The sequence below is a fragment of the Budorcas taxicolor genome, chromosome 8, assembly GCF_023091745.1.
Source record: "Budorcas taxicolor isolate Tak-1 chromosome 8, Takin1.1, whole genome shotgun sequence".
Lineage (NCBI taxonomy): Eukaryota > Metazoa > Chordata > Mammalia > Artiodactyla > Bovidae > Budorcas > Budorcas taxicolor.
Genome location: NC_068917.1, coordinates 25,768,636 through 25,840,724, shown reverse-complemented (window position 1 = coordinate 25,840,724; position 72,089 = coordinate 25,768,636). Strand labels below are relative to the sequence as shown.

Genomic DNA, 72,089 nt, shown 5'->3' with positions numbered 1-72,089 from the left:
TGAAGAGTCTGAGCTAGGACACGAGTCACTGAGGATCAGGTTCCTTCTAACTTCCTGAGTTTTCTTAGGAACTTGTTGACGCAGAAAGCGCCTCGTGATTTCCACTCTGACAGTTTCCCAGGCGCAGTCGCTGTATTCCTTCTCTTGCAGGTAGACATGGATGCCCTGGAAGTACCTGTTCACGGCCATGGTGGGGCCCGTCCTTCCCAGGCCAGAGTCTTCCAATCCCGTCACCTGCCCCAGGCAGGCGTCCAGGTCGTCCAGCTGCTGATGGAGTCCAGTGCGGAGCTGCTCCAGGAGGGTGGTGTCCCAGGCAGCAGAGGAGCACTCTGTGTGGAAGAGGTTGAAGCTCTGCTGGAGCATCTCGTGGAGCACAGAGATGGCCTGGGCCTCCTGCAGCTGGCCGCCACTCACCTGCTCCTGAGGGAATCTGATGTATTTCCTGTATCCCAGATAGGAAAGAGAGAGACTGTGTTTATTTGATCCAAATGTGAAGGTCTCCTGGTTTTCCAAGTCAAGGCTCTGAGGCAGTTCATGGACACAGAGGAAGAGATGAGGGTAGAGACGAGCATCATGAGTGTCATCACTGAGGAGATGAAGAGCCACTGGTCAATTCCACAAGGAAGCATTCCGGTTGAGATGAGCGATTGTGAGCTTTGTTTCATCTCCATTTCATCTAAGGATCTTCTGTTGTGTGCCTCTTAAATATGAAGTCCAAAATGTTCGCATTCCGAGTCTACCCAGATTCATGCACTACCTCATTCTGGGCTTGCCTTTCACTTCAAGAGCCTGGAGATCTGTCGTGAGGGTCCGCTCTTCTGTATCCTTACCTTGAAGTCAAATGTATTCATTAAAAAAGTAGACGTTCTAAGCCAATGGAATGCTTATCATCTCAGTAACTTTGAACTAGGGATATATTAAGAGCTATTGGATCTTTCTTCCTGATGCTAAGATCAACTTTTAGGGAAGCTTTGTTAGACTCTTTTTCAAATCTTTTTTTGCTGCCTCTGCATATTCCTCTTGGAACACTTGATCAGATGTGAAAAATATCTGACTTTATATGCACGGAGCTCACCTTCTTCTCTGCAGCAGAACTTTTAATTTGCCAATTTTGGTTTTATTTACTCTCCATAACTGACAAAATTACTAAACACTTATTAGGTGCCAATCACTATGCTGAGCTTATTGCAGAGTCCAAGTGGCTCTGCTTGCAGCAGGGTAAATCAGTGAATCCAAGACGAGGTGTTGGGATCAGGAAAGGACTTCATTCGGGAAGTGGCTGACTGAGAAGATGAAAGGCCAGTGCCTCAAAATAACCATCTTGTGGGGCTCCTGGATGTCAGATTCTCTTTTCAATCAGAGATGGGGGAGGTGAGGAAACAAAGCAAAAGACTTTTATTTCCTGAAAATATCTCCCAGAATAGCAAGCAAGCCCCAGGTAGGAGGATGTGTTGATTGCACTTCCTTATAGTCATTTCATGGGTGGTGTGAAATGGAATATCTCGTCATGTCAACAAAGATGTCATATCTATCTGTGATTCTGGCCTTCCCAAATGTGAATTTCTGGGACAAAAAGAGTTTAAGTCACAGAAGCAAATCCAGTGTAAATTCAAAATTAACCCTTCCTGGTTACAAACTAAGCTTATACCAAGATGATGAATTCCTCCAAAGTCACTCTCATAAAAATAAAGTGTAACCACCACTCCTGTCCAAGTGTTCAAGTGGTTAGAATGTGCCTTCTTAGCCCAGGCCATTGTCCTTGCCACGTCCAGGCAACCCACCTTTTTCTTAGGTACTTTTATGCAGTTTTCATATTGCTGCCTCTTCTTTGTCATTTGTATTTCAGTTTGTAAAAGCTGTGCTAATGCTCCTACAATCTTTTCTATTTCCACTTTCAGGTTTATTGCAAAAACAGGAACAGAAAACGGAAATGAATGGAACAGTTAATGTATTTCCTCCGTGATTTCTCAAGAGATCCAACTTTCCACTCATTCAACATTCCTAGAAAGTAAAAGTAAGCCGTGAATGAAGAATTAATGCACAAAGGTAAAGAGAAAGTAAATGATGTAGTTGAAAAACCTACAGTGACATCTCTGCCAAATGACAAAGTCACTTAACTACACAAACAGGGATGCAGAGCTCTACAGATGACAGATGTCAGAGCAGCTTATGTGACACTGTTTAGCTGCAGACAGAGCCGAGGAGGGTGGCAGGCTCTTAGGCACAGTGTTACCTAAAAGGATAGTGGACCGCTCTGCTAACTCCCAGTATCTATTTATTTATCTTTATTTGTCTGTTCACATTTCTCCCTCTTCGTGGAGGTTATGGGATTCTGAGGATATAGACCTATTAACTCACCCTGAAAAGAGACTGGGGTACAGACTGGACGGTCACCCTATTCATGTGTGAGAGGTCAGCTGTTCCCTGGAAGCGACTAGATGTAGTGTTTGGACAGCACATCATGTTCACGCAGAGATGAGATTAGATGTGATAATGTTGACCAGTGAGCTGAGCATTAAGGGAAGGGAAGGAAGCAGGTCATCTCAGGGAAATTCTATCCAGTTTCCATAGATGGATGTGTGAATTTTCTGCCTCGTGGGAACAGTTAACAGATACTGAAAGCTTATATTGTCAGAAGTACGTTACGTCCTACAACCTTCAGAAAAACCCAGTGAAACTTCTATGATGATCAGTTCCATTTAAGAGGAGAAACCGTAGTCACACAGGCAGTGCAGGCTGGAGCTGTGACATCAACCCAGGGATCTTGCCCCATGTCCACTGTCTCATGCACTGGACCGAGCTGTCTGCTCTGACAATGTGCTTCCTATTTTAGAGGAACACTTTGTAAGGTCTTCCCTTCCAACTCCTATTCTTCATTGTCACAAAAATGCCATTCTCTCGTCCCAGGGGTGATACAATCATCAGACGACAGCTGAGTACACAGTTCCCTTTGCACCTGATAAGTTCCAATCCTGTATTTCAAGTGGTGTTTTGTTGAGCTCTACAAAGGAGCCTGGCAGATTATGGCAACTAAACAATAACTCTGAGAGTCTCGGTCTCCACCTGAGATAATATTTTGAGAAATTATCCAGAAAGTTAAAAAATCCATTTAAATTTCTCTTACTACTTTTGTTTTCAGAAGATTACCATTTTCTGAAACTGTCTTCAGATACTAGGTCTACTCAAACTTTGGTGTAGATAGTTCTCTTAGAACTACTTCTGGGACAGAGCTGAAGCTCCAATACTTTGGCCGCCTGATGGGAAGAGCCCAGACCATGATAGTGGGAAAGAGTGAGGGCAGGACGAGAGGGGGACAACAGAGGATGAGACGAGCAGATTGCATTGGATCGACTCAATGAACATGAATTTTAACAAACTCTGAGAGATAGAGAAGGACAGGGAAGCCTGGCGTGCTGTAGTCCATGGGATCAAAGACAGTGGACATGACTTAGTGACGAACAACAATGGGACAGAGACCCCTCTGTGCACTTCCTCTGGGACAGACACCTTCCTGGATTCTCCACATGTGCCATTACTGCCTTTAGGGAGTTTACAATCTCTCAGGGAAGTCAAATGTTACATAATTAGAGGGATTACTTAATTACAACTGTATGTTATGTAGCTTATGGAGAATGCTTAAGGTTAATGAGGAATAATGTGGAGGCTGAAGAGTACAGTGGTCAAGTACCACTTATACAGTTAATCCTGACTGTTAGCAAGTTATATAATCTCTCTGAGTTATCAGTTTCCTTATTTGCAAACTGGAGAAGACAATGGCAACCCACTCCAGTACTCTTGCCTGGAAAATCCCAGGGATGGGGGAGCCTGGTGGGCTGCTGTCTATGGGGCTACACAGAGTCGGACACGACTGAAGCGACTTAGCAGCAGTAGCAGCAGTATTTGCAGACATGTCAATAATTATAGTAATTATCTCATAGGAAAGCTGTGAAGATTAATTCATGTTTATTAAAAACACTTTGCTGAGAGGCTACATGCAAAAATTTCCGTCATTAATATTATTAAAACTTATCTGTACCTTACAGAATTGGTAAAGACATGCATTACAAGGAGAAATGTCATTGCAACCTCAGTATCCCTGAGTGTATGGTAGATTATCACTTCCCCGTGAAATATCTAAGGAGATGAGATTATCTGCAGTGCAGATAATCACACAAAGACTGAAGCAAAGTATCCTCTGAAATATTGCAGTGGTAGAGGAGAAAGAGAAATAAACACAGGCAAACATGAAGTGTTTAGGGCAACCAGCACCTTAAAAAGTGCCTTGTGGATTATACTTGCAAAATAACTCATTTTTAACAAATGATATCAGTGATATTGTTCCCTATAATGTCTCCAGGGAGCTTAAGGCCTACTCAGGCGACATCATGAAGGTACATAGAGAACCAAAATTTTTTAAAGAAGGGAGAAAGTGTAAATGGGGGAAAAATGAGAAAAATCAAAAGCTTCTCTCATAAGCTCTTTTCAGACTGAACATTTCTTGGTGACCTGGAAAAGCCACAATTGTATGAATATTTGTCCCTTCTCTGACTTTGATCAGACTCCTCTCCGAGGAGCAACAAAGGAGGTGTGAAAAGCATAATATATGGCTGTGTAGCTATCAACCACAGTGGCACGCATGATTTGATGTCCCCAACCTAGGCACTCATGGCAAAAATTAGCACTTTTATTGATTTCATTACAAAGAGTAGAAAAAGAAAGGAAAGGGCAAATGTGGAAAAACCCAGAAAATGAAAGTTTCTCGACTCACTCTTTAAGAGCCACCCATCACCCCAAGCCCTCAGAACTGGCCTAGACCTCCCCTGCAGGCGGTCCTGCAAGCCCCCAGCATCCCAGTGGCCCTCCCCGTCTCTGTGCTGCGGGCCCTGGTGATGCTCTGCTTCAGCCCCACGTGCTCCCTGGGCTGTGAGCTGCCTGCCAGCCACGGCAATCTGGAAAGCTTCACACGCTGGAGTCAGATGGAGAGAGTGCCGATTGTGTCCTGTCTGAGGGACAGGACTGACTTCAGATTCCTCAGACCCTGGTGCCCGGGACCAGGCGTGAGAAGACAGAAGCCACAGCTGTTGTGCGCGAGTTGCTCCAGCAGACCTTCCAGCTCTTCAGCACCACGGGCTCTTCTGCAGGTCGGGACGAGAGCCTCCTGGACAGATTCCTCGTGGGACTTGATCAGCAGCTGGAGGACCTGGACACGTGTCTGAGGGAGGGAAGGACACTGGAACAGTCACCTCTAGGGACTGAGAACTCCAGATTGGCTGTGAAGGGTTACTTCCAGCAAATCAGTGTGTATCTCAAAGAGAAAGAATATAGCCGCTCTGCCTGGGAGGTTGTCAGCGTGGAAATCAGAAGGCGCTTGGTCTTTGCCAACAAGCTCATCGGAAAACTCAGGAAATAAAGAAGGCGTTGAATCTGAAAACAGTTCATCTGGTCAACTAAATGGCTATTTTCTAAGACTCAAAGTGCAACCTTTAACTCTATTTTTCTGTCAGATGAAATATAAGTAATAGCTAATATATGGGATTATTTAAATGTATGTTAAAGGTTTTGTTACTATAACTGTTCAAAACAGATTTAAGAATCCATTTTCCATATCATAAAAAGTTGTAATATTTATTTATTTATGGAAATTATCAGAAATATTTAGGCTGTTCATAGAGTTTAAATCTTTATCATTCATAAGATACTTGCTTTGTACTATATTTTGTACAAGACTACTCTTGTTTTTCATTAGAGAAAATAAAAGTAATTTGAAAAAAACAAACGGGCTTGCACACATCTTTGAATAAAACCTAACCCAAAGCCTGATCCTACAAGATAAACCTGTACTGAAGTCACCTTAAAAGAGGGAACGGGGTCACCCACCCTGGGTCATAGAAGGAACACTGGAAAATTTGAGGGGGGATTGAATGTGATTCTTGAGACATAGACTAGAGGTGGGGGGGAGATGGGTGGAGAAAAGCCCAGGTCATGGACTCAGGTGCCTGCTTGGGGCCTGGAAGAACCGGAGCACCTTCAAGGGTTAGTGGAGAACCACATACATCATGCGGGGAAGGCAATGGCACCCCACTCCAACACTCTTGCCAGGAGAATCCCAGCGACACGGGAGCCTGGTAGGCTGTAGTCCATGGGTCGCTAAGAGTCGGACACGACTGAGTGGCTTCACTTTCACTTTTCATTTTCATGCATTGGAGAAGGCAATGGCAACCCACTCCAGTGTGCATGCCTGGAGAATCCCAGTGACGGTGGAGCTAGTGGGCTGCCGTCTATGGAGTAGCACAGAGTCGGACACGACTGAAGCGACTTAGCAGCAGCAGCAGCACATCCATCATGGGAGGTCAATCTGCATATGTGGAGTCTAGGATCCTGCAGTAGGATGAGGAAGGGAGAGGAAGTTTTCTACACTTGGCCATTCCTGAGAAAAGAATCTTCCTGAACTCTTCAAATGGAGGCAAGAAGAACAAGGCAGGCTGGGGACTGCAGAGACAGCTGAGAGAGAGCATGCAGAACCAGTAGCTGCCATGAGAAATGTGACTCTAAGGAAGTAAGACGGTTTCTCAAGCTTATTCATATATATTAAACACATATATCATTGCTAAACTTTGCATACTTCATTCAAAGGAATGCCTACCCTTGACTTCTAGGAGGATGCACCGTAATCCTCAGCACTTCCTCCCAGTGTAGAAATCCCCAGCGTGCTCTCCTCATTCACTCTGCATGAAGGCGTCCTCTCCACTCATACAGCTGTGTCCTTCTCCATTACGGTTTCTGGTTGTCAATTTCCCCTTACGACTGCAAACCACCAACTCAAAGCAGAACCAGAGAGAAAGTTCTGGCTCTGTCAGACACTCTCCTGTGACTTCGCCTGCTCTGCCTGCCAAGCACTGCGGGTCCAGACTGTCCAGCCTCCCAGAGAAATACAGTAATAGAGGGAACCCCGCCCCACAGTGAGCAATGGTGGAGACACCAGGGGTTCCTCTGACCGTGCACCTAGGTTATCCCATGTGCAGGGCTTTTAATACATTTAATACATTTACCAACAGGGGGACAGAGCTTTCCTCGTAGGACATATGTTAGTAAAGTGAACACTGGAAGAATACAATTTCTCAAAGTAACAAAGATCTTTGTGGGAATTCATGTATTTAATGTAGGCAATCTTCAGGACATTGATGGATCAATCATCTTTCTCTTCTTTCCAGTTGGGACATACCGCACTCAGTAGCTATATGTAAAGTCAGAGGGACTTTTGAAATAATTTTATTCATTTATTCATTTCTCACTGTGCTGTGTCTTCACTGCCGCACGGACTTCTCTCTAGTTGTGGCAAAGGTGGGTTCTCTCTAGTTATGGGGCACAGGCTTCTCACTGTGGGAGCCTCTCTTGTTGGGGAGCACAGGCTCCGGTGCACTTGGCTTCGGTGGTGAGGGCCCGGGGTCTAGAGCACAGGGCGGTAGCTGTGCCCCCGGGCTCACTGTCCTGCAGCACGCACATGCTCTAGGACCACATGGGGTCCTGTTGGGAGGTGGACTCCTCATCACGGAGCCTCCAGGGAAGCCCCTAAGGGAACGTTTAAGTACATTGAGAGGTTTGGAAACCTTCTTGAGGATTAGGGTCCTAAACAAGTAAAAAACATTCCGATATTACTGTTAAAAATACCATTTCATTAACAGATTATTTTTTAATAAACTTTCATTCAATACTATAGTATCATCTGAACGAGTAGCCTGGTTCTCACCATCCTTCGTTCTCACAGGAAGAGAGACAGAGGAACAGAGACGCCCAGTGGAAGCAACTGCCTGAATGACTGAAACTCACTAGATTCTGTGACATAAGTTTCCAGTGAGAGACACCATCACTGAATGTCCTTCCTCCAGCTCTGAAACTCTGAGCAGAAAAGTGCTGAACAGTGTAAATAAAAGTGATGAATAATAAAAACATTCTCATTTAATTGACATACACAGTCGGATGGGTACATTTGAAATTATTGGGAAATAGGTAAAATTAATACTTTAAACTGATGACATGTTCTTTGATCATATTGTGAATACATAAATGAAAATCAAAAAAGGAAGTGAAAGTGTATTAAAACAATTAGAAAATGAAAATTACCATGTTCACTATTTAATGGCCTCACTTAGAAAGCATGGCATCAGAGAACCTACCTCAAGGTTCCGCCAGACGCCGTCTCAGCCAGCCCAGCAGCAGCCTCATCTTCCCCATGGCCTTCGTGCTCTCTCTACTCATGGCCCTGGTGCTGGTCAGCTACGGCCCGGGAGGATCCCTGGGCTGTGACCTGTCTCAGAACCACGTGCTGTTTGGCAGGAAGAACCTCAGACTTATGGGCCAAATGAGGAGAATCTCCCCTCGCTTCTGTCTGCAGGACAGAAAAGACTTCGCTTTCCCCCAGAAGATGGTGGAGGGCGGCCAGCTCCAGGAGGCCCAGGCCATCTCTGTGCTCCACGAGATGCTCCAGCAGAGCTTCAACCTCTTCCACACAGAGTGCTCCTCTGCTGCCTGGGACACCACCCTCCTGGAGCAGCTCCGCACTGGACTCCATCAACAGCTGGATGACCTGGACGTCTGCCTGGGGCAGGTGATGGGAGAGGAAGACTCTGCCCTGGGAAGGACGGGCCCCACACTGGCCGTGAAGAGGTACTTCCAGGACATCCATGTCTACCTGCAAGAAAAGGGATATAGCGACTGTGCCTGGGAAACCGTCAGAGTGGAAATCATGAGATCCTTGTCTTCATCAGCCAGCTTGTAAGAAAGGTTAAGAATGATGGATGGAGGCCTAAACTCATCTTGATATGACTCTCAGTGACTAAGATGCCACATCACCCTTGTACGCTCCCCTGAAGTCATTTTAGAAGACTCTGATTTCTGCTTTAGCCACCATGTTTCCTGAATTCAATCAATAGTACTTTCTCAGTAGCAATAAGCAAGTAGATATAAAAAGTATTCAACTGCACAGGGATCAGTCCGTAAGGGATGACTGCCATGATGTTATTTATATTTATTTATGCATTTATTTTATCTCATCATATTTATATTTTCATGTAAAAATGTTTGTCTGCATTGTAATAAAATTTAGAAAATATGTTCATTTCCTTAATCTTCTAATTTGTTTTATTTATTAATTTCTTATGAAAGTAATTACTGTTTTCATTATGAAGATCTAAATACATATTTGGTCTACATAAACCTATCATAGCATTTGTCCATTTATACTACAGAATAGTTGTATCAGTTTTCAGGAAATGATTGTCAAAAGGTAGAATTTCTGGATCCCTGGCAGTCCAGTAGAATGGACTCCATGCTTCCAGTGTGAGACGCTCAGGTGCCATGGATACCTGGTCAGGGAACTAAGATCCTGCAAGCTGTGGAGTGCAGCCCCCTCCACCCAAAAGAAACAGGTAGAAAGGAGTCTCTGAAACGGTGGTAGATGAGTAGTCCTGAAGTCACAAGTATAAGTAGTTTATACCCAATCAACAGAGAATGGTTGGTGTTAGTATGTGGGGGGAGGACTCCCCTCCTCCAGGGAAGCTGCGAACATGTGGTGCTGAGTGGCTGAGCCTGACTCCTGTTACTCTTCCTCCCGCCTTCTCCTCGGTCCTGCTTTACTGAACAATCCACTCCCTTACACTATATCTTCACTGCCTCCAACACAGGAGCTCTGTTCTGTGATGGTTTCTGGCTTCAAAGTTTCTCTGAGTGGAAATCACTGGAAGAGAGCACAAGTGAAAGGAGAGCTCTAGAAGTTTCAAAACCTTTGAATGCAGCTCTGCTATTTAACGGCAGTGTGACCCTGAAAAGTATCACAAACACTAAGGAGATGGATATGGCAACCTCCTCCAGTATTCTTTCTTGAAAATCCCATGGACAGAGGAGCCTGGTGGGCTACTGTCCATGTGTCACAAGAGTTGGACACCTCTGAACCAACCTAGCATGCACACAGGCACGCATGCTGTCCTGATCCTCTTCTTTAACATGTGGAAAATAACAGTAGTTTTTCACAGGGTTACTGTTAGGATCAATGGGCCCATATTACAAGAAGCATAACAGTGTGCCTGGCAGAAATGATCAGGACAGTGAGTCCCAGAGTAGCTGCCCACAGGGAACAGATAGGACAGCTGGCTTGAGGCAGTGACTGAAAGGCAACACTGGAAAGATGCTGGTCCTTGGTAAAAATATTTAACTTGGGTGCTAGTTTCACAATTTAGTTGGTGAACTCTTCTGTGCTCAATGCTGGAGACAATTCCAATTTCTGTGTTTCAGACTTCTAGAAGCATTCTAGGAAGTCATAGAAATTCTTTGAAAAAGAAGGATTAGTAGAAAATGCTTTGATCTACTATAAAAATGAATAATACGGAAATCAGAGAGATCTCCTAGGACTGCAGAGAATCACACACATTGCTCATTAATAATGTTTCTTGTTCTTTAGTATGAGTAGTCCTGTACTACTTTTTAACCTATTTCTAAAATCACCTTCTCAACTCTCTGTTGGGTTTCCGTCTTTCAGCAGCAAGGCACAGGCGGGAAGAAAAGAGCAAGGGCCACGCAGTGTGAGGTTCTGCTCTCCAACCCTGGGCTGTCCTGGGTTTGATCCTAGTTGTTTTCCATAAAGACTCCAGTCCCTAAGTGCTGGCAGGCTCACCTCCTAAAGTTGTTCCTTCTCAGAAGTTAGTGCCTTTAGAGGAGAGACTGCTACAAGTGAATGCAGGTGTCATACCCTAGTGAGAGTCTTTCTCTGAATAAGGGGCATGAACTCAATATTATTTATCAACACATAAATCTTGCACAGGCATACTGCCAACTGTCCATGATAACAATGGCTACATTAATCCATATCAAGACCATATAAGCTCTTATATGTTCTCACACCTTGACCAAAACAGGGTCTTATCACCTTTTTTAGTTTTTGCCCATCTGACTGGTGACACATAGCATCTAGCAGCAACCATTAGTTTTCCTTTTCCTAATTGATGGCGGTTGTTATCAGTCATACTCCAGTCAGGAAAACAGAAAATTCCTTCCAGCCTTCTAGTCCACCCTTGGAACTGGCATGGGAAAGAAAAACAATCTGCAGCCAAAGGAGAAATGTCCTGGAAGGAACTACAGCCCCAGCATCACCGAGTAGCGTTGAGGAGAAGAGCTGTGGAGCTGAGACGTTAGTTTTAAGACCACTGCACTAGAACAGACGGCAGCCTTTCCCCATCATATCCACTGGAAGTGCAGGCCTCCTCTGTGAGTTTCTGATCCGTAGAGAATGCACCCACTGCTCTTGCACTGTCTCTTTACCCAGGTAAAGGAGCTCATGACTCATTTTCGTTCAAACTCCGTGATCTCCAGCTGGAAGACACACAGATTGCAAGGTCCTCAACCAGATCCCAGGCTGCACACTCACACTGCACTCCTGCCATCTGGCTGGTATCCAGTCTGAATTTCATTTGTGACCAAGAAGTTTGTGGTTTTCCTGTGTTCAAAGCCCAGAACTGTCTTCTGTCCAAACTGATGAACTAGGTCATGACCTGCTCTAGTTTTCAGGCCTTTAAAAATCTATCCTGATGATGATGTCTTCCAAAGACGCATGCTGGAATTATATATCCAACTGCCTATTTCACAGTTGGTGTCTACTGAGTATACATTATGCTGAAATCAAAAGCATTTTAATTGCAACTTTTAAACAACGTATCCACATGAGAAGACATTTTGAAAAAGTTCATGAAACTCTCCAATGAAAAACTGACTAAAAAATAATGCTTAATAGATGACCTTTGGTTAAAAGAAATGAGAGGAAAAAAGGATTTTGTAAATTGAAATGAGCTATTCAAAATAGTTACTGGTTCATAAGTTTGTCAAATATGGCTTTCGCTCAGATGAAGAGAGAGATACAAAAAAGTAATATTGAAAACATTATTGATGATTTTGCTTCCATTAAAGCCAGGAACTTAAAGTACTGTTGTGGCATAAAGAAAATATTTGAATTTGATGTGAGTTGAAGACTTATACATTTTAAAACATTTTCCAACCAATGAACATGACAGGAGAAATTAACCATTTCTATTAATGTTCAATGAAATAATTTTCCCTGTACTAAGGAGCTTCTTTTGAAGTCTCAGTTTTGTCCCCAAGTCTTCCCACTGGAGGGTCCCAATATCTAGTAGATTCCCATCCAGATTGTAGATACCTTTCCCCTTTCCCTGAATTACTCCTTTGCCCCATAAACAAGGGCTTCCCTTGTGGCTCGGCTGGTCAAGATCTGCCCGCAGTGAGGGGACCTGGGTTCAGTCCCTGAATTGGGAAGCTCTCCTGGAGAAGGGAAAGGCTACCCACTTCAGTATTCTGGCCTGGAGAATTCCATGGACTGTATAGTCCATGGGGTCGCAAAGAGTCAGACACGACTGAACGACTTCCACTCACTCCAAAACAACCCTGAATCTGAAAACATATCACAGCATGCTGTGATTTCCAGCCGTCAATCGCGGCATTCAAGGGCACCAGTGTGAACCGCTCTGGCTAAAATCTTCTCCCAGGAAGGGGAGGATGGACGCAATGGTAGCTTATCTAGAATTTGGAGGTGCAGAAATCAAAGGCTCTGAGCGACGCGGCGCAGCTCGCCTGGGCAGTGGGCCGGAAAAGGAAGTTTCCTCTCTGTTCTCGCGGCCCCAAGCTCTCCCTGGGCCCCGGCGGCGCCTCGCTCCGGTCGCGGCTCCTGTCCACGGCCACCCGCGAGTTCTCCCCGTGGATCTGATGCCCCAGGGGGCAGCCCTGCAGGCGGGCCCGCTGGGTGGGCGGTGCGGGTCTGTCAGTTACTGAGAGATCGGGCGCCCCCTCCCGGCCGCTGGGGCGCAGCAAAAGGAGTTTGGAGGGCTCCGGAGTTAAGTGCAGGACCTGAACTGCTTCAGAGAGGCCCAGGTGAAGTGCTGAATTTCTGCACTCCTGGTCTCCCTGCTGATGGCAACGGGGAGGCTCTGCTCCATCCCTCACATTTCACCTGTTAGCATAGGTCGTCTTCTATTCTTTTTGACATTTGCCAAATTCATATAATTTGGAAGCAAAAGTTTGTTGCTGAACCACGAAAGACACCTGGATTCTTGGCCTCCGGAGGAGAATTCAATCCAGGGCCAGTGACGAGGCTTGATCGCTCAGCACTTTTGTGTAATAAAGTTTTATTAAAGTATAAAAGAGATAGAGAAAGCTTCTGACATAGACATCAGAAGGGGGCAGTAAGAGTGCCCCATGCTACTCTTCAGCCAGATGTTGTATAGCTACTAGCAGTCTGCTAATTAGAGAATGGAAATGTCTCAAAACTCAGAGAATGGCACCGGGCCCCTCACCCACAACATGCATTGAGACAACATTGGCACCAGGTGAGTCATCCCCGGCCACAAAATGATGGACGTGAATCTTGAAGAAAGGCAGATTTCCAAACAAATATACAGTTTCATTAACACAGATTAGGAGAACAGTGTATGAGTATAACATACTGGTTTGTCAAGTCGGTTCTGAGCCTTTGGGTGGAACTGACTTAAACACAGAGTCTAGGGTAAATACACAGTACATTAACAGCTTAAGACAAACATTTCCAGAAGAAAAGTGCATTGGTTAGCTCAAGGTTTGGGAAAGGTTAAGTTCGGGTGGAACCAGGTGTCATTATGGCAACACAGAATTTTAAGAGAAATCTCTTTTTAAATTTGTATAGAGAAGTGAAGTCGCTCAGTCATGTCTGAGTCTTTGCGATCCCATGGACTGTAGTCTACCAGGCTTCTCTGTCCATGGGATTTTCCAGGCAAGAGTACTGGAGTGGGTTGCCATTTCCTTCTCCAATGCATGAAAGTGAAAAGTGAAACTGAAGTTGCTCAGTCATGTCCGACTTAGTGACCCCATGGATTGCAGCCTTCCAGGCTCCTCCATCCATGGGATTTTCCAGGCAAGAGTAAAGAGATTAAAAATGTCTCACACTTGCAGCCTGCTTCCTCTGTTTGGAGACCCCCAGTTTTCCTGTCTGTTACCCTCTCAAAAGCACTAAGTATTTTTTTTAATTACAGTCACAAGAGCCATCAGCTTGGTGTTTTCTACAGAGGATTCACTGAAATGTTTCTAACCCAATCTCCTGCTGGAGTCAAAACTCATAAGGATCTTGTCCATCATGTATGCCCAATTTATGGTGAGGATTCATTGCACAATCTATATGAATCATCTTGGACAGTTAAATATGATTATTTTATAATTATTAGAATTATTATTTTGTCGGTCACATTTAGACTGTCAGTATAACTACCAGTTGATAATTTCATTTTGCTTATTATACAAAATAATCAGATACGTTGTAAATTGCTCAGCTTATCTAGAATTTGGAGGTAGATGTGAACTAATGGAAATAAGAGGTTTGTCACATCGAGGTATGAAACAACAAGGGTGCATCTTGTGTTAGAAATAAACTAGGAAATTAAGTGAGGGCTCAGTGCACGCAGTGGGCGCAGGTGTCACAGTCTAGATAAGCAGTTTCGAATCTGACATGTTAGGTTTTGAAAAATGGATTTGCCATTTCATTCTTAGATTATTTTATTCCAATAAAGTCTTAGCAGGAGGCTCTTCGAAACAAAACTATTAACTCAGTTTCAACTATGCTGGAAGTATTGCGTGAGTCCCTCACAAAGGCTAAGGAGTTTGTAGTTGTTGTCACTGTCGTTTTTGATAAACACTGATAGTCTGTGAAATTTTTCTGGCAGGTCCTTGGTAATCATGTCCACGGTAGTCTTGTAACATTTAATTAGCAATCAGTTCAGGATGGAGGTGCCATAAAAAGTGAGGGCAGCATCAGGGAACGTGTTTTTACTCCTCACTAATATCAAGAATGAAATATATCCTAATGAATCCTTGCCATAAACACAATACCTTGGTATCTCCTTACTACCGTGTTACAGACTGAATGTGTGTGCGTTCCCCAAATTCATGTATTGAAACCCTCCCCCTTGACTTCACTGATGGTCCAAGGGCCAGGACTCCATGCTCCCAAAGCAGGGAGCCTGAGCTGGATCTCTCGCCAGGAAACTAGATTCTGATTGGCAAGCAGGACTTCCCATGGCTTAAGTAAAGATCCTGCATGAAGCAACCAAGATCCAAGAACCAGCACACATCGACTAAGACATGCCACAGCCAAATAAACACATAAAATAAATATTTTAAAAATTCTTTACAAACCCACAGAAACCCAACCCACCAATGTGATAGTACCGAGAGCTGGAATATTAGGGAGATCATGAGGGTTAGTAATCAATAAAATTCAGGTATTATTTTTAATGTCATAGTTACTATTAGCTAGACTAAGATCAGGCTCTTTTGGAATCATTTAATTCCCTTTCATTCTAGTTATTTCAAAGCATATTCTCTTTGCCCAGGTGGATTTATCACCTACGCAGATGATCAGCAAGGCTGGTCTCGTCAACCCTGCCAGAGAGCATTAGTGTTCGAGCAACTGGGACTCTGATTGCCTGTCTCTGGTGAGCTGGTGAGTGTGACTTCTTCCTCCTGCCCTTATACTGACCACATGCTGATTCAAGAAAAGAAAAATTAGGTGGCTGGTCTTACAAAGCTGACGGCAGTCAACAGATCAAGGGCTTGTCCTTCTTTGAGCTTCTGTAAGAAGCAGCCCTGTCCCAGCCTTTCTGCTGTTCATATTGGCCTCATCGTTTCCCTCTGCCTCAGACTCGTCCCCAGCTGTGCTGCACTGAAGTTTGCTAACTCAGAACACGTCACTGGGTCAGGGGAAAACCACTTCCCTTCTTTCATATTCATGACATTGAGACTTACCCTTGTTTTCTATTGCCCACACAGAAAAATGTGCAATTTTACTTTCTAGAAAAGTTGCAAAGAGAAACAAAAAAACTAACGTCTTGAAAGGGATAGAGATGCAGCCCCTCTGGCTTCTTTACTTCCCTTTGCTGTTCTCACATCATCATCAATTACAACCGCAACAGGAGCACTGAGACAAACCTTGTCCAATAAGTCAGTCAGTGCAGTGCAGTTCAGTCGCTCAGTCGTGTCTGACTCTTTGGAACCCCATGAACTGTAGCGTGCCAGGCCTCCCTGTCCATCACCAACTCCCAGAGCCTACCCAAAATAGGTCACAAAGTGAATGTAAAAAGTTTAAATGAAAAATTACAGTCAAGGAAAGAAGACTATTTCTCCTGATCAAGTAGGCTGGGTCTCACTGCCCTGCATTCTCAGAGGAACAGAGATGCCTGGTGGAATCAACTGCCTGAATGAACAGCTGTAACTCACTAGATTCCGTGACATAAGCTTCCAATAACAGCCTGCCCTAAGGGAGGGAGTCCAGCAGGTGAGCAAGGGGACTCTGTCACTCCAGAGGACAGGGAGTGGCTCCATGTTATCCCTCTTGTGTGAGTGAGGTGCTGCTGGGGAAATACAATAAATTATCCTGGAATTAGGGTCTCCCCATGCATTTTATCTGAGAAGAACCAGAATTCTTGGTAGGAGTATTGGCTGGGCCAGCAAAGGACAATAGGTCTCCAGTATGAAAATGGTGGAACGCAAACCTGATGTCTGTAATAGTCCTGACTTCGTGGTTCCCTGAAGCACTCCTTTGCCTATTTGGAACCAGTCTGTTGTTCCATGTCCAGTTCTAATTGTTGCTTCCTGACCTGCATACAGATTTCTCAAGAGGCAGGTTAGGTGGTCTGGTATTCCCATCTCTCTCAGAATTTTCCACAGTTCATTGTGATCCACACAGTCAAAGGCTTTGGCATAGTCAATGAAGCAGAAATAGATGTTTTTCTGGAACTCTCTTTCTTTTTCGATGATCCAGCAGATGTTGGCAATTCGATCCCTGGTTCCTCTGCCTTTTCTAAAACCAGCTTGAACATCAGGGAGTTCGTGGTTCATGTACTGCTGAAGCCTGGCTTTGAGAATTTTGAGCATTACTTTACTGGCGTGTGAGATGAGTGCAATTGTGTGGTAGTTTGAGCATTCTTTGGCATTGCCTTTCCTTGGGATTGGAATGAAAACTGACCTTTTCCAGTCCTGTGGCCACTGCTGAGTTTTCCAAATTTGCTGGCATATTGAGTGCAGCACTTTCACAGCGTCATCTTTAGGATTTGAAATAGCTCCACTGAAATGCCATCACCTCCACTAGCTTTGTTCATAGTGATGCTTTTTAAGGCCCACTTGACTTCACATTCCAGGATGTCTGGCTCTAGATGAGTGATCACACCATCATGATTATCTTGGTCGTGAAGATATTTTTTGTCCAGTTCTTCTGTGTATTCTTGCCACCTCTTCTTAATATCTTCTGCTTCTGTTAGGTCCAAAGCATTTCTGTCCTTTATCGAGCCTATCTTTGCATGAAATGTTCCCTTGGTATCTCTAATTTTCTTGAAGAGATCTCTAGTCTTTCCCATTCTGTTCTTTTCCTCTGTTTCTTTGCATTGATCATTGAGAAAGGCTTTCTTATCTCTCCTTGCTATTCTTTGGAAGTCTGCATTCAGATGCTTATATCTTTCCTTTTCTCCTTTGCTTTTCGCCTCTCTTCTTTTCACAGCTATTTGTAAGGCCTCCCCAAACAGCCATTTTGCTTTTTTGCATTTCTTTTCCATGGGGATGGTCTTGATCCCTGTCTCCTGTACAATGCCACGAACCTCATTCCATAGTTCATCAGGCACTCTATCTATCAGATCTAGGCCCTTAAATCTATTTCTCACTTCCACTGTATAATCATAAGGGATTTGATTTAGGTCATACCTGAATGGTCTAGTGGTTTTCCCTACTGTCTTCAATTAAAGTCTGAATTTGGCAATAAGGAGTTCATGATATGAGCCACAGTCAGCTCCCAGTCTTGTTTTTGTTGACTGTATAGAGCTTCTCCATCTTTGGCTGCAAAGAATAGAATCAATCTGATTTCGGTGTTTACCATCTGGTGATGTCCATGTGTAGAGTCTTTTCTTGTGTTGTTGGAAGTGGGTGTTTGCTATCACCAGTGCATTTTCTTGGCAAAATGCTATTAGTCTTGCCCTGATTCATTCCGTATTCCAAGGCCAAATTTGCCTGTCACTCCAGCTGTTTCTTGACTTCCTACTTTTGCATTCCAGTCCTCTATAATGAAAAGGACATCTTTTTTGAATGTTAGCTCTAAAAGATCTTGTAGGTCTTCATAGAACCGTTCAGCTTCAGCTTCTTCAGCATTACTGGTTGGGGCATAGACTTGGATTACTGTGATATTGAATGGTTTGCCTTGGAAACAAACAGAGATCATTCTGTCGTTTTTGAGATTGCATCCAAGTACTGCATTTCGGACTCTTTTGTTGACCATGATGGCTACTCCATTTCTTCTAAGGGATTCCTGTCTGCAGTAGTAGATATAATGATCATCTGAGTTAAATTCACCCATTCCAGTCCATTTTAGTTAGGTGATTCCTAGAATGTTGACGTTCAGTCTTGCCATCTCCTGTTTGACTACTTCTAATTTGCCTTGATTCATGGATCTAACATTCCAGGTTCCTATGCAATATTGCTCTTTACAGCATCGGACCTTGCTTCTATCACCAGTCACATCCACAGCTAGGTATTGTTTTTGTTTTGGCTCCATCCCTTCATTCTTTCTGGAGTTATTTCTCCACTGATCTCCAGTAGAATAGTGGGCAGATTTCTTAGTGCACTATTAAAGGAGCACCAACTTGGTCTCTAAGCAGCGACGCCTTTCCTCTCTGGCTGCCAAACCCGCTGAAACGAAGTCTCAGAACTTGCAAACTCCCAAATAAAACCGATAAGAAGACATCCTCCGCCCTCTTGCGGCCTCCTAGAGAAACGCTCTCCCAGGACCGGGGGAAGAAACCGTTCGTTCATTGATTAGTGGTGTCCGCGCGCCCCCTGTTGGCCTTCCAGTGAATCACGGAAACTCTGTCAGTTCAGTTCAGTCCAGTTCAGTTCAGTTGTTCAGTCGTGTCCGACTCTTTGCGATCCCATGAACCGCAGCATGCCAGCCCTCCCTGTCCATCACCAACTCCCGGAGCCTACCCAAACTCATGTTCATTGAATCGGTGATGCCATCCAACCATCTCATCCTCTGTCGTCCCCTTCTACTCCTACCCTCAATCTTTCCCAGCATCAAGGTCTTTTCAAATGAGTCAGCTTTCCCATCAGGTGGCCAAAGTATTGGAGTTTCAGCTTCAACATCAGTCCTTCCAATGAACACCCAGGACTGATCTCCTTTAGGATGGACTAATTGGATCTCCTTGCAGTCCAAGGGACTCTGAAGAGTCTTCTCCAGAACCACAGTTCAAAAGCATCAGTTCTTCGGCACTCAGCTTTCTTTATACTCCAACTCTCACATTCATATATGACTACTGGAAAAACCATAGGCTTGACTAGATGGACCTTTGTTGACAAAGTAATGTCTCTGCTTTTTAATATGCTGTCTAGGTTTGTCATAACTTTCCTTCCAAGGACTAAGCGTCTTTTAATTTCATGGCTGCAGTCACCATCTGCAGTGATTTTGGAGCCCCCAACAATAAAGTCAGCCACTGTTTCCACTGTTTCCCCATCTATTTGCCATAAAGTGATGGGACCAGATGCCATGATCTTCGTTTTCTGAATGTTGAGCTCTTAGCCAACTTTTTCACTCTCCTCTTTCACTTTCATCAAGAGACTTTTAGTTCTTCTTCACTTTCTGCCATAAGGGCGGTGTCATGTGCAAATCTGAGGTTATTGATATTTCTCCCGGCAATCTTGATTCCAGCTTGTGCTTCCTCCAGCACAGCATTTCTCATGATGTACTCTGCATATAAGTTAAATAAGCAGGGTGACAATATAAAGCCTTGATGTACTCCTTTTCCTGTTTGGAACCAATCTGTTCCATCTTCAGTTCTAACTGTTGCTTCCTGACCTGCATACAGGTTTCTCAAGAGGAAGGTCAGGTGGTATGGTATTCCCATCTCTTTCAGAATTTCCCACATTTTATAAACAGTTTTCCAATAAACTGTGGAAACTCTGTGTAGCCAAGATCTATTTGCTAGTGGCAGGAGTGATGCTCTGCTCCATCCCTGCTTGTCCTCTTGACAACAAAGAAATCTTCATACATTTAAGACAGATGAAAACGATCCCCTCTCAGTTATGCCTAGAGCACAGACATGACTTCACATTTTCTTGGAGAAGAGAGAATATCACCCCAATCCAGATGACTCAAGGCACCTGTTATCACCAACTGATGCTCCAGCAGATCTTCAACCTCTTCACCATGGAGAGCAGCTATGCTGCTTGGAACAGCACCCTCCTCCACAAACTACTCTCCAGCCTGGGTCAGAGCCTGGAACAGCTGGAAGAAGTGACTCTGGATTGTCCTGATTTGGGAATCGCTGTATGGAAGTATTCCAAGGAATCCATCTGTACCTGAAGGGAAAGGCATACAGCCCCTGTGCCTGGGAGGTTGTCAGAGTGGAAATTGAAAATTGCCTTTCCCTCATGTAAGAATCCTCAAGAAAAGTCAACAGATACAATGAAAATTATACTTGTGACACTCTCCATTCAATCAGACTGTTGTTTGCTTAAGCCTCCAAAGTGATCATCTGTTTGTTTACAAGGTGAAAAATGCCTGAAATGAAAATCACAATTTCACTAAAATATTTAGACAGAATAACACAATCTCTTTTCTTTAATAAACAATTTTATAACATAATGTAAAAGGTGTTTTTATGTGTTTTGTGGGTATTTGCTATTTTGAACATATGAAATTTATTTTTTTATGGAAAAATTTTTAAGAGAGGGTGTTATTAAAGGTATTTGTCAGTTAACCTAACGCTTGGTCTCTGTAAGAGGTAAAAGCAAATTGTCAGGAATTTGATTCTAATGGACACTTTTCTTTCCTTTTTGGAGAGCACAATGCAGGCCTTCTTGATCAGGCGAGTCTTCTAGCTTGTACTCCTCCAAGCAGTGAGTTGAGGACATGGGTCCCCTTGTTTTGCGTTTTTTCTATCATCAACATGTGACTCTGAATTTCTCTGTAGCACTTGAGTCTATTCTCCTTGAAGGCAAAAAGAAAAGTCTGGTGGATCACATGGGATGCTTCCAAGGACCAGGACTAGATGGGGTAATAGCACTTCTCACATTACATGGCCTGGACTTATCCTCATGGGAATCGTATTGCAAGGAAGTTGGGAAATAATTGGATGATTAAGAGAGGAGAAAACAAGTTCAGTGCACAAAACCATTTTTTCATTTTTTCACTATTTGTCCTAATGGAGCTCTGGGTGGGTGTGCAAGGGGGAAACCAAGGTTCTTCACAGTTTCAGCTTGGGGAAGATGAGAGAGCTGTCACTCAGAGTTCAGAGCATCACAGACAATTTGAAAGAAGCATTCAGGTTGACTCCCAAAGGCATAGGCTAATGAGGAGAACATCTATAAGTGCAGACAAAGTGTTTCCTTATTCCCTGAGGGAGACAAGGAAAGAGTGATCAGGCAGCTCCTTGCAAGTACTTGAGAACCACTGAACTAAAAGGGGAGAGTAGATCTTCCACTCAACCACACCTTCCAAATATTGAAAACAGAAACTTGAATAAAATATTCCTATAAATGATCTTTAGAAAAACACCTCTCACAATATTCCACTATAGCTTCCCTTGTAGAACCATGAGGAGTCTTTAAAGTCTCTCTATATCTTTGTCTTCTCACATCCTATCTATCTAATAGAGGTTGGTGTTGCTCTTTCTCCTGTCATTGCAGTCATTGTGAACTGATGTTACATAAGTATGGACTGAGCTCAAGCAATGATAGGGCTCAGACTAGACGTCTAGGAAATGGGGTTGAGTTGGATGTGTCTCTCCCTTTAGCTATTTTACAGACTCCTGAGAGGTATTCTGAGGACAAAATACATCAGGCCAGATCTCACTATTTGGGTTTCTTCAGCAAAATAGCATAGACTGGGCAGTTTGTAAAGAGCAGAAATGTATTGCTCACAGTTCTAGAGTCTGGAATGCTAAGATCTGGGTGTCAGCTTGGCCCACTTCTTGTGAGAGCCTGCTTCAGGTCTCACAGTGTAGAGTTCTTTCTGGAGAGGGAGAAAGGTCACTGAACTGAAGGCTACATACTTGACATCTAGAAGAGAGGATATAGTCATGCTGAGTAAATAAAGGAGAATGAGCAATTTCTCGTTCCTCAATTTCTGCCAAAGGAGCAGACAGTGAAAGTGAAAGTGAAAGTGAAGTCGCTCAGTCCTGTCCGACTCTTTGCCACCCCGTGGACTGTAACCTACCAGGCTCCTCCATCCATGGGATTCTCCAGGCAAGAATACTGGAGTGGGGTGCTATTTCCTTCTCCAGGGGATCTTCCCGACCCAGGGACTCAGAATCCAAACTCTGATTTTGAACGTGAAGTGAGAGTTTAATTCTGACTGCCGAATTTTGGAAATCAGACTGGAATGGAGCCCACCCTCCCATGGAGGCGAAAGATGATACAGGATGAAAATGGCCATTCATCATTCTTTGTGAGGAATCTCCAAAGAATATCAGAATACAGGTAGTAATCGCCACATGAGTAAGGACACACTAAACAGTAATGCGGTAAATTGTCTGGGTGCTGTTCACTGTGAATCAGGGAGAGCTTGAGTTCAGATACATGGCTGTGTCGATGACACCAGGCTTGTTCTTTTCTATCATGACCTAGTAGAGGACAAATTAGAGACAAGGCATCCTCCTGTGTGTCAGAGGTGTCTGACTCTTAGTGACCCCATGGACTGTAACCTGCCCGGCTCTTCTCTTCATGGGATTCTCCAGGCAAGAATACTGGGGTGGTTTGCCATGCCCTTCTCCAGGGGATCTTCCTGACCCAGGGATTGAACCCATGAATTTTATGCATTGGCAGGCGGGTTCATTATGACTAGCACCACCTGGGAAGCCCAGGCAAAAGCTGAAAATTGTGCTGCTCTTGCCATTTGAATCCCTAGAGCTATATGCACCTTCAAGGAAAGAGAATCCTAGTGGTTTTATCAATAAACATAGCAGGCATTATTTAAACAATAATAATAATTTTACTTACTTCTTCATGGCTGTGCTGGTCTTCCTTGCTGCTAGGGCTTTTCTCTAGTTGCAGTGAGTTGGGGCTATCCTCCGGTTGCAGTGTGCTGGCTTGTGGTAGCTTCTCTTGTTACAGAGCACAGGTCTAGCGCTCTTTGGCCTCAGGGGTGTGGCACATGGGCTCAGCAGTTGCAGTGCCCCAGCTCTAGAGCACACGCTCGATAGTTGTGGCTCATGGACTCAGTTGCTCTGCGGATCTTCTCAGGTCAGGGATTTGACTGGTGTCTCCCGCGTTTCAGGCAGATACTTTACTACTGAGCCGCTAGGGAAGACCCTAGTAGGCATTGCTAATACCAGTTACTAGTAGAGTAAAAATTTTAGCCATTGTCTATTACAATCCTAGCAGATATGTTCAAAAGGAAGCAAAATAGCTTGGTCATCTGTAAATACCTCCCAGTGGTAGGAGGAAATCTGAGAAACTGTTCTAGTGGAAACTGCTTGTTGCTTGATTATACTGGGCCTAGTGCCAAAGGGCCCAGAGACAGTGAGATGGAGTCTGGTCACTACAGAGCTGATTTGTCAAAGATGCTCACAACCTATTGCCTGAAGGTTGGAACACAGAGGCTGAGGCAACAGAAAATTCACTGTAAAAATCAGAAGCAGAACTGAAAGCTAATTCTTCCCATGAAAAAAATTCAATATTTATCTAGTTCTGAATAAATCACAAAGGTGGTTTCCTTTTGTTTGAAAAGAACATTGTAAGAAACGAATTGCCAGTCTATGTTCGATACAGGATACAGGATGCTTGGGGCTGGTGCACGGGGATGATCCAGAGAGATGATATGGGGTGGGAGGTGGGAGGGGGGTTCAGGATGGGGAACTCAAGTACATCCGTGGCTGATTCTTGTCAATGTATGGCAAAACCAATGCAGTATTGTAAAGCAAAATAAAGTAAAAATAAAAATTAAAAAAGAAAATAAAAAAGAAAAGAACAGACTTGGATTGGAACCTTGAATGTCTGCTGGGAAATCTGAAATTTAATGCAACAATACAGAGAAAGATTCAAATGGATGGTTATTCCTAAATCATGCTTTCTCACTGGGGATGATATACTTCCACGTTTGCACACATTTGTTTTATGGAATATGAGCAAATCCTGTCATTACAATTATTTGTGGTACTTCAAAGCTCAACCAGATATAACAAACTCTTACTCCTTAGTGTTTATTTCTGTATTTGGGCTTTCTAATATATTATGCACAAGGGAAGCATTGAGATTGAGTTCAAGGAAGAAAAACAAATGATGTACACCAACAGTGGTACAACCTAAGGTGACTTGATGGTTCATTGGAGAAACTTCTCTCAGTTGCGTGATCTTAAAGTCATATTGTGAGAGGTGACCTTTGCATACTTATGAGCAACCATTGGCTGCCTTGTGGATGTTGCTTGTTCAGTGTGATTTAGACTCTGGAAAGTAAAATCAAATAGAAATTTTTATTTGTAAATAAAATAAAAAATTACATATTATGTAATTCTACTAGAGTTGTTCAACATATCCATAATTGTGGTGAGTGGTAAACAGAAAAAAATGGTAACAATATCCAGATGACTATCTAGCAGGCAATGAAGTAACAATTGTTTTTTGATAGGAAGCAAAATTAAATGTTAAGTACCTAAAATAAATATGAAAGAAACAAGTTTTTCAATGATTTTGAGCAGCTTCAAATGACTTTTATATATGTCTATACTTTGGTATTATTATAAAATATTTATCTAAATTTTACTTGAAATGTAATTTGATAATTCTTACTTATATAAGTAAATATGTTACATCAAAAGTCACCCTGAAAACTTAGTTTTATAGTTAAATTAAAATTCAATAGCTCCCAGATTTAAATTATACCTGAAATTTAACTCTGCACTGAATTTAAAGAGTAAGATTTACACTTTCTTTTTCTATCTACAGTATAGTGATATCCATAGGTTACATAAATACATACACAATATATCAGTGTTATCAAAATTTCATGGGGTGGGGAGGGATTAGGAAAAAAAAAATCTGAAAAGGCTCTGTGGGCAGAAGAAATAAGGGTAACATAAAAAAAAAAAAGGTTGAGAAATTCTGCCCTAACCCATTTGGAGAGTACAAAATGAAAAGCAAAGAGAAAAGTAGAAAGTAAGAGGGAACTTTCAGAAAATGGAAACCATGGGCTCCTATTTAAGACACAGGCATGAAGGAAGGTCTTCTGGGAACCTAGAAAGCAGGTTCACAGAGTCACCCACCGCCCCAGGCCAGAAGCATCTGCAAGGTCCCCGATGGCCGCAGCCTGGTCCTTACTCCTGGCCCTGCTGCTGCTCAGCTGCAATGCCATCTGCTCTCGGGGCTGCCACCTGCCTCACACCCACAGCCTGGCCAACGGGAGGGTCCTGATGCTCCTGCAACAACTGAGGAGGGTCTCCCCTTCCTCCTGCCTGCAGGACACAAATGACTTCGCATTCCCCCAGGAGGCGCCGGGTGGCAGCCAGTTGCAGAAGGCTCAAGCCATCTCTGTGCTCCACGAGGTGACCCAGCACACCTTCCAGCTCTTCAGCACAGAGGGCTCGGCCGCCGCGTGGGACCAGAGCCTCCTGGACAAGCTCCGCGCTGCACTGGATCAGCAGCTCACTGACCTGCAAGCCTGTCTCAGGCAGGAGGAGGGGCTGCAAGGGGCTCCCCTGCTCAAGGAGGACTCCAGCCTGGCTGTGAGGAAATACTTCCACAGAGTCACTCTCTATCTGCAAGAGAAGAGACACAGCCCTTGTGCCTGGGAGGTTGTCAGAGCAGAAGTCATGAGAGCCTTCTCTTCCTCAACAAACTTGCAGGAGAGATTCAGGAGCAAGGACTGACACACAGCTGGTTCAACATGGAAATGATTCTCATGGACCAACAGACCACACTTCCTCCTGCGCTGCCACGTGGAAGACTCATTTCTGCTGTCATTGCGCCCTGAATTGAATCAGGTTGTCAAATGTTTTCAAGAATTTTAAGCTACATCATGTTCTATTCTACAGGCACCAGGCCTTCACAGATGCCCAAGCCGATCTATTTATCTATTTATTTACCTATTTATAAAGATTTAAATAACTTTGTTCGTATAATAATATGTGAAGCTTTACACGGTGGTTTCAGAGAAAAAAATACATTCTTTGTATTTAGTCAATTTATTATTTTCTTTGTTCATTAAACTTTTTGGGTATAGAAAATTTCTATTTTTTATTATTTTTAAAAAAATTACATTGTGGCATATATATATATATATATATATATATATATATATATATATATATGGGGTTCCCTGGTGGGTCAGCTGGTAAAGAATATGCCTACAAGGCAGGAGACCCTGGTTTGATTCCTGGGTTGGGAAGATCCCCTGGAGTAGGGCATGGCAACCCACTCCCATATTCTTGCCTGGAGAATCCCCATGGATAGAGGAGCCTGGTGGGCTATAGTCCATGGGGTCTTAAAGAGTCGGACACAACTGAGCAACCACGACTTTCACACAGGGCTAAACTCTCCAGTGGCTCTGGAAGCACAGATGCCTTTGGTGACTTTAGTAAGATCTGGTTTGGCAGAAAAGTAGGGCAGAAACCAGACTGGTGTAGATTGAGGGCTGACTGATACTAGTGTGGTAAATTGTTTTCTCTTTTTAGCTAGATCAGTCTGGCTAGAGTTCTATAATTTATTAAACTTTTTCTTTAAACAAATTCTTGCTTTTTCGTATTTTCTTATAGATTTCTTATTTCCTTGACTTTTGCTATTCTCCTTCTATTTATTTTCTGTTTAACTGTTATTGTGACTTTGTTCTTCTCTTAATTCCCTGCCTTCTCTTGGATCGTGTGTGTTGTGTGTGTTAGTTGCTCAGTCATGTCTAACTCTCCGTGACCCCATGGACTATAGCTTACCAGGCTCCTCTGTCCATGGAAATCTCCAGGCAAGGATGCTGGAATAGCTGTTCCCTTCACTAGGGCATCTTCCCAGCCCAGGGATCGAACTTAATTCTCCCTCATCGCAGGCAGATGCTTTACTGTCTGAGCCAGCGGGGAAGCCCCCTCTCTTGAATTAATTGACCTTAAATATGATTCTATCTTCTGTTTTATCTCCATTGGCTTAATAGTTTTCTTTTGTCTCAATTTTAGTATTCTCTATCAGTTTAGTTCAGTCGCTCAATTGTGTCTGACTCTGTGACCCCATGGACGACAGCATGCCAGGCTTCCTTGTCCCTCACCAACGCTTGTGCAAACTCATATCCATCGAGTTGGTGATGCCATCCAACCATCTCATCCTCTGTCATGCCCTTCTCCTCCTGTCTTCAATCTTTCCCAGCAACAGGGTCGTTTCCAAGGAGTTAGTTCTTCGCATCAGGTGATCATCAGGTGACAGAGCTTCAGCTTCAGCATCAGTCCTTCCAATGAATATTCAGGACTGATTTCCTTGAGGATTGACTGGTTTGATCTCCTCTAGTCCAAGAGACTCTCAAGAGTCTTCTACAGCACCACAGTTCAAAAACATCAAGTCTTTGGCACTCAGCTTTCTTTATGGTCCAATTCTCATACCCACATGAATGCTGGAAAAGCCATAGCTTTGTCTAGATGAACCTTTGTCAGTAAAGTAATTTCTCTGCTTTTTAATACGCTGTCTAGGTTGGTCATAGCTTTTCTTCTAAGGAGCATGTGTCTTTTAATTTCATGGTTGCAGTCACCATCTTCAGTGACCTTGAAGCCCAAGAAAATAAAGTCCCTCACTGTTTCCACTGTTTCCCCATCTATTTGCCGTGAAGTGATGGGACTGGATGCCATGATCTTAGTTTTTTGAATGTTAAGTTTTAAGCCAGCTTTTCACTCTCATCTTTCACTTTCATCAAGAGGCTCTTTAGTTCCTCTTCACTTTCTGCCATAAGGGTGGTGTCATCTGTGTATCTGAAGTTTTTAATATTTCTCCTGGCAATCTTGATTCCATCTTGGGCTTCAAGCACTGGTACAGAGACCAGCCTCCTAAAGTAAAGTTGAAAAAAATATATATATATGAATAATATATAGTATATAATGTTTGATGGCATGTATTACTGTATAGAACATATTAAAATATATATCTATTTGCAATAAACAATTCTGATACCTGCCTTACTTCCCCTCCCAGTGAAAAAATGCCTTGTGTGCTCTGCTCACTCAATCTGCAGTAACCTGTAACATCCTTTCATACATCTGTTTCCTATTCCCTTGTGGTCTCTTGCTGTCTATTTTGAAACTGAAAGTCACTCAGTCATGTCCAGCTCTTTGGAGATCCCATGGACTATACAGTCTATGGAATTCTCCAGGCCAGAATACTGGAGTGGGTAGCCTGTTCCTTCTCCAGGGGGTCTTCCCAACCTCGGGATCAAACCCAGGTCTCTGACACTGCAGGCAGATTCTTAACCAGCTGAGCCAAGAATACTGGAGTGGGTAGCCTATTTCTTCTCCAGCAGATTTTCCCCACCCAGGAATTGAACTGGGGTCTCCCTGCATTGCTGGAGAAGGAAATGGCAACCCACTCCAGTATCTTGCCTGGAGGAGATACTGGCAGGCTACAGTCCATGGGGTCGCAAAGAGTCAGACCCGACTGAGTGACTAACAACAACTCCTGCATTGCAGGCAGATTCTTTACCAACTGAGCTAACAGGGAAGCCCACTGTCTATTTCACTTGAGCATAAAATCTCTAAATGAAATAAAAAATTTTACAATGTTGTGTTTCTGCAGTACAGCAAAGTAAATCAGTTACATACATACATACATACATACATATATATATATATAATATATACACACACACACACACACACACACATAGAGGAGGCAAAGGGGACAACAGAGGATGAGATGGCTGGATGGCATCACTGACTCCATGGACATGAGTTTGAGTGAGCTACAGGACATAGTAAAGGACAGGGAAGTCTGACATACTAGTCCTTCAAACATGCTCAAGACAATCTTTTTATTTATTTACTTAAATAGTTACCTTTAAAAAATATTTATTTGACTATTTAAAAGAATTAAAGTACTTTTATTTATATATTCGTGTACCTTTACACTAATAAAATGTGTCCATAATTAGCTTATTGTTCTTCTGTTTATTAAATTTTTATTATAGAAAACTTCTTATATTTTTGATTTTTAAAGGAAAAGAAATTTAAAAATAGCAATCATACTTAATGCAATAATGAGCTTCCCAGGTGGCTCAGTGGTAAAGAATCTGCCTGGTAATGCAGGAGATGCAGGCTTGATCCTTGGGTCAGGAAGATCCCCTGGAGTAGGAAATGACAACCCTTTTCAGTATTCTTGCCTGGAAAATCCCATGGACAGAGGAGACTTGTGGGCTGTAGTCCATAGGGTTGCAAAAAAGTCGCACATGACTCAGCAACTAAACAAAAATAATAACAACGAATGCAATAGTAAGAAGAAGGAAAAACAAATGAATTCTCTCACTAAGAGCAGGAAACAAAAGCAAAAGCAGTAGATATCCTCTCTAGTTGACTGGTAGGCATTTATATGCAAATATCATTTGCTAGTTGGATGTGTGAGTTTGTAATTTAAAAGGATGTGATGGATTCTGAAATAACAAAAATTATACTGAATATAAAGACTGAGACTTTCTTCAAAAAGGCGAGTGGGAAACTGGATCAGGCAACCTCTTTTTCAAAACTTAATGTAAAGAAAAAGAAAATGATCAAAATCAGCTCAAAAACAACATGAACCATCAAAATCTGTAGAGCGAGAGAGTGTTGTGTCTAATTCAGGAGTAAGAACAGATTTAATAATTGGAACAGAAATCCAGAATAGAAAGCTCACAGAATCACCCGTAACTCACAATAAGGCATTTTTCATTGAAATTCCATTCTGTTTGGACACATGTGTGATATTGAGAAACCCACTTAATCTAAGCCTCAGCTTTTCCATAAATAAAATGAATTCAAAATATTTATAGAGTTTTTGTGAATATTAAATAAACTTAGGCATTTAAAGGCATTTAGCATCATATATTAGAGTAAGAAATTAAAACATGGTAGGTATTTTCCTGTTTTCCTTCAGACAGCTATCTAAGTGAATATTATTTGTCTCTATAAAATTCTCAGGAACTGTGACCTGCTTTTCAGTAACTGACCTCCAAAGGAGGCAGCCTAAAAAAAGAATTCTGTAATGAATTCTACAGAAGGCTGAAAAAATGTCATTTTTTCCCCTCATTTCAAAGAAGTGTGTCGTTTACGTTCAGAGGTGAAAGGTGGCTTACATTATCATCTGAGAGAGGGATCGGTTTGGTTCAGTCGCTCAGTCATGTCCGACTCTTTGCGACCCCATGAATTGCAGCACGCCAGTCCTAGGGAGGACTGGCCAACTCCCGGAGTTCACTCAGACTCATGTCCATCGAGTCAGTGATGCCATCCAGGCATCTCATCCTCTGTTATCCCCTTCTCCTCCTGCCCCCAATCCCTCAAAGCATCAGAGTCTTTTCCAATGAGTCAACTCTTCACATGAGGTGGCCAAAGTACTGGAGCTTCAGCTTTAGCATCTTTCCTTCCAAAGAAATCCCAGGGCTGATCTCCTTCAGAATGGACTGGTTGGATCTCCTTGCAGTCCAAGGGACCCTCAAGAGTCTTCTCCAACAACACAGTTCAAAAGCATCAATTCTTCAGCTCTATGCCTTCTTCACAGTCCAACTCTCCCATCCATACGTGACCACAGGAAAAACCATAGCCTTGACTAGACGGACCTTAGTCGGCAAAGTAACGTCTCTGCTTTTGAATATGCTATCTAGGTTGCTCATAACTTTCCTTCCAAGAAGTAAGTGTCTTTTTATTTCATGGCTGCAATCACCATCTGCAGTGATTTTGGAGCCCCCCAAAAATAAAGTCTGACACTGTTTCTACTGTTTCCCCATCTATTTCCCATGAAGTGATGGGACCAGATGCCATGATCTTCGTTTTCTGAATGTTGAGCTTTAAGCCAACTTTTTCACTCTCCTCTTTCACTTTCATCAAGAGGCTTTTTAGTTCCTCTTCACTTTCTGCCATAAGGGTGGTGTCATCTGCATATCTGAGGTTATGGATATTTCTCCCGGCAATCTTGATTCCAGCTTGTGTTTCTTCCAGTCCAGCGTTTCTCATGATGTACTCTGCATAGAAGTTAAATAAGCAGGGTGACAATATACAGCCTTGACAGACTCCTTTTCCTATTTGGAACCAGTCTGTTGTTCCATGTCCAGTTTTAACTGTTGCTTCCTGACCTGCATACAGATTTCTTAAGAGGCAGGTCAGGTGGTCTGGTATTCCCATCTCTTTCAGAATTTTCCACAGTTTATTGTGATCCACACAGTCAAAGGCTTTGGCATAGTCAATAAAGCAGAAATAGATATTTTTCTGTAACTCTCTTCCTTTTTTGATGATCCAGCGGATGTTGGCAATTTGGTCTCTGATTCCTCTGCCTTTTCCAAAACCAGCTTGAACACCAGGAAGCTCACGGTTCATGTATTGCTGAAGCCTGGCTTGGAGAATTTTGAGCATTACTTTACTAGCGTGTGAGATGAGTGCAATTGTGCAATAGTCTGAGCATTCTTTGGCACTGCCTTTCTTTGGGATTGGAATGAAAACTGACCTTTTCCAGTCCTGTGGCCACTGCTGAGTTTTCCCAGTTTGCTGGCATATTGAGTGCAGCACTTTCACAGCATCATCTTTCAGGATTTGAAATAGCTCAACTGGAATTCCATCACCTCCACTAGCTTTGTTTGTAGTGATGCTTTCTAAGGCCCACTTGACTTCACATTCCAGGATGTCTGGAACAAAAGAGTCTGAAATGCAGTACTTGGATGCAGTCTAAAAAACGACAGAATGATCTCTGTTCATCTCCAAGGCAAACCATTCAATATCATGGTAATTCAAGTCTATGCCCCAACCAGTAATGCTGAAGAAGCTGAAGTTGAACAGTTCTATGAAGACCTACAAGACCTTTTAGAACTAAAACCCAAAAAAGATGTCCTTTTCATTATAGGGGACTGGAATGCAAAAGTAGGAAGTCAAGAAACAGCTGGAGTAACAGGCAAATTTGGCCTTGGAATGTGGAATGAATCAGAGCAAAGACTAATAGAGTTTTGCCAGGAAAATGCACTGGTCATAGCAAACACCCTCTTCCAACAACACAAGAGAAGACTCTACACATGGACATCACCAGATGGTCAACACCGAAATCAGATTGATTCTATTCTTTGCAGCCAAAGATGGAGAAGCTCTATACAGTCAACAAAAACAAGACTAGGAGCTGACTGCGGCTCAGATCATGAACTCCTTATTGTCAAATTCAGACTTAAATTGAAGAAAGTAGGGAAAACCACTAGACCATTCAGGTATGACCTAAATCATATCCCTTATGATTATACAGTGGGAAGTGAGAAATAGATTTAAGGGCCTAGATCTGATAGATAGAGTGCCTGATGAACTATGGAATGAGGTTCGTGGCATTGTACAGGAGACAGGGATCAAGACCATACTCATGGAAAAGAAATGCAAAAAAGCAAAATGGCTGTCTGGGGAGGCCTTAAAAATAGCTGTGAAAAGAAGAGAGGCGAAAAGCAAAGGAGAAAAGGAAAGATATAAGCATCTGAAGGCAGAGTTTCAAAGAATAGCAAGAAGAGATAAGAAAGCCTTCTTCAGCGATCAATGCAAAGAAATAGAGGAAAAGAACAGAATGGGAAAGACTAGAGATCTCTTCAAGAAAATTAGAGATACCAAGGGAACATTTCATGCAAAGATAGGCTCGATAAAGGACAGAAATGGTATGGACCTAACAGAAGCAGAAGATATTGAGAAGAGGTGGCAAGAATACACAGAAGAGCTGTACAAAAAAGACCTTCACGACCTAGATAATCACAATGCTGTGATCACTCATCTAGAGAGAGGGGTACAAATATTTAAATAAAGGGCAGAAGAACATGTTATCTAATGGTCTGGCCCGTGGTGCATTCTCTTCTCAGCATTCCAGGATACATTCCCATTTCACAATATTGCCTTCCCCTCCAAGGTAGAAATCCCCATAGCACCCTTCTCATTCTCTTTTTAACCTCTCCACCATTCACACAATTGCTTTCTGCTGTTTGGTTTCCACTTAAAGGTTTCCCTGAACAGGAGTAGAAGGCAAATATTAAATAAAATGTCTAGGCTTTGTAGAAACATCTGCAAGAGACGCTTTCCTTAACTTCTGTTGAGTATGATGTCATAGTGAATGATGAATGAGTGAAAGTTGCTCAGTCATGTCTGATTCTTTGCGACCCCATGGACTGTAGCCTGCCAGGTTCCTCTGTCCAAGGGATTCTCTAGGCAAGAATACTGGAATGGGTTGCCATGCCCTCTTCTGGGGAATCTTCCTGACCCAGGGGTCGAACCTGTGTCTTTTTACATCTCCTGCACTGGCAGGCAAATTCTTTACCACTGGTGCTGCCTGGGAAGGTCCCTCCTAATACTGTAGCTGTAGCTAAAGGAAAACAAAGTAGGACCCAGCTTTTGGGTGTAACAGGAAAGCCCTTTCAGGGGAGACAGTCCTCTGGCAAGTGCAACAAGGGCAGTGCCCAAGACCAGAGAACAAGCTTCTGAGTTATGCAGAAATCCTACCACTTTCTGGGGATGTCCCTTCATGGTACAAAAAGGCTTTCTTGGCACCGGTAGATTTTGATGCTGTCATAAGCTGTTTCTTTGTTCTTTGTCTGTTACTACCAGAAAGAGTCTCCAGAGCCTCTGGCTTCAGACAGGGCACAGACTCTTTGGGATGGAGTAGTTAAAGGGACAAAGATGTGTTCGTGGTCTACAAACTACTCTCCAGACCAGAGCCTCCCTTTGAATCACTCCTTCCCTGTACTGCACAACAGGCAGAGCTGCCAACCTGGACATGGAGTTCAATAAGAACCAAGAACACCTCAGATTTACAGTGCATTAAACAATTCTCAACAGTAAAATTTTAGTTTCACAGATTTATTCCAAATATGTCTTCAACTATCATTAAATAGAAAAATGCTCTCATCGCTACTTTGAATAACAATCTTTTTTAAAAAAAGAGAAAAAACCTCCCATGATGACATATTTATGCCTGAGCCTGCTGCATTAAATATGAATATATCATATTAATACCTCTCTATGAGTCAGCATACACATTTGCAACAAGTCTACATCCTCTGAGCATTTGGAGTGATTTTTATAGGTATTATGAAAGTGAAAGTGAAGTCGCTCAGTCATGTCCGACTTTTTGCAACCCCATGAACTGTAGCCTACCAGGCTCCTCTGTCCATGGGATTTTCCAGGCAAGAGTACTGGAGTAGGTTGCCATTTCCTTCTCCAGGGGATCTTCCTGACCCAGGGATCAAACCCACTTTTCCCTCATTGTAGGCAGATGCTTTACTGTCTGAGCCACCAGGGAAGTACTATAGGTATTATAGTTAAACTATAAATTCAATCGGGAAAAGGCAATGGCACCCCACTCCAGTACTCTCGCCTGGAAAATCCCATGGACGGAGGAGTCTGGTAGGCTGCAGTCCATGGGGTTGCAAAGAGTTGGACATGACTCAGCGACTTCACTTTCACTTTTCACTTTCATGCATTGGAGAAGGAAATGGCAACCCACTCCAGTATTCTTGCCTGGAGAATCCCAGGGACGGGGGAGACTTGTGGGCTGCTGTCTATGGGGTCGCACAGAGTTGGACACGACTGAAGCGACTTCGCAGCAGTAGCAGCATAAATTCAATCAGTGCTTCATCATTTACCCATCCAAATGACAAGCTAGGGGAAAACATATAGGAAAACACAATCATAATTTTCTGACTTACAATCAAGATGAATAATCTTGACATCTGTTTTACCCAGCAGTAAAAATTCTGCCCAGATAGCAAAAGAGAGAAGTGTGATATAAGCTAAGGAGTGTGAATTAACAGTATCATTTTTACCTGGGAGTTTAGTGACATTTTCTTAATTCAAATGTATTAAATATGGTATAAGCTGAGAGGAATTTCTGTAATCAGTATTTTCAATGAGGTATTTCACTGGGAAGTGTGTGTGAATTGCTAAGGTAGCAGGGGCTGTCACTGGGTGTGTGCGTGGTTGGAGAGGTTGGGGGGTTGTCTCCAATCCTTTCCTGAGGTTACTCATTCAGCATCTGGATTTGCTGCTCTCCAGCTTGGAGTTGGCCAGCCACTGAGTAAAATTTCAACAGACTTCTGTCGTTTGCTGTTTTGCTCTCCCCTCTGGAGGAAGGGAGGATGGGAACATTTAGTAGATGGAGAAGATTTGAAAACATTTAGCTTCCCAGTCTGTATTGGTCAGGGTTTTCCAGAAACAGAACCAGCAGGGACCAGAGAGGGAGTAATTAAAGGAATTTGCTTAGGTGACTATGGAGTCCTGGCAACTTCAAAATCTGCAGGGAAGGCTGCAGGCTGGAAAACTCAAGGAAGAGCTGCTGCTTGAGTCCAAAGGCAATATCTGGAGGAATTTCTTCTTATTCCTGGGAGGGTCAATCTTTTTCCATTAAGGCCTTCAACTGATTGGATGAGGCCCACCCATAACATGGAGGGTAATATGCACTACTCATGGAGAAGGCGATGGCACCCCACTCTAGTACTCTTGTCTGGAAAATCCCATGGATGGAGGAGTCTGGTAGGCTGCAGTCCATGGGGTCACGAAGAGTTGGACACGACTGAGCGACTTCACTTTCACTTTTCACTTTCATGCATTGGAGAAGGAAATGGCAACCCACTCCAGTGTTCTTGCCTGGAGAATCCCAGGGACAGGGGAGCCTGGTGGGCTGCTGTCTATGGTGTCGCAGAGTCGGACACGACTGAAGCAACTTAGCAGAAGCAGTAGTAGCATGCACTACTCAAAGTATACTGATTTACATGTCAAATTCCCATAATCTCATGTAAAACCTACTTTCCAGAAGCATCTAGAATAATATTTGACTAAGTATCTTGGTACTGTGGCCTAGCCAAGTTGACATAAAATGAACTATTACACTGTTCTTCCCTAATTCAAGACCTAATGCATTTCAAATATTATTCCTCTCCTTTCTTTGATGGATGCTTATGTATTTTGTATATTTTACTTAATTTCCTTATTTTATTGGTTTCTCGGTGAGGAAATTCTGAGATCAGGCTTCATTCAGTCAACTTGCCAGGTAAGTCTCTATAGCCACGTCCTTTATCATTTGAAGTTAAAAACTTATATAAATATTTTTTAAAAACCAACTTTTTTTTTTGGTTAGCTATTTCTCATGGTTACAATGTTACCCCCGATCCCCTCTCTCCTTTTTAAACCTAATCTGAATGCCAATTCTTCATTCCATCAAGATTTTACTATCATATATGATATGTACTCTTATATGCAGAGTACATCATATGAAATGCCAGGCTGGATGAAGCACAAGCTGGAATCAAGATCACAGGGAGAAATATCAATAACCTCAGATATATAGATGACACCACCCTTATGGCAGAAAGTGAAGAGAAACTGAAGAGCCTCTTGAGGAAAGTGAAAGAGGAGAGTGAAAAAGCTGGCTTAAAATTCAACATTCAGAAAACTACGATGACAGCATCAGGTCACACCACTTCATGGCAAAGAGATGGAAAAGATGGAAACAGTGACAGACTTTATTTTCTTGGGTTCCAAAATCTCTGCAGATGGTGACTGCAACCATGAAATTAAAAGACGCTTGCTCCTTGGAAGAAAAGTTATGACAAACCTAGACAGTATATTAGAAAGAGGACCTTTACCAACAAAGGTCCGTCTAATCAAAGCTATGGTTTTTCTAGTAGTCATGTATGATGTGAGAGTTGGACCATAAAGAAACCTGAATGCCAAAGAATTGATGCTTTTGAACTGCGGTGCTGTAGAAGACTCTTGAAAGTTTCTTGGACTTCAAGGAGATCAAACCAGTCAATTCTAAAGGAAATCAGTCCTGAATATTCACTGGAAGGACTGATGCTGAAACTCTAATACTTTGGCCACCAGAGGTGAAGAACTGACTCCTTAGAAAAAGACCCCGATGCTGGGAAAGATTGAAGGCAGGAAGAGAAGGGAACGACAGAGGATGAAATGGATGGCATCACTGACTTGATGGAGATGAGTTTGAGCAAGCTCCAGGAGCTGGTGCTGGACAAGGAAGCCTGGCATGCTGCAGTCCATAGGGTCACAAAGAGTTGGACACGACTGAGCCACTGAACTGATACATGAGATGAGAAGGGTGGCCCAGATGGTCAAGAATCTGCCTGCAGTGCAGTAGACCTAGGTTCAGTCCCTGGGTTGGGAAGATCTCTTGGAGAAGGGCATGGCTACCCACTCCAGTATTCTTGCCTGGAGAATTTCACGGACAGAGGAGCCTGGCGAGCTACAGTCTATGGGGTCGCAAAAGTCAGACACTAACACACACACTCAATTTCTAGATTACTAACTATTCATCTTGAACCATCTCCTGAAATTTTTTTTCATCATGTTAACATAAGATATATATTTTATCTTAAATCTAATACAGATATTTCAATTTCAAAATTGAAATTTAATCATTTGTTCACCTAATTTTCCCTTTATCACACTGTTTTTAGTATTACTACTATAATCTCATTTCATTTTCTAGAAAAGATAGGTATGCCAAGAATTTTTCCTTTCCTACCTTTATTTGTATTCTTCCTGTTTAAGTTTATATTTCATCCTTAGTGTGGAGCATCAATTTTATGAAAATCACAAACTCCTGGGTATGCACAGATAACCAAGTCACAATGATTATAATAGTCTGGGATGATTCCTTCATAAGATAGAGGAGTAAAACTGGATCAAGGAAGTTCTCTTTTACAATACCTAAGGTAAACAGTAGGTGAAAACAGCTACATATATATAACTGTATGCACCAATAAAAAGAAGACAAGGAAACAAGACATTTGTTTAATTTGAGGAGCAAAGCTTATTTTAAAACTTAATGGAATTCTAAAATGAAACTTTTAAAATTGCTTATAACAAGCAACATAGGGTTCTGTATAGAATCTTGATTCTGCCAGCAATTACGTGTGATCCTAGAAATTCACCTAACTTCTCCGAGCTTCAGGTTTCACAAATGTACAATAAGGTGAAAATGCTCTAAGAATTATCATACAAACGAACATTTAAAAACACTTCATAGGTTGTTTTCCACAGAGTTAGAGCTTAAATATGGTAAAGTAAAAGTGGAGTCACTCAGTCATGTCCAACTCTTTGTGACCCCATGGACTGTAGCCTTCCAGGCTCCTCTGTCCATAGGATTTTCCAGGCAAGAACACTGGAGTGGGTTATCATTTCCTTCTCCAGGGGATCTTCCCCACCCAGGGATCAAACCTTCATCTCCCACAATACAGGCAGATTCTTTACTGTCTGAACCATCAGGCAGGTATGGTGAGGCAGCTCTGCCTCAGTGGATTTCTTGGTTCCCCAAATACTGAGATTCTTGCACATGTCAGCAGCCAGGCTTTCCCATTCACCTGATTAGGCTGCTTGGAACTCAAGTCCCCAATTGCTGGAGAGAAAAGGCACAGAGAAAAGAAAAATGTTTTAATTCTAGCATAGGGGTAGTTTCCCAAATTGCTATTAAGAACTGGAGTATTTCCTGCCATATCAGTAAAGCAAGGATATCACAGTCATCAGCAATTCCACCCTCCAAATGTGAATCCCTGAGCCTTAAGGGCACTCAGAAAGGAGAAGAATGCCTGTGATCTGGTTGCCATCAAGCTGCAGCCACTCCCTACGATGAGCCCTGAGGAACTCAGGATGTGAAAACTACAGGGTAGTGAACACAAGTAGCTGAGATGCACCAAAGGGATGGTTGCAGTGAGCCCATTTTCCCATACGGAGAAAAGTGCTAAATTCCTTAATTCGGGATATCTGGTGTTCTTTAATTCACAATAATCTCTTTATGTTCAGGTTACCTTTGTTCAGATAGCCTTTGTTGTAAAACTTCTATATAATACCTTCAACTTTTGGGTCTCACCTGCTGGTGGATGCCCCCCACAACTTTCCACCCCCCATCCTGTATTTCCCGATGTCTTGACACTCACAGGAGTTTCTGTGGTCTCCTGGCTGCTGCCACCAATTGTTAGGCCGTACACTGCAGGCTGCAAAGCCTACGTTTGCCCAGCTTCAAGACAAAGCAAGAAACTGGTGTCAGCAACAGAGACATCACTAGCTTAATGGATGGGGGCACTTACACGTCTGAAGCAAGGCCCTGGAGTGACACTACACCATATGTGGTGCACTGGTGGCAGGAAGTACATGGTGGCACTGGGAGGGATGGGGGGACTGGGAGGATGGGGAAGTAGGGATTGCGGGTATTTTGCCAGTTATAGGGGAGCTCATTTCCCCACTCTAACCAGTTCTTTGATAAGAAAGATCACCAGCTGGGACACAAGTACAGAGAAAGGCCAGTCATGTGCATAGGTGTACTGGTGGGGCAGGAGATGTACAGAGAGTAAGAGAACAGACAACAGAGAACTGACCATACATACAAACCTTAATTTAAAAAATACTTTATTGCTAAAAGTCACCAATGATCATCTGGGCCTTCAGATTTTTTTGCTTGTGAAGGTTTGAACTATCCTAAGAATTACTCCAGTGTGTGATACAGAGACAGAGAGTGTGCAAGGGATGTTGGAAAATGGCATCAATAGACTTGCTTGACATGGGGTTGTTACAAACTTTCAATCTGTTAAAATTGGAATTAATTGTGAAGCAAGATAAAGCAAAGTACGCCTGTACTTCTACTCTAATGTAGAAATTCCCAGTGCGCTCTCCTCATTCTCTCCATCTTCACATGCCCCAGCCATTCACACAGCTATATCCTGTTTCTTTGTGGTTCTGGTTAATAAGTTCCCCTTAAGAATTTATGCTTTTGAACTGTGGTGTTGGAGAAGACTCTTGAGAGTCCCTTGGACTGCAAGGAGATCCAACCAGTCCATTCTGAAGGAGATCAGTCCTGGGATTTCTTTGGAGGGAATGATGCTGAAGCTGAAACTCCAGAACTTTGGCCACCTCATGCGAAGAGTTGACTCATTGGAAAAGACTCTGATGCTGGGAGGGATTGGAGGCAGGAGGAGAAGGGGATAACAGAGGATGAGATGGCTGGATGGCATCATGGACTCGATGATGTGAGTCTGAGTGAACTCCGGGAGATGGTGATGGACAGGGAGGCCTGGCGTGCTGCGATTCATGGGGTCGCAAAGAGTCGGACTTGACTGAGCAACTGAACTGAACTGAACTGAAGAGTGAAAAGCCATCAATAAAAGTTTGAGTGAAAGTTATAGGTTTTTCAGTGGGTTATCCTCTCAAGGCTGCTGAAATAATTACAAAGGAAAAGTGCCCTCTACTGGCCAAGATGGACTAGGCCATTCACCAAGTCTGTAGAACAGGCATCTTGCTCCTCTAGGCAGAAGTCTGTCTTCTTCCATTAACATTTTCTTCAGAACTAAAAGAGGGTCTTTACTGGAAAGAACTGATACCAGTAATCTGAATAAGCCTGCTTCCTTGGTTTTCATATTAGAGAGGGAAAATACTCCCAGCTTCAGTCAGGACATGTCTTTGGGCTAAGGAACCTATGACAGATGAGCAGCCTGAAAGATCAGGATGTGCTTCTTGCTTCCAGGCTGCTCATCTGGCAAAGGTACCAGATTTCTCATTCGCTTCACATACTTTAAGACCCTTGGAGGCTTAAAGCCTGGCATTCTCGTCTGGAAATGTAAGAGAAGTCAGAAGAAAAAGATCCTGATGGAAGGTGCATTAAATCTTTCTTAAGAGTATGTTGTCAGTTTTTAAATTCCATTCTCAGTATGAGATCCTATTGCTTGAATTTATAATTATGAGAAAACTCTCAATGTCCCTTTGAATAATAACTGCACTTGCATCCTTTCCACTTTGACTCAGTAGTAAGAGAGAACACAGACACAAATAGATTTCAGAGAATACAACTGTTGCCAACCATTACCCTGGGGTTTATCTTTTTGAGTAGAATTGAGAACAATTAAGGTACATGGCTGTCTGGGGAGGCCTTAAAAATAGCTGTGAAAAGAAGAGAAGCAAAGAGCAAAGGAGAAAAGGAAAGATATAAGCATCTGAATGCAGACTTCCAAAGAATAGCAAGAAGAGATAAGAAAGCCTTCCTCAGCAATCAATGCAAAGAAATAGAGGAAGACAATAGAATGGGAAAGACTAGAGATCTCTTCAAGAAAATTAGAGATACCAAGGGAACATTTCATGCAAAGATGGGCTCGATAAAGGACAGAAATGGTATGAACCTAACAGAAGCAGAAGATATTAAGAAGAGGTGGCAAGAATACACAGAAGAACTGGACAAAAACGATCATCACAACCCAGATAATCACGATGGTGTGATCACTCATCTAGAGCCATACATCCTGGAATGTGAAGTCAAGTGGGCCTTAGGAAGCATCACTATGAACAAAGCTAGTGGAGGTGATGGAATTCCAGTTGCACTCTTTCAAATCTAGAAAGATGATGCTGTCAAAGTGCTGCACTCAACATGCCAGCAAATTTGGAAAACTCATCAGTGGCCACAGGACTGGAAAAGGTCAGTTTTCACTCCAATCCCAAAGAAAGGCAATGCCAAAGAATGCTCAAATTACCACACAATATCACTCATCTCACACATTAGTAAAGTAATGCTTAAAAGTCTCCAAACCAGGCTTCAGGAACACGTGGACCATGAACATCCTGATGTTCAAGCTGGTTTTAGAAAAAGCAGAAGAACAAGAGATCAAATTGCCAACATCCATTGGATCATCAAAAATGCAAGAGAGTTCCAGAAAAACATCTATTTCTGCTTTATTGACTATGCCAAAGCCTTTGACTGTGTGGATCACAATGAACTGTGGAAAATTTTGAAAGGGATGGGAATACCAGACCACCCGACCTGCCTCTTGAGAAACCTATATGCAGGTCAGGAAGCAACAGTTAAAACTGGACATGGAACAACAGACTGGTTCCAAATAGGAAAAGGAGTCTGTCAAGGCTGTATATTGTCACCCTGCTTATATAACTTATATGCAGAGTACATCATCTGAAACATTGGGCTGGAAGAAGCACAAGCTGGAATCCAGATTGCCGGGAGAAATATCTATAACCTCAGATATGCAGATGACACCACCCTTATGGCAGAAAGTGAAGAGGAACTAAAAAGCCTCTTGATGAAAGTGAAAGAGAAGAGTGAAAAAGTTGGCTTAAAGCTCAGCATTCAGAAAACGAAGATCATGGCATCTGGTCCCACACTTCATGGGAAATAGATGGGGAAAGAGAAACAGTGTCAGACTTTATTTTGGGGGGCTCCAAAATCACTGCAGATGGTGATAGCAGCCATGAAATTAAAGGACACCCCTTGGAAGGAAAGTTATGACCAAACTAGATAGCATATTGAAAACCAGAGACATTACTTTACCAACAAAGGTCCACCTAGTCAAGGCTATGGTTTTTCCTGTGGTCATGTATGGATGTGAGAATTGGATTGTAAAGAAAGCTGAGCGCCGAAGAATTGATGTCTTTGAACTGTGTTGTTGGAGAAGACTCTTGAGAATCCCTTGGACTGCAAGGAGATCCAACAAGTCCATTCTAGAGGAGATCAGTCCTCGGTGTTCGTTGGAAGGACTGATGCTAAAGCCGAAACTCCAATACTTTGGCCACCTCACGTGAGGAGTTGACTCATTGGAAAAGACTCTGATGCTGGGAGGGATTGGGGGCAGGAGGAGAAGGGGACGACAGAGGATGAGATGGCTGGATGGCATCACCGACTTGATGGAGATGAGTCTGAGTGAACTTCAGGGGTTGATGATGGATAGGGAGGCCTGGCGTGCTGTGATTCATGGGGTCGCAAAGAGTCAGACATGACTGAACAGAACTGAAGGTAATGAACTACAGTAACTGAGGAAGTAAACCAGGGAGAGCGAGAGTGTGTGTGTGTGTCTGTGTACTGATCAAGTAGCAGGGAAGGGCTTCAATATAGGCTGCTGCTGCTGCTAAGTCGCTTCAGTCACGTCCGATTCTGTGTGACACCATGGACGGCCGCCCACCAGGCTCCACTGTCCCTGGGATTCTCCAGGCAAGAGTACTGGAGTGGGGTGCCATTGCCTTCTCTGTCAATATAGACTAGATCTCTTAAATCTCTGCTTCAGGTTATACACTGCGTGTTTACATTGCTTCACTCCAATTAAGGGATGAGAGGGCTGATAGCTTATGGTAAACAGTGTCGGATTCATTATCTCCGAAGATTTAGCTCCGGGAACAGGGACCATGCTTGATCACTCAAGAGCATTTGTATAGCAAAGTTTTATTAAAGTATAAAAAGAGACAGAGAAAGCTTCTGATATAGACATCAGAAGCGGGGTGCAGAGTGCCCCACTCGCTAGCCTTAGCAAGAGAGCTATATACTTTTTAAATTGGTTATTACAATAAATCAAAAGAATGTCTCAAAGTTTAAAGATTTTACTAGACCCACTCCCATCAAATATATTTTAAGATAATGGGATTAGAACTAACAATAGAAATATCTTACCAGACTCACTCCAATAATATACATCTTAAAATAAGTCAGAAAGTTCTTGTTAAGGAGAAACATGTCCTTGAGCAAAATACATTGTTCTATTTGATTAAGACCAGTTCAGTTCAGTTCAGTCACTCAGTCATGTCTGACTCTTTGAGACCCCATGAACTGCAGCACGCCAGGCCTCCCTGTCCATCACCATCTCCCAGACTTCACTCAAACTCATGTCCATTGAGTCGGTGATGACATCCAGCCATCTCATCCTCTGTCGTCCCCTTCTCCTCCTGCCCCCAATCCCTCTCAGCATCAGTCTTTTCCAGTGAGTCAACTCTTTGCATGAGGTGGCCAAAGTACTGGAGTTTCAGCTTTAGCATCATTCCTTCCAAAGAACACCCAGGACTGATCTCCTTTAGAATGGACTGGTTGGATCTCCTTGCAGTCCAAGGGACTCTCAAGAGTCTTCTCCAACACCACAGTTCAAAAACATCAATTCTTCAGCGCTCAGCTTTCTTCACAGTCCAACTCTCACATTATAGCCACAGTCCAACTCACAGGTATATCCCTCCTTCCTGAGCACCCTGCTAAGTTGCTTCAGTCGTGTCTGACTCTGTGTGACCCCATAGACAGCAGCCCACCAGGCTCCCCCGTCCCTGGGATTCTCCAGGCAAGAACACTGGGGTGGGTTGCCATTTCCATCTCCAATACAGGAAAGTGAAAGTGACGTCTCTCAGTCGTGTCCAACTCTTTGTGACCCCATAGACTACAGCCCACCAGCCTCCTCCATCCCTGGGGTTTTCCAGGCAAGAGTACTGAAGTGGGTTGCCAGTGCGGCTGCAAACTCTGAGGACTGTGTCATCCTGGTTATGGCAGGAAACACTCCATTCCTCATGACCTGTGGACCCATGAAATGAAACCTCAGAAACCTGAATGAATGTTCTCAAAAGAGCAGAAACAACTGATTAGCTTATGCACTAATACTCACAAGCCTCACAAGCTTCTGCTCTGATTAAAACAGAAAACAAAATACAGAAACCTATAGGGGCTGAGGGACTCTGACCTCCTCAGTATAAGGTAAGGAGAAAAAATTCAGTTCAGAGTCAAGGAAATATTTTGTTCCTGACACAAAGAAAAGGAATCTTTACATATATTAAAACATGTACATAATGTACATATGTATAAGTCTTTCCATCCCTACATAACGTCACCCTTTAATTAGTTTCTCATTTATTTGAAATCCATTTGGAGTGACAAATTCAAGCTTTAGTGGGAAAACTGAACTTCTATTATAAAAATTAAAACCATAGATTAATTACATTTTCTGGGCCAAAGAGAAAATGTCTAAATGAAAACACAAAATGGACGTGAGAGAGAAAACTTCTGAAAATGAGTACTGTCTTCCCTATTGAAAGCCTTGCTTTAAATTTATTATTCCCTTTGAATAATAACTGCTCTTGCATCCCTTCCAATTTTCTCAGGAGTAAGAGAGAACACGGACACAAATAAAGGGATTTCAGAGAACACAACTGTTGCCAACCAATAGCCTGGGATGTGTTTAGGTAGAATTGAGAAGTATTAAAGAAATCTAATTGTAATTCAGGAATTAACCATGATGTGTATGTGTGTGCGTGTGCATGAGTGTGTGTGTGTGTGTGTGCATTTGCTCAGAGAGTGGGGAAGGGCTTCAATTTAGCCAAGATCTATCAGATGTCTGCCTCAGGTTATAGACTTGTCTTTAGATTGCTTCTCTCCAACTGACAAAGGAGAGGGCTCTCTAATTCATATGCTATATAAGTTTTCTTCCTTTTCTTCTCCCTTTAACACTTTGCGGCCCCTTTTGGGGGCAAGACTACATGTACAATTTTTGGTCTCACCTGGCCATCTTTGTGGAGGCTTCCCAGGTGACACTGGTGGTAAAGAACCTGCCTGCCAATCCAGGAGACATAAAGACCAGGGTTTGATCCCTGCGTCAGGAAGATACCCTGAAGGAGAAATGGTAACCCACTCAGGTATTCTTGCCTGGAGAATCCCATGGACAGGGGAGACTTTCCACAGGGTCACAAAGAGTCAGACATGCCTGAAGCGACTTAGCATGTGCACGTGGCTGTCTTTGAGACTGTTTGACAACTTTCAAATAGTCTCATTCCTTCCATTTTTTGGTTGACTTTCTTTAGATTTAACTTACACTTTGCCATAGCGTCAGCAAAAAAGACATTTGTCTATATTCTCTAACATGGAATTCAAAATTATATTTGTTTTATTTTTGTCCACAAACAGCCATCAAGTTTTGCCTTTTGGGAAAGTTGAAATGAAAAACAAAAAATCTCTCATCTTAAAAATCACAGACAATATGCTGACACCCCCTGCCATTCTGTTCCTTCCATTTGTATGAACCCTAGGATGAAATGTTTAGGAACGCAGCAGCAGAGAGACAAACTGGCCAGTAAATCAATATGCAAACAATAAGTTCTCAAATGTTTTTTTGCTGTTCTTTAAATTTAAAACAAAACATCATGAGTAAGTAAAGAAACAAGGCTATTTCTCCCTGTCACAGCCTGGGCCTCACTGCTCTGCCTTCTGAGCATCAGACAGAGATGGATCGACAAGTCAGCCCAACAGAAGGATGTAGACTGAATGAACAACTGCAGGGCACTGATTCTGTGACACAAGCTTTCAACAATACATCACACCATCACTGAATTCCCTATACCCGACGCAGAAATTCTGAGCAAAACAAATCTTGAACACTTTAAGTAAAAGACTTGAACGATAAAAGCTATAGTGGCAAAATAAAAATTGTCTACCAAAGGTGTAACAATTGCCATTGCATAATGCCTCCACCTAGTTAGCTCTTCACACCTTAGCTCTCAGCATCTGAGGGCTGCTGACACTTGATATCTGGGGACATGGATCAGGAGAAGAGGAGGTCATCACTGAGAACTCCCCTCCTTCACACAAACACTGCACGGGAGAGGGTGGGGATGCTAGAAGATGAATGATTTTGCAAACAAAGAGACAAGCCCCTCCACAGTAGAATTCTGAAGTTCTCGGGATGTGGTTAGCCTGCCCTCTTGGGTGAGGCCCAGAGAGTTTGGTTGAGGACACTGTCATTCCAGAGGAAAAGTGCTACTAGAGGTGATAACCACCTTGTGAGTGAGGTGGTGCTGGAGAGGCAATTAATTATCTTGCAATTAGAATATTCACACATAACATGCATCAGAAAAGAAGCAGGATTCCTGGTGGGGGTATTGGCACAGCCTGTGGAAGACTATAGATCTACCATAAAAATCAGGTTGAAAGAAACCATGCTCTCTCATATACTGTTCCTGACTGTTGATCGGGAGCCTATTAAACAAGTGAAATAAGTAAGTCAGAAAGAAAAACAGCAAAAGAGACACAGATGTAAGAAACAGAATTTTGGACTCTGTGTGAGAAGGTGAGGGTGGGATGATTTGAGAGAATAGCATTGAAATATGTAATTTATCGTATGTGAAGTAGATCGCCAGTCCGGGTGTGATGAATGCAACACAGTGCTCAGGGCTGGTGCGCTGGGACCACACTGAGGGATGGGACAAGGAGGGTGGCGGGAGGGGTTTCAGGATGGGGGACACATGTACACCCATGGGTGATTCATGTCGATGTATGGCCACTACAATATTTTAAAGTAAGTAGCCTCCAATTAAAATAAATAAGTTAACTAAAACAAATAAGAAATAGTGACAACCTAAAAGTTGAAATTTATGCTTTATTTGGGGTGAATTCGGGAGGCAGTATATCATTTCACCCTGAGAGACGGCTCCAAGGAGGAAAGGGAAAGAGTAAGGTTATACAGGAATCTGCAAGAAAGAGGATGTAGTGTTAACATCAAAGTATTTTTGAGAATTTAAGAAAACCAGTTATCTCAAGTTAAGGAATTTAGTACTTTTACTTTGTCTGGGAGAAGCAAGTGTCTGCACTCACTGAAAACATTCCTTTCCTGCATCTCAGCTCTCCTGGGGCAGTTTTCCTTGCATTTTCTTGCATCTTGCACTTTTTTCACATCGTGAATTGCCTTGGGCTCAACTTAGGGACTAGCTGCAATTTGGTAGCTGTTGAAAAGGCAGAGGAACCAGAGATCAAATTGCCAAAAACCAAATTGCCATCATGGAAAAAGGAAGAGAGTTCCAGAAAATCATTTATTCTGCTTTATTGACTATGCCAAAGCCTTTTACTGTGTGGATCACAAAAAACTGTGGAAAATTCTGAAAGAGATAGGAATACCAGACCACCTAACCTGCCTCTTGAGAAACCTATATGCAGGTCAGGAAGCAACAGTTAGAACTGGACATGGAACAACAGACTGGTTCCAAACAGGAAAAATGGTATGTCAAGGCTGTATTTGTCACCCTGCTTATTTAACTTATTTGCAGAGTACATCATGAGAAATGGTGGGCTGGAGGAAGCACAAGCTTGAATCCAGATTGCCAGGAGAACCATCAATAACCTCAGATATGCAGATGACACCACCCTTATGGCAGAAAGTGAAGAGGAACTAAAAAGCCTCTTGATGAAAGTGAAAGAGGAGAGAGAAAAAGTTGGCTTAAAGCTCAACATTCAGAAAACAAGGATCATGGCATCTGGTCCCACACTCATGGGAAATAGATGGGGAAACAGTGTCAGACTTTATCTTTTTGGGCTCCAAAATCACTGCAGATGGTGATTGCAGCCATGAAACTAAAAGACGCTTACTCCTTGGAAGGAAAGTTATGACCAACCTAGATAGCATATTGAAAAGCAGAGACATTACTTTGCCAACAAGTTCCGTCTAGTCAAGGCTATGGTTTTTCCAGTGGTCATGTATGGATGCGAGAGTTGGACAGTGAAGAAAGCTGAGCGCTGCAGAATTGATGCATTTGAACTGTGGTGTTGGAGAAGACTCTTGAGAGTCCCTTGGACTACAGGGAGATCCAACTAGTCCATCCTAAAGGAGATCAGTCTTGGGTGATCTTTGGAAGGACTGATGCTAAAGCTGAAACTCCAATATTTTGGCCACCTCATGCAAAGAGTTAACCCATTGGAAAAGACTCTGATGCTGAGAGGGATTGAGGGCAGGAGGAGAAGGGGACGACAGAGGATGAGATGGCTGGATGGCATCACCGACTCGATGGACGTGAGTTTGGGTGAACTCCGGGAGTTGGTAATGGACAGGGAGGCTTGGCGTGCTGCAATTCATGGGGTCTCAAAGAGTCAGACATGACTCAGCGACTGAACTGAACTGAGTCCACAGGTGTATTCCCCCTTCCTGAGCACCCTGGAGGGCTGGAAACTCTTGATGAATGTGTCATTCTGGTTTACTGATATGGCAGGAGATACTTCACTCACATGACCTGGTGGCCCCAGTGAAATGCAGTCTTAGGAACCTGAATGAATGCTCTCAAAAGAACAGAAACACCCAAGTAGTTCATTCACCCTTAATTACAAGCTTATCCTCTGTGAGACAGAAAAGAAAATACAAAAATCAATGTGGCCTGAGTGACTCTGCATTCCTATGTGTAAGATAAGGAGGGAAAAATGCAGTTAGAATCAAGGGAAAATTATGTTCCTGACATATGATAAACAAAAGGAATGTTTATATATATTATACCTATATTTGTACATAATAACTATGTACAGGTCTATAAGTCTTTCCATACTTACATAACTTCAGCCTTTATTTAGTTTCTCATTTAATTGATATACATTTACATTGACAAATCAAATTTTATTGGGAAAATTAAACGTCTACTGTAAAAATTAAGAGTTTAGATTGACTACATTTTCTAGGTCAAGTAGAAAATATCTAAATGAAAACACAAACAGTAAGTGAGAGAGAAATTTTCAGATAATGAGTACCGTCTTCCCTATTTAAAAGCCTTGGTTAGAACAATCGTCATCAGAGAACCTACCTGAAGGTTCCCCCAGACCCCATCTCAGCCAGCCCGGCAGCAGCCACATCTTCCCCATGGCCTTTGTGCTCTCTCTACGGATGGCCCTGGTGCTGGTCAGCTACGGCCCAGGAGGATCTCTGGGTTGTTACCTATCTCGGAGACTCATGCTGGATGCCAGGGAGAACCTCAGGCTCCTGGACCGAATGAACAGACTGTCACCTCATTCCTGTCTGCAGGACAGAAAAGACTTTGGTCTTCCCCAGGAGATGGTGGAGGGCGACCAGCTCCAGGAGGCCCAGGCCATCACTGTGCTCCACGAGATGCTCCAGCAGAGCTTCAACCTCTTCCACACAGAGCACTCATCTGCTGCCTGGAACACCACCCTCCTGGAGCAGCTCCACACTGGACTCCAACAGCAGCTGGAGGACCTGGACACCTGCAGGGGTCCCGTGATAGGAGAGAAAGACTCTGAACTGGGAAAGATGGACCCCATTGTGACTGTGAAGAAGTACTTCCAGGGCATCCATGACTACCTGCAAGAGAAGGGATACAGCGACTGCGCCTGGGAAACCGTCAGAGTGGAGATGATGAGAGCCCTTACTTCAACCACCTTGCAAAAAAGGTTAACAAAGATGGGTGGAGACCTGAACTCACCTTGATGACTCTTGCCGACTAAGATGACACATCAGCCTCCTACACTCACCTGTGTTCATTTCAGAAGACTCTGATTTCTGCTCCAGCCACCAAATTCATTGAATTACTTTAGCTGATACATTGTCAGTAGTAAAAAGCAAGTAGATATAAAAGTATTCAGCTGTAGGGGCATGAGTCCTGAAATGATGCCTGCCCTGATGTCATCTGTTGCTGATTTATTTATTCCTTCTTGCATCTAACATACCTAAAAATTAGGAAATTTGTTAAGTTACATTTCATCTATATATCACATTAAAATTTCTAAAACATGTTTATGATTCTGTGTTATTAAATTTGTACTTTGTTCTATTTATTATATCATAGAAAATGAGTTTCTTTACTCAAAAATGAAAATCCACACCCTCATTTTAAAATTTTATTAAAGAATGGGTGGTTACATTTGTTTATTCATTCGTTCCATTCATATTATACAAATACACTGAGTACCTACGTGACAGACTGTGTAATTCTCACCAAGGAATACAAGTGAATAAAGCAAATGTAGCTCCTACTGCATGGAAACTCTCAGTCTTACACAGAAGGACGTAAAAACAATACAATTTTATTTCAATTATACTACAGACTGCAAAGAGAAGTAAAGGAAAAGAATGTCCTCACACGGGAAGCCTTAGGTCCAAATGATGCTGGAAAAACAAATAATATTGTCTATCTTACTAAGCTGCCTGCAGGGCTTCCCTGGTAGCTCAGCTGGTAAAGTGTGCGCCTGCAGAGCTGAAGACCCCTGTTCGATTCCTGGGTCAGGACGATCTCTTTGAGAAGGGATAGGCTACCTACCCACTCAAGTATTCTTGGGCTTTCCTGTTGATTCAGTTGCTAAAGAATCTGGCTACAATGCTGGAGACCTGGGTTGGCAAGATCCCCTGGAGGAGGGATAAGCAGCCCACTCCAGTATTCTTGTCTGGAGAATCCCTGTAGCCAGAGGAGCCTGGAGGGCTGTAGCCCATGGGGTCCCAAAGAGTGCAACACCACTAAGCACACGGCACAGAAAGTCCATGAATTCTCTTCACTTAGTTTCAAGTTACCAAAATCCAGGGAGACATTCTTAGATAGATGTTACCTAAACACGGTTACTTCTATAGAGTTGACCTAAAAGCACTTTTTTCTCCTTACTCTTAGAATCACAGACCATAGTTCCAGAGAGCCAGGTAGATCATTTACATGGCAAAGGCACAAGAGAAATACCATTCCTTCCAGCAAGCTGGCTTAACCAATAACAAAAGGCTCACTTTGATATAGTAGTAGAGCTAGCAGAGGCCATTGTTCTCCTGACCTCTGGGCAGCCCCCATTCAACAAGGACAGCCACCCAAAGGCCCCATGTCCTAGTGAACAGACACCCAGGGATTTCCCTGTTGCTTCTGGGATTCCCCCTGCAATTCTTGGGAACCCTATGGTAGTAGATAGCCTCCTCAGGAATACCCTACAGTTTGGGGATTACAGCCAGCAACTTTTGGGCCCCCTGGGTTAGTGGACAGCCACCTCAGGACCACCCAGCAACTTTTGGGGCCCCACATGCTAGTGGATGCCCCCAATAACTTCCCATCCCCCATCCTATATCTTGGCACTCACAGGAGTTTCTGCCATCTCCTACCTGCCACCAATTGTTGGGTTGTCCTCTGCAGGTTTACAAGACCTATGTTTGCCAGCTTCAAGATCAAAGAAAGAATCTGCCTTCAAGAACAGAGGCATGCGTGGTTTAATGAATGGGAGGCACTTACATGTCTGAAGCAAGGTCCTGGAGCAACACCCCACCATGTGTGGTGCACTGGGGGTGCGAAGTATTAATATATGGTGACAGGCTTCATTCTGAGAGCAATGGAGGGGTGGGGAGTCCAGGGTGGGGAAGTGGGGAATGGGGAAGGAGGGAGAACAGGGTGGGGGAAGAGAATGCTGGTCGTAGGGGTGAGATCAGGTAGGCTCATTAGTTATCATGGAAAGCAGTAGAGGGACATGCTCCTCACCACCCCTTTGATAACAAAGATGAAATCTGGGGCCAGGGACAAGTACAGAGAAATGCCAGTCATGTGCATAGGGTGTACTAGTGGGGCAGGAGATGTAGAGAGAGTAAGAGAACAGTCATCCTGAGTGGCCTGACCATACATATATACCTTAATTTAAAAAATACTTTAGGGGCTGGTGCATGGGGATGACCCACAGAGATGTTATGGGGAGGGAGGTGGGAGGGGGGTTCATGTTTGGGAACACATGTAAGAATTAAAGATTTTAAAATTAAAAAAAATAAAAAATTAAAAAAAAAATTTTTTTTTTAAAAATTAAAAAAAAAATAAAAAAATAAAAAAATAAAAAATACTTTATTGCTAAAAATCACCAGTGATCAACTGTACCTTCAGATTGATTTGTTGGTGAAATTCTGAACTATCCTGAGAATTACTGCAGTGTGGCACAAAGACAGTGAGTGTACAAGGGCTTTTGGAAATGGCATTGATAGAGTTAATCGACGTGGGGTTGTCAACAAACCTTCAATGTATAAAAAATGCAGTTATCTGGGAAGTGGGATAAAGAAAGTAAGCCTGTATTTCCTGAAAATGTAGTTATTCCCAGTATGCTCTCCAGATTCACTCGACCTTTCCCTGCACAGCCATTCATACAGCTCTTTCCTGTTTTTTTTTTTGTGGTTCTGGTTACCAATTTCCCCTTAAGAGTGCCAAGCATGGTCACCTAGTCGTGCCGACTCTTTGCCACCCCATGAACCACAGCCCACCAGGCTCCTCTGTCCATGGGATTCTCCAGGCAGAATACTGGAGTGGATTGCCATTTCCTTCTCCAGGGAACCTTCCCCACCCAGGGATCAAACCTGGGTCTCCCACATTGGAGGCAGATTCTTTACTGTCTGAGCCACAAGGGAAGCCCACAGTGCAAGGCCACCTCTTAAAAGTTTGAGGGAAAGTTCTAGGCTTTTCAGAAACTCTTAAATAAGTGGTTGTTGTTTTTCTAGAGATGAATATTTTTGGGAATGAATGTCTTGTTACAAGAGCTCAAGGAGGACCTTTCCCAGAAAGAACTGACACCAATAACTTGAAAAAGCCTTCTTCCTTAGCTTTCGTATTTTAGAGAGGAAAATACTCCCAGCTTCAGGAATATTCACAGCTAAGGAAGCTGTGTGGAGTGAAATGTCAAGATATGTTTCTGGCTTCCAGGCTGCTCAGCTGGCCAAGGTTACAGGTTTATCACTTGCTTTACCTACTTTAACACCCTTGGAGCCTTGACCATGGCATTCTGGGTAGGAAAATACAAGAGAAATCAGCGGAAATAGCTCCTGTTTGAAGGTACATTAACTCTTCCCTAAAGCATACATTGTCGGTTGCTTGACTTCAGGAGAAAATTCTCAATGTCCTTTGAATAATAACTGCACCTGCATCCCTTCCACCTTGACTCAGTAGTAAGAGAGAGAAGAAGTCACTCAGTCGTGTCCCACTTATGCGACCTCATGGACTGTAGCCTACCAGGCTCCTCTGTCCATGGGATTCTCCAGGCAGAATACTGGAGTGGGTGCCATTTCCTTCTCCAGGGGATCTTCCCAACGCAGGTATCGAACTGGCAGCTCCTACATTGTATGCAGACGGTTTTATTGTCTGAGTCATCAGGGAAGTCTGTAAGACAGCACGCAGACACAAAGAGGATTTCAGAGAATACAATTGTTGCCAACCAATAACCTGGGGTGTACCTACTTGAGTTGAATTGAGAACTAGTAAGGTAATGGGATACTGTAAATGAGGAAGTTAACCTGGAATAGAGAGAGAGACAGTGTGTGTGTGTATGGGTTTACTGATGAAGCAGCAGGGAAGGGCTTCAATATAGACTAGATCTCTCAAATCTCTGCTTCAGGTTATAGACTTCATCTTCAGATTGCTTCTCTCCAATTAATGGATGAGAGGGCTGACAGCTTACTGTAAAGGAGTCGGAGGCCTGATCTCCAAAGAAGATTTAGCTTTGGGACTGGGGACCATGCTTGATCACTCAAGAGCTTTTGTACAGCAGTGTTTTATTAAAGCATAAAAAGGGACAGAGAGAGCTTCTGACACAGACATCAGATGGGGGATGGACAGTGCCCCACACACTAGCTTAAGGAGGGAGCTATATACTTTTCAACTGGGATTTCTTTGGAAGGAATGATGCTAAAGCTGAAACTCCAGTACTTTGGCCACCTCATGCAAAGAGTTGACTCATTGGGAAAGACTTTGATGCTGGGAAGGATTGGGGGCAAGAGAAGAAAGGGACGACCGAGGATGAGATGGCTGGATGGCATCACTGACTCGATGGACACGAGTCTGAGTGAACTCCAGGAGTTGGTGATGGACAGGGAGGCCTGGTGTGCTGCGATTCATGGGGTAGCAAAGATTTGGACACGACTGAGCAACTGAACTGAACTGAACTGACTGATTACAATTAATCAAAGAAAGTCTCAAGGCTTACAGATCTTACTAGAGCCATTCTCACAATATACATTGTAAGATAATTGGATTAGAACTAAAAATAGAAACATCTTACCACACCCACTCCCATAACATACATCTTATAAGTCAGCAGGTTCTTGTTAAGGAGAAACATGTCCTCGAGCAAAATACATTGTTCTATTGACTAAGACAAACCAATGTTGGAAAAAAAGTTTATTTTTCTTCTTCTCCTTGAGAACTCCAAACCCTATATCCTCCTGGAGGGCCCCAGACCCCCCTCTCTTCCTTGGGATCCCTAGGCTTCTTATTAATCTGCCTAGGAACTGACACTCTCAGAGATTTTTAATTTCTAGGTTAAATACATGTCAGTTGCTCAGTTGAGTACAACCCGTTTGCAACTCTGTGGACTGTATCCTTTTCATACTGTTCATGTGAGTCTCAAGGCAAGAATACTGAAGTGGTTTGCCATTCCCTTCTCCAGTGGACCACATTTGTCACTTACAACCAACCTAGACAGCATATTAAAAAGTAGAGACATCACTATGCCAACTAAAGGTCCATCTAGTCAAGGCTATGCTTTTTCCAATAGTCCGTATGGATGTGAGAGTTGGACCATAAAGAAAGCTGAGCGCTGATGAATTGATGCTTTTCAACTGTGGTGTTGGAGAAGACTCTTGAGAGTCCCACTGTATACAAAGAGCGCCAACCAGTCCATCCTAAAGGAAATCCGTCCTGAATATTCATTGGAAGGACTGATGATGAAGCTGAAACTCCAATACTTTGGCTACCTGATGCAAAGAACTGATGCTTTGAAAACATCCTGATGCTGGGAAACATCGAAGGCAGGAGGAGAAGAGGGTGACAGAAGATGAGATGGCTGGATGACATCAGCGACTCAATGGACATGAGTTTGAATAAGCTCTGGGAGTTGGTGATGGACAGGGAGGCCTGGCGTGCTGCAGTCCATGGGGTCACAAGACTCAGACACGTCTGAGCGACTGAACTGAAATGGACTGTAACCCCCAGGCTCCAGGTCCACGGAATTCTCCAGGCAAGGAAACTGGAGTGGGTTGTCATTTCCTTCTCCTGTATATTAAGTAAGTTTTGGGTTTTTTTCTCTCTTCCTTCAACACTTCAGGGAAATTTTGGGGGGCAAGGCTCTGTGGATAATTTTTAGACTCATCTGGCTGTCTTTGTGGGGGCTCCCCAGGTGCCACTGGTGTTAAAGAACCCACCAGCCACTGCAGGAGACATAAGAGACCTGGGTTTGATCCCTGGGTCAGGAAGATCCCCCGGAGGAGGAAATGGCAACCCACTTCAGTATTCTTGCCTGGAGAATCCCATGGACAAGGGAGCCTGTCAGACATGACTGAAGTGACTTCACACGCACACATGCTGTCTTTGTGACTGTTTAACATCCTTTAAATATCACGATTCTTCCACTGTTTGGCTGAGTTTTTTTTAGATTTGACTTGCACTTTGCCATTTTGTCAGCAGAAATATCACTCATCTTTCTTCACTTTCATCACATTTAGATATACACATTTTATTTTTGCCCACAAACAACTACTGGTTTGCCTTCTAGGAAAGTTCAAATGAGTGACAAAATATCCAAAGCCTTGAAAAATCACAGAAAATGAGGTGAAGCCCCTCTGCCATTCTTTTATTTCCCTTTGTATTAACCATAGGATGAAATGGAACATAACCCAGGAGGAGAGAGACAAACTTTGACCAGTGAATCACTATATAATTAATTATAAGTTCCTAAACCTATTATTGTTTTTTAAATTTTAAAAGAAACATCATGAGTAAGTAAAGAAAGAAGGCTATATCTCCCTGACACAGCCTGGCCTCATGGCTCCGCATTCTCAGCACGAAACAGAGATAGACAGACAAGTCAGCCCAACATTCGGATGTACCGCATGAACAACTAAAGGTCACTGATTCCTGTGATACAAGCTTCTAAGAATATGCAATACCACCTCTGAACTCCCTATAGCCAACTCAGAAATTCTGAGGAAAACAAATTTCAATAGTAAATAAAAGGTTTCAATGATAGAAGCTGCAGTGGCAAAACAAAATTGCCTACTAAAGTGTAACTACTGCAATTGGATAATGCCACCACCTGGGTAGTAGTCTCACCTGGAAAATCCCATAGACACAAGAGTCTGGCGGGCTACAGTCCATAGGGACACAACGAACTGGACACGACTGAGCGACTGACACACACACACGTAGACAGAAACACACTTTAACTCTCAGCATCTTGGCTGCTGACCCTTGATACCTGGGGACACAGGTCAGAAGAGGAGGTCATCACTGAGAACTCGGGTCCTTCACAGAAACACTCCAGGGAGAGGGTGGGGATCGTGGAAGATGAATGATTTTGCAGAGAAAGAGACAAGCCCCTCCATAGTAGATCCTGAACTTCTGAGGATGTGGTAAGCCTGCCCTCACGAGTGAGTGCCAGAGAGTTTGGGCGAAGGACACTGTCATTCCAGACGAGTAGTGCTATCAGAAGTGAAAACTACCTTGCGAGTGCGGCAGTGATGGAAATATAATTAATCACCCTGGTTTAGAATCTTCACACTTAAGTGCACAGGAAAGAAACAGGCTTCCAGGCAGGGGTGTTAGCACAGCCTGCAGAGGACTGCAGATCGACCGTAAAACACCGGTGGGAAGAAACAGCCACGTCTAGTGCATCATTCCTGACTCTCGACTTGAAGAAGAGTGTCACAACCTAAATGGTGAGAGTTACGTTTTATCGGGTGGGAATTCAGGAGACAGTATTTCAAGTCCCCCTGAGAGAAGTGCTCCAAGGAGGTTGGCGGGGGAGAGGGGGAGCCAGGTTGTATAGAAGTTTGCAAGTATGGGCAGGTAGCCTGAACCTCTAAAGAATTTTTGTGAAGTAGAGAAAACCAGATCTCTCAAGTAAAGGAATTTAGCACTTTGCTCTGTATGGGAAGATGCAAGAGTCTGGGCTCACTGAAATCATTCTTTTCATGCATCTCACCTATCCTGGGGCCATGCGCCTTGCACTTTTTCACATCCTGAGTTCCCTTGGGCTCACCTTAGGGAGTGGCTGCAATCTGATAGCTGTCAGACCAGGGGTATATTCCTCCTTCCTGAGCACCCTGGAGGGCTGGAAACTGATGATTTTATCATCCTGCTTTACTGATATGGCAGGAAACACTCCATTCCTCATGACCTGTGGTCCCAGTAAAATGTAACCTCAGGAACCTGAATGAATGTTCTCAAAAGAGCAGAAACAACTGATTTGCTCATGCACTCATAATTACAAGCCTCTGCTCTGATTAAAAGAGAAAACAAAATACAGAAACCTATATGGGCTGAGGGACTCTGACCTCTTATGTATAAGGTAAGGAGAGAAAATGCACTTTAGAGTCAAGGAAAAATTTTGTTCTTGACACAAAGAAAAGGAATCTTTATGTGTATTAAAATGTGTACGCAAGTATGTACAGGTATGTAAGTCTTTACATCCCTACATAACCTCAGCCTTTAACTAGTTTCTCATTTTTCGGATATCCATTTGGAGTGACAAATCCAAAGTTTAGTGGGAAAACAAAACACTTGTTAAAATTATAAGAATAGATTCATTACATTTTCTGGGTCAAACAGAAAATGTCTAAATGAAAACACAAAATGGATGTGAGAGAGAAAACTTATGACACTGAGTACTCTATTTCCTATTTAAGCCTTGCTTTAGATTTATTATTCCCTTTGAATAATAACTGCACTTGCATCCCTTCCACCTTGACTCAGTAGTAACACAGAACAGAGGCATAAATAAAGGGATTCCAGAGAAGACAACTGTGGCCAACCAATAGTGTGGGGTGTGCCTATTTGGGTAGAATTGAGAACTAGTAAGGTAATCCAGTTTTAATTCAGAAATTAACAAGGATGTGCCCATGAGTGTGTGCATGCATGTGTGCATGGGTATGCCTGCGTGTGTGCACGTGTGTTTGCTCAGTGAGTGGGGAAGGGCTTCAATTTAACCTATGTCTATCAAATCTCTGCCTCAATTGACAGGCTTGTCTTTAGTTTGCTTCTCTCCAAATGACAAATGAGAGGACTCTCTAATTCATTTCTTGAATAAGTTTAGTTCCTTTTCTTTCTTCCTTCGACACTTTGGGGCCCCATTTGGGGGCAAGGATACATAAATAATTTTTGGTCTCTCCTGGCCATCTTTGTGGAGGCTTCTCAGGTGACACCAGTGGTAAAGAACTCGCCTGCCAATCCAGGAAACACAAGAGTCCACCGTTTAATCCCTGGGTCGGGAAGATTCCCTGGAGGAGGAAATAGCAACCCACTCAGGTATTCTTGCCTGGAGAATCCCATGGTCAGGGGAGCCTGTCCACAGGATCACAAAGAGTCAGACATGACTAAAGTGACTTAGCACATGCACACGGCTGTCTTTGAGACTGTTTGACAACTTTCAAATAGTCTCATTCCTTCCATTTGTTCATTGACCTTTCTTCAACTTACATTACCATACTGTCAGCAAAAAAGACTTTTGTCTCTATTCTCTTTCATGACATTCAAAATTATATTTGTTTTATTTTTGTCCACAAACAACTCTCAAGTTTTGCCTTCCAGGAAAAGTTGACATGAGAAACAAAAAAAATCTCTAGTGTTGAAAATCACAGAAAATATAGTGACGCCTCTTGCCTTTCTGTTCCTTCCTTTTGTATGAGCCCTAGGATGAAATGTTTAGGAACGCAGTAGGAGAGACAAACTGGCCAGTAAATCAATATGCAAAAAATAAGTTCTTAAATGTTTTTTTTGCTGTTCTTTAAATTTAAAACAAAACATCATGAGTAAGTAAAGAAACAAGGCTATTTCTCCCTGTCACAGCCTGGGCCTCACTGCTCTGCCTTCTGAGCACCAGACAGAGATGGATCGACAAGTCAGCCCAACAGAAGGATGTAGACTGAATGAACAACTGCAGGGCACTGATTCTGTGACATAGGCTTTCAACAATACATCACACCATCACTGAAGTCCCCATACCCGATGCAGAAATTCTGAGCAAAACAAATCCTAAACTCTTTCAGTAAATGACTTGAACGATAAAAGCTATAGTGGCAAAATAAAAATTGTCTACCAAAGGTGTAACAATTGCCATTGGATAATGCCTCCACCTACGTAGCTCTTCACACTTTAGCTCTCAGCATCTGAGGGCTGCTGACCCTTGATATTGGGGACATGGATCAGGAGAAGAGGAGGTCATACTGAAAACTCCCCTCCTTCTCACAAACATGTACTGGGAGAGGGTGGAGATGCTGGAAGATGAATGATTTTGCAAAGAGAGTAGGCCCTCTGCAGTAGAAATCTGAAGTTCTCGGGATGAGGTTAGCCTGCCCTCACAGGTGAGGCCCCGAGAGGGTGGGTTGAGGACACTGTCATTTCAGGGGAAAAGTGCTACTAGAGGTGATAACCACCTTGTGAGTGAGGTTGTGCTCTAAAGACAATTAATTATCTTGCAATTACAATTTTCAGACCTACATGCACCAGAAAAGAAGCAGGATTCCTGGTGAGGATATTGGCACAGCCTGTGGAAGACTATGAAACTGAAAGTGAAGTCTCCCAGTCGTGTCTGACATTTTTGCAACCTCATGGACGGTAGCCTACTAGGCTTCTCCATCCATGGGATTTTCCAGGCAAGAATACTGGAGTGGGTTGCCATTTCCTTCTCCAATAGATCTACCATAAAAGCAGGTTGAAACAAACTGTCATATCATGTATATTGTTCCTGACACTTCATCTGGAGCCTATCATACACAGTGAGGTAAGTCAGAAAGAAAAACACCAATTCAGTATATTAACGCATACATTTGGAATTTAGAAACATGGTAAAGATGACCCTATATGTGAGACAGCAGAAGAGACACAGATGTAAAGAACAGAATTTTGGACTCCATGCGAGAAGGTGAGGGTGGGATGATTTGAGAGAATACCATTGAAATATGTAATTTACCGTATGTGAAGTAGATCGCCAGTCCAGGTGTGATGAATGTGACATGGCCCTCAGGGCTGGTGTGCTGGGAGCACACTGAGGGATGGGATAGGGAGGGAGGCAGGAGGGGCATTCAGGATGGGGACACATGCACACCCAAGGGTGATTCATGTCAGTGTATGGCAAAACCCACTACAATATTGTAAAGTAATTAGCTTCCAATGGAAATAAATAGGTTAATTAAAAACATATAGAAATAGTGACAACCTAAAAATTGACAGTTATGCTTTATTTAGTGGGAATTCAGAAGACAGTATCTCAAGTCAAATTGAGGGAATTGCTCCAAGGAGCTGAGGAGAAGAGTCAGGTTATACAGGATTTTGCAAGAAATGGGAGGTAGTGAACATCAAAGTATTTTTGTGAATTAAAGAAAACCAGCTATCTCAAGTTAAGGAATTTAGCACTTTTCCTTTGTATGGGAAGAAGCAAGTGTCTGGGCTCAGTGAAAACATTCCATTCCTGAACCTCAGCTCTCCTGGGGCATTTTTCCTTGCATTTTCTTGCATCTTGCATTTTTTCACTTCCTGAGTTGCCTTAGACTCACCTTATGGAGCAGCTGCAATTTGGCAGCTGTTAGCCCACAGGTGTATTCCCCCTTCCTGAGCACCCTGGAGGGCTGGAAGCTCTTGATGACTGTGTCATCCTAGTTTACTGATATGGCAGGAGATACTCCACTCCTCATGATCTTGTGGCCCCAGTGCAATGTAATCTCAGGAACCTGAATGAATGTTCTCAAAAGAACAGAAACAACAGAGTAGTTCATTCACTCTTAATCACAAGCCTCTGCTCTGTGGAACAGAAAACAAACTACAGAAACCAATATGGCCTGAGCGACTCTGAATTCCTATGAGTAAAATAAGGGGGGGGGAATGCAGTTAAGAATCAAGGAAAAATTTTGTTTTGACATAGCACGAACACAAGGAATGCTTATATATATTATACTTAAATGTGTACATAATAAGTATATACACCTCTGTAAGTCTTTACATACTTACATACTTTCAGCCTTTCTTTACTTTCTCATTTAACTGATATACATTGGCATTGACAAATCCAAACTTTATTGGGAACATTAACCTTCCACCGTAAAAATTAAGAGTTTAGATTGACTACATTTTCTAGGTCAAATAGAAAATATCTAAATGAAAACACACAGGGGAAGTGAGACAGAAATTTTCAGACAATGAGTACCATCTTCCCTACTAAGCCTTGCTTAGAAAGATTATCATCAGACACCCTACCTCCAAGGTTCCACCAGATGCCCTCTCAGCCAGCCCTGCAAGCAGCCTCATCTTCCCCATGGATTTCGTGCTCTCTCTACTGACGGCCCTGGTGCTGGTCGGCTACAGCCCGGGAGGATCTCTGGCCTGTGATCTGTCTCAGAACCACGTGCTGGTTGGCACACAGAACCTCAGGCTCCTGGCCTGAAAGAACAGACTCTCCCCTCACTCCTGTCTGTAGGACAGAAAAGGCATCGGTTGTCCCCAGCAGATGGCAGAGGGTGACCAGCTCCAGGAGGTCCAGACCATCTCTGTGCTCCACGAGATGCTCCAGCAGAACTTCCACGTCTTCCACACAGAGCGCTCCTTTGCTGCCTTGGACACCACCCTCCTGGAGCAGCTCCTCACTGGACTCCATGAGCAGATGGAGGACTTCCATGCCTGCCTGGGGCAGGTGATGGGAGAGGAAACCTCTGCCCTGGGAAGGATGGGCCCCACTCTGGCCTTGAAGTGGTACTTCCATGGAATCCACATCTACCTGAAAGAGAAAGAATACAGTGAGTGCACCTGGGATATCGTCAAAGTGGAGATGATGAGAGCCCTCTCTTCATTAAGCAGCTTGTACAAAAGGTTAAGAAAGATGGATGGAGATCTGAACTCACCTTGAGATGACTCTCACCGACTAAGATGCCACATCACCCTTGTACACTCACCTGTGTTCATTTCAGTTGACTGATTTCTGCTTTAGCCACCAAATTCATTGAATTACTTTAGCCGATACTTTGTCAGCAGTAATAAGCAAGTAGATAAAAAAGTATTCAGCTCTAGGGGCATGAGTCCTAAAGTCAGGCCGGCCGTGATGTTATCTGTTGCTGATTTGCTTATTCCTTCCTGCACCTACCATACTTAAAATATTTGTAAAATTACAATTCATCTATACATCATATTAAACTTTCTGAAACAGGTTTACCATTTGTATTATTAAATTTGTACTCTGTTGTATTTAATTCCTATGAACAAAAATGAGTTTCCTTACTCAAAAATTAAATCCAAACCTCCATTTAATATATTATTAAAGAACGGGTGTTTACATTTGTTTATTCATTCATTCCATTCATATTATACATATACATTGAGTACCTACGTGACAGACTGTGTAATTGTCACCAAGGAATACAAGTGAATAAAGCAAATGCAGTTCCTACTGCATGGAAACTCTCAGTCTGACAGAGAAGAGGACGTAAACACAGTATTATTTTATTTCAATTATACTAAAGACTGCAAAGAGAAGTGAAGGAAAGAATGTTCTCACATCGGAGCTGTAGGTACATATGATGCTGGATACAAATAATATTATATATCTTTCTAAGCTGCCTGCAGGGCTTCCCTGGTAGCTCAGCTGGTAAAGAATCCACCTGCAGAGCAGGAGACGCTGGTTCAATTCTTGTGTCAGGAGATCCCCTGAAGAAGGGATAGGCTACCTACCCACTGCAGTATTCTTGGGCTTTCCTGGTGGTTCAGTAGCTAAAGAATCTGCCTGCAATGCTGGAGACCTGGGTTGGGAAGTTCCCCTGGAGGAGGGCCGGGCTACCCACTCCAGTATTCTTGTCTGGAGAGTCCCAATGGAGAGAGGAGTCTGAAGGCCTATAGCCCATGGGGTCCCAAAGAGGCCACCACAAAGAAGCACACAGCACAGAAAGTCAATGAATTCTCTTAACCTAGTTTCAAGTTACCAAAATCTGGGGAGACTATTTTACATAGACGTTACCTAAACATAATTATTTCTATAGAGTTTACCTAAAAGCTCTTTTTTCTCCTTACTCTTAGAAATCAGAGACCATTAAAGTTCCAGAAAGCCTCGTAGATCATTTACATAGCAAAGGCACAAGAGAAATAACAATTCCTTCCAGAAAGCTGGCTTAATCAATTACAAAAGGCTCACTTTGATACACTAGCTGCGCTAGCAGAGGCCATTGTTCTCCAGACCTCTGGGCAGCCCCATTCAACTAGGACAGCCACCCAAAGGCCCCATGTACTAGTGGACAGCCACAAGGGATTTCTCTGTTGCTTCTGGGATTCCCCCAGCAATTCTTGGGCACCATATGGTAGCGGATGGCCACCTCAGGAATACCCTACAGTTTTTGGATTACAGCCTGCAACTTTTGGGCCTCCTGGGTTAGTGGTCAGCCACCTCAGGATCAGCCAGCAACTTTTGGGCCCCACATGCTAGTGGATGCCCCCAATAACTTTCCTTTCCCCATGTGTCTCTTGGCTCTCACAGGTGTTTCTTCCATCTCCTGGCTGCCACGGATCATTGGGTTGTACCCTGCAGGCTTACAAGACCTATGTTTGCCCAGCTTCAAGACCAAAGAAAGAATGTGCCGTCAAGAAGAGGCATGGTTTAATGGACGGGAGGCGCTAACCTGTCTGAAGCAAGGTCCTGGAGCAACACCTCACCACGTGTGGTGCACTGGGGGTGGGAAGTATTAATACATGGTGACAGGCTTCATTCTGAGAGCAATGGAGGGGTGGGGAATCGAGGGTGGGGAAGTGGGGAATGGGGAAGGGAGGAGAGGGAGATGGGGGAGAGATTCCTGGTCATTGGGGCAGTGAGATCAGGTGGGCTCATTAATTATCATGGAAAGCAGTAGAGGGACATGCCCCTCACCAACTGTTTGATTAAAAAAAAGATGAAATCTGGGGCCTGGGACAAGTACAGAGAAAAGCCAGTCATAGGGTGTATAGGGTGCATAGGGTGTACTGGTGGGGCAGGGTTTGTACAGAGATAAGAGAACAGCCATCCTGTTTGGCCTGACCATACAGACTTTATTGTGAAAAATGACCAGTGATCATCTGGGCCTTCAGAGTTTTGTGCCGGTGAAGGTTTGAACTATCCTGAGAATTACTGTAGTGGGACACAGAGACACAGAGTGTGCCAGGGCTGTTTAAAATGCAGTTGATAGATTTGCCTGACCCAGGGTTGTCACAAACCTCCAGTGTGTAAAAAATGCAATTATCTGGGAAATAGGATAAAACAAAGTATGCCGGGACTTCCTCACAATGTAGCAATTCCCAGTATGCTCTCCAGATCCACTCGACCTTCCCTTGCACAAGCCATTCATACAGCTCTTTCCTGTTTCTTTGTGCTTCTGGCTATGGAATTCTCCTTAAGAGTGTAAAGCAAAGTCACTCAGTTGTGCTGACTCTTTGGCACCCGTGAAACATAGCCCACCAGGCTCCTCTTTCCATGGGATTCTCCAGGCAGAACACTGGAGTGGATTGCCCTTTTCTTCTCCAGGAGATCTTCCCCACCCAGGGATCAAACCTGGGTCTCCCACATTGGAGGCAGATTCTTTACTGTCTGAGCCACAGGAAAGCCCTGACAGTGCAAAGCCACCTCTTGTAAGTTTGAGTCAAAGTTCTAGGCTCCTCAGAAACTCTTATGTAAGAGGTTATTGTTTTTCTTGAGATGAATACTTTGGGAATGAGAGAATGTCCTTGTTACAATATTGTAACAACAGCCTTGGCCAAAATGACCTAGAAAGCAGGATCCCTTTTCCTCTGGAGCCTTTAAAAATTATTACAGAAGAAGCGTACTATCTACTGGCCAAGATGGACTAGAACATTGATCGAGTCTGTAGAACAGGCTTCTGGCTCTTCTAGGCAGAAGTCTGTTTTCTTATTAGCATTTTCTTCAGAGCTAGGGGAGGATCTTTCCTGGAAAGAACGGACACCAATAACTTGAAAAAGCCTGCTTCCTTAGCTTTGGTATTTTAGAGGGGAAAATACTCCCAGCTTCAGGCAGGACATGTCTTGGCCTAAGGAAGCTGCGTGGAGAGAAAGGTCAGGATGTGTTTTTTGCTTCCAGGCTGCTCATCTGGCCAAGGTTGCACATTCATCATTTGCTTTCCCTACTTTAACACCCTTGGAGCCTTCACCATGGCATGCTGGGTAGGGAAACGCGCGGGGAATCAGAGGAAATAGCTCCTGTTTGAAGGTGCATTACCTCTTTCCTAAACAGTAAGTACGTTGCTTGTTGCTTGACTTCAGGAGAAAACTCCCAATGTCCCTTTGAATAATAACTGCACTTGCATCCACCTTCCACCTTGACTCAGTAGTAAGAGAGAACACAGACACAAATAAGGGTATTTCAGAAAATACAATTGTTGGCAACCAATAACCTGGGTGTACCTACTTGGGCAGAATTGAGAACTAGTAAGGTAATGAACTACAGTAATTGAGGAAGTAAACCAGGAAGAGAGAGAGAGAGAGTGTGTCTGTGTGTGTCCGTGTACTGATAAAGGAGCAGGGAAATGCTTCAATATAGACAAGATCTCCCAAATCTCCACTTCAGGTTACAGCCTTTAGATTGCTTCTCTCCAGTTAATGGATGAGAGGGCCAATAGCTTATGGTGAACAATATCGGATTCGTGATCTCCGAATATTTAGCTCCAGGAGCAGGGACCATGCTTGAGACCATGCTTGATCACTCAAGAACTTTTGTATAGCAGAGTTTTATTAAAGTATAAAAAGAGACAGAGAAAGCTTTTGACAGAGACATCAGAAGGGGGACAGACAGTGCCCCACTCGCTAGCCTAAGCGAGAGAGCTATATACTTTTTAACTTGGTCATTAGAATAAATCAAAAGAAAGCCTCAAGGTTTAAAGATCTTACTAGATCCACTCTCACCAAATACATTTTAAGATAATGAGATTAGAACTAACAATAGAAAGATCTTACCAGACCCACTCCAATAATATACATCTTAAGATAAGTCACAAGGTTCTGTTAAGGAGAAACATGTCCTCGAGCAAGACACATTGTTCTATTGACTAAGACAAAGCAATGTAGAAAAAAACATTGTTCTTTTCTCCTCCTTGGGAACTCCAGAACCTATCTCCACTTGGAGAGCCCCAAACCCCTCTCTCGTCCTTGGGGACCCCAACTTCTTATCAATCTGCCTGGGAACTGACATGCTCAGAGATCTTTAATTTCTAGGTGAAACACATGTCAGTTGCTCATTTGAGTATGACTCTTTTGCGACTCCGTGGACTATACCCTTTGTATACTGTTCATGGGGTTCTCAAGGCAAGAATACCGAAGTGGTTTGCCACTCCCTTCTCCAGTGGACATTTAGTCACTTATGACCAACCTAGACAGCATATCAAAATTAGTTGGGCAACAAAAGTCCGTCTAGTCAGGCTATGGTTTTTCCAGAGGTCAAGTATGGATGCGATAGTTCGACCATAAAGAAAGCTGAGCGCCGAAGAATTGATGCTTTTGAACTGGGCTATTGGAGAAAACTCTTGAGAGTTCCTTGGACTGCAAGGAGATCTAGCCAGTCTAACCTAAAGAAATCAGTCCTGAATAATCATTGGAAGGACGATGCTGAAGCTGAAACTCCATTACTTTGGCCACCTGATGGGAAGAACTGACTCCTTGGAAAAGAACCTGATGCTGGGAAAGATTGAAGGTGGGAGGAGAAGGGGATGACAGAGGTTGAGATAGTTGGAGGCATCATCGATTCAATGGACAAGAGTTTGAATAAATTCTGGGAGCTGGTGATGGACAGGGAGGCCTGGCATGCTGTAGTCCATGGGGTCGCAAAGAGTCAGACACGACTGAGCAACTGCAGCGAAATGGACTGTACCCACCAGGCTCCTCGTTCCATGGAATTCTCCAGGGAAGAAAACTGGAGTGATTTGTCATTTCCTTCTCCTGTATATTAAGTAAGTTTTGTTATTTTTTTTTTCTTTCTTTAACACTTTGGGGACACTTTTGGGGCAAGACTACGTGGAAAATTTTTGGACTCATCTGGCTGTCTTTGTGGGGGCTCCCCAGGTGGCACTGGTGCTAAAGAACCCACCTGCCACTGCAGGAGACATAAGAGACCTGGGTTTTATCCCTGGGTCGGGAAGATCCTCTGGAGGAGGAAATGGCAACCCACTCCAGTACTCTTGCCTGAAGAATCCCATGGACAGGGGAGGCTGTCCACTGGGTCTCAAAGAGTCAGACATGACTGAAGCAACTCAGCATGCACACATGCCTGTCTTGTGACTGTTTAACATCCTTCAAACATTATGATTCTTCCACTGTTTGGCTGAGCTTTTTTTAGATTTTACTTACACTTTGCTATTTTGTCAGCTGAAAAGTCACTTATCTTTCTTCACTTTCATGACGTTCAGATATACATATGTTTTATTTTCTCCGGAAACAACTATCGTTTTGCTTTCTAAGTAAGTGGAAAGGAGAAACAAAATATCTCAAGCCTTGAAAATCACAGAAAATGAGGTGAAGCCCCTTTGCCATTCTTTTATTTCCCTTTGTATTAACCCTAGGATGAAATGGGATGCAACCCAGGAGAAGACAGACAAACTCTGACCAGCAAATCACTATGTAAAATATAAGTCCTAAATCTTTTGTTGTTATTTAAATCTAAAATGAAACATCATGAGTAAGTAAAGAAACAAGGCTATTTCTCCCTGACACAGCCTGGGCCTCATGGCTCTGCATTCAGAGCATGAGACAGAGATGGATAGACAAGTCAGCCCAACAGACGGATGTACCACATGAACAAGGAAATGTCACTTTTTTCCGTGATATACGCTTCTATTAATAAATAACACCATCCCTGAATTCCCTATAGCCAACTCAGAAATTCTGAGATAAACAAATGTTCAACACTCTAAGTAAAAGAGCTAAGCGATAAAAGATGTAGTGGCAAAATAAAAATTGTCTACGAAAGGTGTAACTATTGCAACTGGATCATGCCTCCACCCATATAGACAGTAAAAAACTGGTGGAAAGAAACAGTGATGTCTAGTATATTATTCCTGACTATCAACTTGAAGAAAAGAGTCACAACCCAAAAGTTGAGAGTTATGTCTTATTTGGTGGGGGTATTGGCACAGCCTGTAGAGCACTATAGATCTACTGTGAAAAAAAAAACAGTGGAATGAAATGGTGATGTCTAGTGTATTCTTCCTGACTGTCGACTTGAAGAAAAAAGTTACAACCTAAAAGTTCAGAGTTATGTTTTCTTGGGTAGGAACTCAGGAGACTGTATTTCAAGTCACCCTGAGAGAAGTGCTCCAAGGAGGTGGGGGGTAGAGGCCACGTTATATAGAAGTTTGCAAGAAAGGGCAGGTAGTTTGAACCTCAAAGGTATTTTTGTGAAGTAGAGAAAACCAGATATCTCAAGTTAAGGAATTTAGCACTTTGCTATATATGGGAAGATGCAAGAGTCTGAGCTCACTGAAATTCTTTTCATGCATCTCACCTATCCTGGGACCACGCGCCTTGCATTTTTTCATATCCTGAGCTCCCTTGGGTTCACCTTAGGGAGTGGCAGCAATCGGGTAGCTGTCAGACCAGGAGTATATTCCTCCTTCCTGAGCACCCTGCTAAGTCGCTTCAGTCATGTCCAACTCTGTGTGACCCCATAGACAGCAGCCCATCAGGCTTCCCTGTCCCTGGGATTCTCCAGGCAAGAACCCTGGGGTGGGTTGCCATTTCCATCTCCAATGCATGAAAATTAAAAGGGAAAGTGACATGGCTCAGTCGTGTCTGACTGTGAGCGACCCCATGGACTGCAGCCCATCAGGCTCCTCCATCCCTGGGATTTTCCAGGCAAGAGTACTGAAGGGGTTGTCAGTGCGGCTGCAAACTCTGAGGACTGTGTCATCCTGGTTGACTGATATGGCAGGAAACACACCATTCCTCATGACCTGTGGTCCCGTGAAATGAAACCTCATGAACCTGAATGAATGTTCTCAAAAGAACAGAAACACCTGATTAGCTCATGCACTAATACTCACAAGCCTCTGCTCTGATTAAAACAGAAAACAAAATACAGAAACCTATAGGGGCTGAGGGACTCTGACCTCCTATGTATAATGTAAGGAGAGAAAAAACGCAGTTCAGAGTCAAGGAAATATTTTGTTCCTGACACAAAGAAAAGGAATCTTTACATATATTAAAACATTTACATAAGTATGTACATGTGTATAAGTCTTTACATCCCTATATAATGTTGGCGTTTAATTAGTTTCTCATTTATTTGATATCCATTTGGAGTGACAAATCCAAAGTTAATGGGAAAACTGAACTTCTATTGTAAAAATTAAAACTATAGATTTATTACATTTTCTGGGCCAAACAGAAAATGTCTAAATGAAAACACAAAATGGGTGTGAGAGAACTTCTGAAAATGAGTACTGTCTTCCCTATTGAAAAGCCTTGCTTTAAATTTATTGTTCCCTTTAAATAATAACTGCACTTGCATCCCATCCACTTTTCTCAGGAGTAAGAGAGAACACAGACATAAATAAAGGGATTTCAGAGAACACAACTGTGGCCAACCAATAGCCTGGGATGTGTCTATTCAGGTAGAACTGAGATGTATTAAACAAATCTAATTGTAATTCAGGAATTTACCATGATGTGTATGTGCGTGTGTGTGCATGCGTGTGTGTGTGCACGCATTTGCTCAGAGAGTGGGGAAGGGTTTCAGTTTAGCCTTCAGTTCAGTTCAGTTCAGTAGCTCAGTCGTGTCCAACTCTTTGCGACCCCATGAATCACAGCACGCCAGGCCTCCCTGTCCATCACCAACTCCCGGAGTTCACTCAGATTCACGTCCATCTAGTCAGTGCTGCCATCCAGCCATCTCATCCTCTGTCATCCCCTTCTCCTCCTGCCCTCAATCCCTCACAGCATCAGAGTCTTTTCCAGCGAGTCAACTCTTCGCATGAGGTGGCCAAAGTACTGGAGTTTCAGCTTTAGCATCATTCCTTCAAAGAAATCCCAGGGCTGATCTCCTTCAGAATGGACTGGTTGGATCTCCTTGCAGTCCAAGGGACTCTCAAGAGTCTTCTCCAACACCACAGTTCAAAAGCATCAATTCTGTGGCACTCAGCCTTCTTCACAATCCAACTCTCACATCCATACATGACCACAGGAAAAACCATAGCCTTAACTAGATGGACCTTAGTCAGCAAAGTGATGTATGTCCGTGCTTTTGAATATACTATCTATGTTGGTCATAACTTTTCTTCCAAGGAGTAAGCGTCTTTTAATTTCATGGCTGCAGTCACCATCTGCAGTGATTTTGGAGCCCAAAAAGATAAAGTCTGACACTGTTTCCACTGTTTCCCCATCAATTTCCCATGAAGTGATGGGACCGGATGCCATGATCTTTGTTTTCTGAATGTTGAGCTTTAGGCCAACTTTTTCACTCTCCTCTTTCACTTTCATCAAGAGGCTTTTCTGTTCCTCTTCACTTTCTGCCATAAGGGTGGTGTCATCTGCATATCTGAGGTTATTGATATTTCTCCCGGCAATCTTGAGTCCAGCTTGTGTTTCTACCAGTCCAGCATTTCTCATGATGTACTCTGAATAAGTTAAATAAGCAGGGTTACAATATACAGCCTTGACGTACCCCTTTTCCTATTTGGAACCAGTGTGTTGCTCCATGTCCAGTTCTAACTGTTGCTTCCTGACCTGCATACAGATTTCTCAAGAGGCAGGTCAGGTGGTCTGATATTCCCATCCCGCCTAGATCTATCAAATAAATCTCTGCCTCAATTTACAGACTTGTCTTTAGATTGCTTCTCTCCAACTGACAAAGGAGAGGGCTCTCTAATTCATATGCTATATAAGTTTTCTTCCTTTTCTTCTCCCTTTAACACTTCGGGGCCACTTTTCGGGGCAAGATTACATGTACAATTTTTCGTCTCACCTGGCCATCTTTGTGGAGGCTTCCCAGGTGACACCGGTGGTAAAGAACCTGCCTGCCAATCCAGGAGACATAAAGACCAGGGTTTGATCCCTGCATCAGGAAGATTCCCCGGAGGAGGAAATGGTACCCCACTCCGGTATTCTATCCTGGAGAATCCCATGGACAGGGGAGCCTGTTCACAGGGTCACAAAGAGTCAGACATGATTGAACTGACTTAGCATGTGCACGTGGCTGTGTTTGGGACTGTTTGACAACTTTCAAATAATATGATTTCTTCCATTTTTTGGTAGACCTTCTTTAGATTTAACTTACACTTTGCCATAGCGTCAGCAAAAAAGACATTCGTCTATATTCTCTCTCATAAACTTCAAAATTATATTTGTTTTATTTTTGCCCACAAAGAGCCCTAAAGTTTTGCCTTTCAGGAAAGTTGA

General features: G+C 43.1%; 5 protein-coding genes and 1 pseudogene across 5 annotated transcripts; all 6 read left to right on the top strand.

Moving 5' to 3' along the window:
* Positions 1–4,385: 4,385 nt before the first annotated feature.
* LOC128052682 (interferon alpha-3-like) lies at positions 4,386–5,410 on the top strand. The gene is given in 3 exon segments (XM_052645252.1): positions 4,386–4,391; positions 4,779–5,025; positions 5,028–5,410. Coding segments are annotated over 3 exon segments (636 nt in total).
* A 2,745-nt stretch (positions 5,411–8,155) lies between these two features.
* Positions 8,156–8,776, top strand: LOC128052039 (interferon omega-1-like). The gene has a single exon (XM_052644514.1). The coding sequence runs from the start codon at positions 8,156–8,158 to the stop codon at positions 8,774–8,776; it is 621 nt and encodes a 206-aa protein (XP_052500474.1).
* A 3,788-nt stretch (positions 8,777–12,564) lies between these two features.
* LOC128052681 (interferon tau-2-like) lies at positions 12,565–20,493 on the top strand. The gene is given in 3 exon segments (XM_052645251.1): positions 12,565–12,799; positions 20,025–20,393; positions 20,396–20,493. Coding segments are annotated over 3 exon segments (702 nt in total).
* Positions 20,494–25,349: 4,856 nt separating this feature from the next.
* On the top strand, positions 25,350–25,919 carry LOC128052459 (interferon alpha-H-like). Its single transcript, XM_052645028.1, has one exon. It carries the CDS (start codon positions 25,350–25,352, stop codon positions 25,917–25,919), a length of 570 nt encoding a protein of 189 aa, XP_052500988.1.
* Positions 25,920–49,609: 23,690 nt separating this feature from the next.
* LOC128052438 (interferon tau-10) lies at positions 49,610–50,194 on the top strand. Its single transcript, XM_052644999.1, has one exon. The coding sequence runs from the start codon at positions 49,610–49,612 to the stop codon at positions 50,192–50,194; it is 585 nt and encodes a 194-aa protein (XP_052500959.1).
* An 11,804-nt stretch (positions 50,195–61,998) lies between these two features.
* LOC128052497 (interferon tau-like) lies at positions 61,999–62,586 on the top strand (annotated as a pseudogene).
* The last annotated feature ends 9,503 nt before the right edge of the window (positions 62,587–72,089 follow it).

Coding starts and splice junctions, on each gene's coding strand:
- LOC128052039 (XM_052644514.1), top strand. CDS start 8,156: ATGGCATCAGAGAACCTACCTCAAGGTTCCGCCAGACGCCGTCTCAGC.
- LOC128052459 (XM_052645028.1), top strand. CDS start 25,350: ATGGCCGCAGCCTGGTCCTTACTCCTGGCCCTGCTGCTGCTCAGCTGC.
- LOC128052438 (XM_052644999.1), top strand. CDS start 49,610: ATGGCCTTTGTGCTCTCTCTACGGATGGCCCTGGTGCTGGTCAGCTAC.